The following is a 72,089-nucleotide window of genomic DNA, read 5'->3' as shown; positions in this document are numbered from 1 at the left end:
GGCCATGGATCTCTCTGAGCCCATTTCCTTCCCTGTATTACTGCCACAGTGAAAACCTACCTCCCAACATTGTTGGAGAACAAAATGAATCCACATCCAAAATACATCTGGTAAATTAAAAGTACTCAATAAATAAATGATTGCTCCTTTTCCTCTGTGTGTGTGTGGTTGTGGGGACTGAACCCAGGACCTTTGCCATGAGCTACATTCCTAGGCCTTTTAAATATATATATAAATATATATTTAATGTATGATATATTAACGATATATAATATTTGTATAATATAAATATATTATTCTAATATTTTCTCATTATATCATATTATTGTGTTACTATTATATCATTTATGCAATATATAATATAAATGTTATAATATATAATATGTAATGCTTATATAATATATTAATTATATAACAATATATAGATAGATATATTTGAGACAGGGTCTCACTAAGTTGCCCAGGCTAGGCTTAAACTTGCAATTCTTCTTCTCCAACCTCCTAGAGTGCTGGGATTACAGATGGTTGCCATCACACCCACCCCTGTTTTAATTTTTATTCTGTCACAAGGTTGTGCTAAGTCACTAAGTTGCCCAACCTGGCCTGGAACTTGTGATCCTCCTGCCTCAGCCTTCCAGACTGCTGGGATCTCAGGCCTGTGTTACCAGGCCTAGCTGAGATCATCACTATTGTGAAAATTTTTGGAAAACACAAGAACATATAATAAAAAATCCTAAAAATTTGCTATAATACCACTACTCAAGGAGTATTTCCTTCCAGATTTGTGTACATATACATATACATAATTAGCTATTATAAGTATGTATCTAGACATACACATAATAATTAGCTATTATAACTGTTGTTTTATACAAAAGCTTGATCTCTGAAGAAAATAAGCCAGCTGGATTTCCTTCTTCGCTGAGTGCTGAGTGTGGGAGTTCTGGAAACTCGGGTCTTGAAACCAGCCAAAACTAGACATTTCCCTGATTCCAAGACCAGCCTGTGTTACTCAAATCTCCAAATGATGCATGTTGTACAACCAACGCACTTTTGAAGACGATGGAGGGGAAGAAAAGGGATAATTCCTTTCCCCACCCACCACAAAGGGTCATGGCTGACACCCCTAAGACAAAGGGCAGGTTAACAAGGAAAGAGTGTAACACATTTATTTGAGTTTTGTGTGACGCGTGGAAGGCTTCAGATAGAAGACCCAAGAACTCAAGGTGAGCTGTCCACTTTTTATGCTTAGGTTGGATGCAGCATGGACAGCTGTGTTGCAATGTGATTGGACTGAGCAAAACATGTGATCCAAAGCGATGGACTGAGTGAGGGAGGCCAGCGAGGCCTGTCTGTTCAGATTCTTCCTGGCTTCTCCGAACAGCATTCCTTCCTTGCAGGTGTAAGGGGCAAGACGCCTTTGGGAATGGGGGGTGGGTGGATATCTTATTATCTACCGCCTGACAAAGCAGCTCAGAGAATTTCTTTATGACTAGCTTGAAGACAGAAAGGCAGGGAAAGGTTAGAGTAATATTTTTAGGTTTTATGGCTGGCTTTGGGGGAAGGGGTCTAGTTCCTCTCACTGCCTTGGAGAAGAGAAAGTCTAGTTCCCTTGGCTTGCCTTGGGCAGTGGAGAAAGGCCAGCAAGAACCAAAGGACATAGAGAAGATCAGAGAGCAACTGTGCTTCTGAGGCAGCTTAGGAGGTTTTTATTTGGGGGCACCATTTTCTCAGTGCCAGCAACTCTATGCAGAATAGGAGACAGTAAAATCAGAACACATTTGAATTGGCAACCAGTCAAGCACAATCTGTATTTTAAACCCATTGGTTATTTTTAAGGGAATAATGAGGAGTTGGAAAGGGGACGGGGGCAAGTGCCTTAACTCTGGCCTTGTGTGCCATACGTCCTCTAAGCCAGGTAGAATTTCCACTTTAATTGGGAGAGAGAGGAGGCACTTGAAATGGTGCTCAGGATGGGGCTGGGGATTTAGCTCAGTGGCAAAGCGCCTGCCTGGCAAGCGCAAGGTCATGAGTTCGGTTCCTGGTACCGGAGAAAAACCAAAAAAAAAAAAAAAAAAAAATGGTGCTCAGGACACATTCATTGGTCTAGGGGACAGGAAAACATGTTCAAGAGGCAAACAGAAATCCTCACAATCTGACATTCCCTGTGCTGGACATGTGTGCCACTGGTCTCTCTGGGCTTTCTCTGGTTGAGGTTTCATTATCTGTATAAATATAAATGCCACTTCTCTTTCTTCATCCAAATCTTGTTCTTCATTTGGAGGGTGCTATATTTACAGTAGGAAGGCTTGGTTTCAACCTTCAGTTATTTATAGTGTAGGAGAGGTGCAAAAAATATATGAGGCCTTGGCTGTGATGTTGAACCCCTGATCCTCAGTTTTTACACCTGTACAATGGAGATAAATTGGATGACTTCTCTCCTTGGGTTAGTGTGAGGATTCACTGAGATAGCCTCCAAAGAGTACTGAGGAACAAGGAAGGCATGTACATGTGAGAGGCAGACTAGCTTGGGATGTAGCTTAGTGCTAGAGTACATGCTTGGCATTAGGGCAATATCCAGGTTCAACCCTCAACACCACAAAACATGGGGGTTAAGAGGAGCTGGGGGTGTAACTCAGTGGTAGAGGGATTACCTAGCATGAGACCTGACTCAATTCCAGCACCAAATAGAAAGAGGGAGTAGGGGGAGGCAGAGTAGTGCATTCCTTCTCCCTGTGCCCAGAGATGTTGTCATTTTTTTAACAAACCCAAAATTTGCTTTTCTTTCATCTATTCACCAAATCCTTGTGTCTTTTTTTTTGTGGTACCAGGAATCAAACTCAGGACCTCGTGCTTGCCAGGCAGACACGGTGCTGCTGAGCTATATCCTCAGCCTAATCCTTGTGTCTTCTCACCAGTTCAGAATGAGGAGAGTCACTTGAGATTCAGGTACTCCAAAGAAGAAACGCAGAGCTGTGGACTGGGTTAGACATCTTTATTTTCTTTCTTTTTTTAAACTTTTTGGTACTGGGAATCGAACACAGGACCTTGCACTTGCCAAGCAGGCGCTTGTGCCACTATATCCCAGGCCTTACATCCTTATTTTCAAATGCTGCTCAACTGCACACATTCGTGCGGCAGTCCAACTGTATATAGGGGTCTACATAATAGTGGCTATGTGCCAGTAATGACCTTGGTTATATAAGTTATTCACACTGGCCAGCATTGACCTTGGTTGGATCAGTTATTTATAGTGTGGGAGAGGTGCGCCTCCTCTGGAGTTCTGCTAACTTGGACTTAGTGTCCACTGGAAAGCACCTCCCAGAGTCTATACCGTAGTGCAGCCATCTTGGAATTACTTTTCCCCACACCTTGACACTGTCTAGACCCCTGTCTCTTTTGCTTACAATTTGTCCAAAAATGCTCTCTAGATGTGTGTTTCTCACACCTACAGCTTGGACCTCATCAGCGGGCTGGGTTCCACCATTTGACTCCTCCTAGACCCATGTCCTACTCTGTTCTATCTGTGAAGGACTTACACTTACTTCTTGCATTTTGTCATTCCTCCTTCAATAGTATTACTGGGACAACTTCCCTGGTTTCTAAACTTCCTTTTTTTTTTTCAGCACTGGGGATTGAAAACAAGGCTTTGGCATAAAGCTACATTCCCATCCCTTTTTCATTTTTAATTTTTGAGACAGGGTCTTGCTAAGTTGCTGAGTTGTCTAGGCTAGGCCTGAACTTATGATCCTCCTGTCTCAGCTTCCCAGAGTGCTAGGTTGAGAGGTGTGCAGTATATCACCACACCTTACTAAACTTCCTTTCTTAGTTGTAATTCCACTCATTTGAACAGGCTTACTTAGAAAACAGGCCAAGCATGGTAGTGTACATCTGTAACCCCAGCACTCTGGAGGCTGAGACAGAAAGCTCTTGAGTTCAAGTCCAGCCTGGACGACATAATAAGACTCTATCTCAAACAAGCAAAAAAGTAACAATAACAAAGACAAACAGAATAAAACTATTAATCCTACAGTCAAACTCAAGGGGAAAAACTGCTCCTCTCACTGCAAATCAAAATACTTACCCTTTCCAGGCATGATGGTACATATCTGTGGTCTCATCTACTGGAAAGCTGAGACAGAAGGATCGCTTCAGTCCAGGAGTTGGAGAACAGCCTGGGCAACATAGTGAGATCTTATCTCTAAAACAGAACAAACAAACCAAAAAAATTGGACTGGAGTATAGGTCAGTGGTAGAATATATTACTTTAGCATGTGTGAGGCCCTGGGTTCCATCCCCAGTGGTGGGGAAAAAAATCTGTCTATCTATCTATCTATCTCTCCTGAAAAAAAAAGCCCTGAATATTTATAAAATGATGATAGCCTGTTCTGCAAAGGTGCAATTAAAGGATACTTTCAGTAGACTGCGGCTATAGAGTAGACTTAGCTTGAGGCCTTGGGTTGTTGTTCAGCACTGCAAAAACAATAACAAACAAAAAAAGGACACTTTGACCCACTGCAGTTAGAGGTTCAACCCTTTGCAAAACAGGCATGATTTACATTTTATGGTACCATAAACATACACAGTTAACCCCCTGATTTTAATTTCTGGGAGGCACCTTTAAGGAAATAGAAATTTAATATATATGATGTAGTTTTAGTTGTGACACAGAATCATTTGGACCAAAAAGAAAACTGTAAAATAAGTGATACTGAATTCACTAGGTGTAGTGTGAGTGTGCAGCTACTAAAATAATAGCTATGAAGTCTCTACATAGAAAAGTTCATAATAATTCTCAAAGCAAGGGACAGAAAGTGTGGGTGTATCTACCTATTGGGAAATGACTAAAAAATATAGCAATATTCTACCAATGTCTGTGTTTAGAAGGTGTAATTATGAATAGGGAGAGGATATCTTTTGCTCTACTTTTTCTCTACTTTTCAAAGTTTCTGCAATATTCCTGTAAAATATTCTGTAATATTGCAAAGTTTCTGTAATATTCTGGTATGTTCCTGTTGTAAACATGTATATTATATGCATTCCTTTTATAAACATACATTTGAAGTTTCCCTGGAATTAGGGAGTTCTGAGCAAGGAGGTCCTTTCCCAATGAAGGGCCATTAAGCAGCAGCAGAAGCAACAGCAGCACTACCCTATCTAGGATATGTTAGTTAAGCCACTGAAAAACCAACCCCCAAAGTGACCTCCTTTTTTTGCAGTGCTGGGGTTGGAACCCAGGGCCTGCACATGCTAGGCAAGTGCTCTACCTTTGAGCTGCAACCCCCAGCCTGGGACCCGAATTTTGAACCCACTCATCCCCAAGCCACAGATAGGAAGCTGGGCAGAGTCTGTGTGCCTCCTACTCTGGGCGCACTTGCTAAATCTTGAGCTCCCAACAAAACACCTGGAGTTATGGAAATGGAAGGAAAGAGGAGCTCAGCCACTGTGAGGGGGACAACAGGCAATTCCTTTCACTCTAAGCTTTGCTCCACGGCCACTTTGGGGCGGAGAAGTTCAAGCAAATTTAGGAAAGAAAAATCTGTGTGGATAAGCTACTTTAAGAGATGGCGAATGGGGCAAATACTTCCCACGGAGAAAGTTTGAGTGGCAAATTGGAAAACTGAAAGAGGCAATTCAGGTGTGTGTAGCTTCGCAGTGATTGGGAACTAGGGCTATCTCTAAACTGTGGACTGGATTTCGAAGACAAAGGAACAGGATTGGGACCCGGGTGTTTTAGGACTGGAAAAACTTTAAAAAGAGAAAGCTGGAAAGGAATTAAGGTTCCCCGGGGTTCCAACTAAGTGCGAGACACTTTTAAAACATTATCTCTTTTAATCCCCAGGGCAGCTCAGACAGGAAGGTATTAGGTATTGTCCTTATTTATGGGGAAGGAAACTGAGGCTCAGAGAATAACTGCCCCAGATTACACATTGGCCAGTGGCACAACCAGGAAGCAACCCTCCAGGAGGCAACCCTCCAGCTGCCCAATTCCAATGCCTGTCCCCTTTCCTCTGGGTCTGGGTCAATCCCTTTCTTTTGAATTGGAGGAAGCTGATAGCTCAGGAGAGGAAGTGATTACACCTTATTGTACAACTCATCCAAAAGACGGCAGGACTTGAAGCAAAGTCCTCTGATCCCCAGCCCAGGGCTTTTCCCACTACTGCACAGGGCCAAGCACCTACCTTCACCAACGGGCCTCTACCTAACCTGCCCCTTCTGTGAATTCTCCTTGCGGGGGCGGCTGGTAGTTTGTCAGGAAGCCCAGGTCCACCTCTCTCTGGGTTGCTTGCAATTTGGGACTTATTAACATCTGTATTATTTTTTATTGCGCGTGATTGTTCATTTCTCTATTTCCTCCCAGGCTGAGAGTATTTGTTGAAAAACATTATCTGTGAAATAAAGAACATGTAACTGAATACATAAAAGCTGTTTGCCCTGGGGCTTTATGTTTGAAACTGAAGTCCACACGACCATTGAGTGTATTATCTGGATGATATCTAATACCACCACTTTGGAGTGTGAGAATGAACTCTTTTCTTAAAAGAAAAAAAATCAGAAAAGAATATTGACCTTCCTAATGTTTCCCAGCACAAAGAAATCCATCTACTGTAGATTCCAAGACAGACCAGACCAATATGTTGACATGCTGGGCTCAGATTTCATTCCTGAAAATCTGGAACCTTATGCTGCATAAATAACATGATCTTTTCCTTCATTCGAATCAAGGAGAGAAACAATTGCTGGCAGATCACACTGTTTGCCCTCCCCCTAACTGTCCCCACAAGTCCTAGCTTGCTACCCGCAAGTCATGACTCGCATATTTTCATTTGAAGAGTTTTGAAATGTTCTGAAAATCATAGGGGGAAAGAGAACCAAATCCTCCTGAGAAATAGAGTAAGAGAAAAAAAATTAAAGTAAAAAAAAACATGAAGAGGAATGCCTTGCATACATAAGTTTATACTGAGATTGTTCATGGAACTTGATAGCAAATTTTCCAGTGGAACTGTCAGCTTCAGAGGAACTGTTAGATCTGTTCCCATTTTTCAGAATAAACTGTTGCACAGAGAAGGTATATGAATGAGGCCACAGAAGAAGCTAGCTAATTTGGACTCCTCTGGGCCAGTCAGAAAATCTAAATATCACATTTTCATCTTGCTAGAACAAATTTCTACCTGAATTTATATCATTTCCTTGTAAAAAGTGTTCGTAATACCAAAGTTATTCTTAGAAGTCATTATAATTTTAAACATGTATAGATGTCGTACAGTAGCTTTACATTCACTGCTATTTAAGCTAGTCAAACTCTCTGATGTTTTTCTTGAATATTCAAAGACCAGGAGAGTTGAGGGCAGTTACCATCCCTTATTCTTCTGTATATTTCCCATAGTGCTTAGCACTGTGTCTTGCACCTGGAGTCATCCATATATATGGATTAAATGAGTGGCAATTAGCCTCTTCACTAACTCCTAGCGTAGTACTTGGCAGTATTTTCTGAGAGACAGTGGAATGTACTGTAGAGACAGAACTGGCTTGGAGACTGAGTGACCTTGAATAAATGAGTCTAGTCAGTGAACTGAGAGAAACAGGGCCCCTGACATTCCAGTGGCTTTTGCCATCCAGACTTGCTCCCTGCAGCCCACCCTCCCCAGTGTGCCTTCCAGTGTGTTTGCATTGTCAGATTCAAGTCAGAACTTCCCAGGTTCTCCGTGATCCTCCCTGCCAACCCCATCGCCCAGGTGTCCCTGGGTCCTGGCTTCCCCTACGCTGTGCTGCAGCCACAGAAACCCCTTTTGGGTCTCTGTTTTCCCTCCCAAAGACCATGGAGCACCCTTGCACAGCATCCTTTCTCTTACTGGAACACCCTGCTCACACTCCTCGGCCAGTAAACATCTGCTCATCTTTTATTTAGTTCTTAGTCTCTTTCAAGAATCTCCTCTTATTTCTGCAGCTAGAATGCAGCAGTCCCTTTTCTTTGCTGCCACGACACCCTGTACATGGCTACGCATAACACTTACCACACTGGGTTGAAAGGTACTGCTCCAAGGGCTGGGAGTGTGGCTCAAGGGTACTGCACTTGCCTACCAGGCATGAAATCCTGGATTTGATCACCAGCAGCTCCCCCACCAAAGAAAAGCAGTAATCAGTGGCTTATGTGTCTCTGTCTTCTGCTAAAAGTGTGAGGTCCTTGAGTGCAAGAAATCTTGTTCATTCTTGAACCCATGGTGCCTGGCACTGGCGTTGGTAATAAGAGCCTGGCCCACTAAATGACATTTCCACTGCTCTGAGGAGGGTTTTATGGTGACTTTTTATAAGCTACATCTCTGGCCACTTATTTATTTATTTATTTATTGACGGGGTTTCACTTAGTCACTAAATTGCCCAGGCTGGACTCAAACTTGCAATCCTCTTGCCTTAGTCTCCTGGAGGGCTCCGATTACAGCCTGAGGAGTTTTAGTGGGTAAGACAACAGTAAGACCCCAGTTATGAATCTTTGGGTTGAGGAGTGGTAGGAAGGAAAGTCTAGGATACATGGAGGCACCCAATCTATCCTTTTTCTTTGCTAGAAGCATTAGGATAATAGTCAAACAAATGTTCCTATTGCTTGGGCTTCTCCAGGAGCCCCACCCCGCCACTCCTCTTTCACTCTGCCCCACAGCCCACGCCCTATCAAGAGAAAGAGTACCCAGCCTCAGGATGGTTCCCTGGCTTGCTGCCTAGGCATTTGGGCCTCAGTCAGACGGGCTTTACAAGGCAACAGCAGACTTTGCTCTTCAGAGGGCCCCAGAGTCATCTGGGGACAGCCATGGCTGCTTATCAGTGACCTCACAGCGTGCTTCAGGGTGCCCAAGCAGTGGGCAGCCACCATGGCATCCCAGTTTTGACTCACCAGGGGAAAATTCCTTTGTGTGTTCCTCACACACGTGCTGTCCTACTTTATAACTTCCAGAAACTGTCCTTGAAAAGGAAATTCTGGAATAAGGGAGCTGGAAAGGTTCCAAGCCAAGAACTTATCCAACTCACTTGGAGCACAGATGAAGACACAGGGCCGGAGCCTGAGAGGGATTGATCCCCAATTCACTGATTGATTGCACACCTGGAGATTGAAAACACCAGTACTGTACCACTGAGCTACATCCCCAGCCTTTTTTCTTTTTTGAGATAAGTTTTAAAATGCCCAAGCTACCCTCAAACTTGTGATCCCCTTGCCTCAGCCTCCTTAGTAGCTGGGATTACAGGCATGCACCATGGACCCTGGGGATCTCTGACTCTTGACTCCTAGTGTAGTGCTCCATCAGACATCCTTTATGCAGCCTCCCAAATCCAGTGCCCCAGACTCACTCCTTCCGCTGGTACTGCCACGCTTCCCCTGCTGAGGGACACAATGTAATTTGTTTTCTGCCAGATGTTCTCCCTGTTCTATTTGCTCAGGAAAGTAGTGCTTCATAGCTATCCCCAGCCTAGATCCTATAGGAAGCCCCAGCCAGGTATCAAAGCCACCACTGCCTCTCTCCCCACACCTGCCACCATTATGAAAGGTCCTGTGATCCACTCTGACCCCACTCCCTACTTTCTGGGCCTTCTGCAAATACTCAGCCAGTTGGAAACCTGAGCCCAGGTCTTTTCACACACAAGAAAGAAGGGCTCCCACACTGGGCCTGTCAGTGGGAAGGTCATGCTCCTCCAGGAGGACAGCGGCTCCATGGGTGTGTGTTGGGGTGTCGCTTGCCCACACCCTCCAGCCCTTTGGGGGACACATCGGCAGGAGCACACACGCATGACTCTCCTCTCTGTCTCCCTCCCCGCCCCTCCCCGTTTCTCTAAGAGAAACGTGGCCTCCATTCATTTGGAAGTCGGGGCCCTACTGCTACCTCCCAAATCCCCTAGTCCTATTTGCTCCCAGTAAATTTAAACAACTGCCTGAGTGGGTCTAAACTCCCCTTTGTGCTATAATTAGGCTGGAACAAGGCTCACCCCAGGATAGAAATACTGTACGGGGGCGGGTTATACACTGCTGCTGGTCCCCACAGTAGGGAAGTAGCGACCTTTTGAATAGGAGGATTAACACATTAGCACATAGATTCCTGCTTCCGGGGAGGCTTGAATTCTGGGATAAGCACTCAGCTTCGGTGCGAGGCAGGAGGAAGGGGCAGCCACGCACACTGAAGACTTTGTGTGTCCCTGGGTGCCTGGGGGTAAAAACACCGCAGCAATCAGGGAAGTGGGGCGGCCAAGACCCGCCCGGGGCTCAGTGTGCGCGTGGCAAGCGCCAGGACCCAGGGCGGAGAAGCACCTCCTGTGGTGTCCGTCTTCCTCCTTCTCAGGCCGTGCTGGGAGCTGGCGTGCAGTGGTGCAGCCCAGAGGCTGGGGTGCTGCAGGCAGAGCACCTGGAGAACCCATCGTGTGACCTTGGGCAGGCGCCTGAACGTCTCGGGCCTGTGTCTTCATCTGTGCAGTAAGGGACAGTGATGACTGTTTCGGGAGGTTGCGGGGAGGACTAAACAGGATAGCATGTAAAAGCACCTGGAAAGAACACGTTGCAGACCCTCAACAAATGGTGATGCCTCACCCCAAGATAGCATGAGATGTGCACCCATGTTATCGAGGATTTCAAAGTCCCCACTCAATGTCAGCTTTGCTTGTCCACTCGCCTGCTTGCTTTTCTTTTTTCTTTCTTTCATTTTCTCCCACCTCCTTTCTTTTGTGCTGTTAGAGGTGGAATTCAGGATCTCCTACATGCTGGGCAAGTAAGTGCCTTCCCACTAGAGCCATGGCCCCAGCCCCTGAATGTCACCTCTAACACCATTTCTAACTTGTCCATTGTTATATGAGGCAGAGTGGAAGTGGCTGTGGCCTCCCAGCTCTCATTCAAAGGGCTCAGCCCTGATACACGGTTACTCCAAGTTGGTGATCAGCCCAGCCCAGCTACGCTTACAGGAACTCATGTGGGGGAAGCCTTCGAGTCCTCAAGAGGCATAGAGGAGGTAGTGGTGGCAGCTCCAGCATTTTATCAATTCATGGAAGTGTGATGAAGCAGGCCCTGGGTAACAGGTTTATTTAAAAAACACAGAGCAAAACTGGAACATTACCAACTTTATGGTATTCTCTCCTCTTTCTCTCTTTCTATCTCTCTCTGTCTCTCCCTGTCTCTCTGAATCTGTCTCTGTCTGTCTGTCTATCCCTCTCTGTCTCTCTGTCTGTCTGTCTGTCTCTCTCTCTCTCTCTCTGGGGATTGAACTGAAGACTTTCATACTGAGCTACATCCCTAGTCCTTTTTTATTTGGAGACAGGGTCTAAAAGTCACTCAGTTATCCAGGCTGGGCTCAAACTTGTGATCCTCCTGCCTCAGTCCTGCCAAGTGCTGGGATTGAAGATCCATTCCAGGGTTAGAGTATTCCCTCCCTTAAAAGGGGGAGAAGAGGGGTAGGAAGGAGAGAAAAGAGAAAGAAAATAATTTAACATAAGCAACAACAACCAAACCTTAAAATACTTTGAGCCAGGCATGGCGACACACACCTGTAATCGCGTCACTTGGGAGGCTGAGGCCCCACCTGAACTGCACAGTGAAACTGTGTCTCAAAAAGACAAAAAAGAAAAAAAAAAACCTTTGAAATAAAAAAAAAAACTGACAATAACAAAATTTGTTTCAAATTGAACAAAAGCAACAGATTCAGGAAAATGTCTGGGTTGCTGAGTTCCTAAAATAATCACCTGTTCCTATAAAGCTGAGCTAAGATTTGTGGCTTGGAGATCAGGTCCTATGAAGGGACTGCAGTGAAGCCTCCCTTCCCCCATGCCAGACTTTGCTTTACATATAGCACTGGAGTGGTGGTGATGGTGGTGGTAGGGGGGCGTAGGCTCATTTTCACGGCTTTGCTTTCTCTGTTTAGCTCCGGACCAGCAGATGACGGGACAGCACAAGGCATTGCGTATCTGCAGGCCTCAGTTTCCTCCTCCATAAACAGAGTGAATAGCAAAATCTGCTCTGCCCGAATACCAGTGCAGCCATGGCATCTGAGATTTCTGAGGAAATCTGAACATCCGGTGAGCACATATGCTCCAGGAGTGCTCCTTTAAGTCCAAGTTCTTGAACTTTTGCTTTGCAAATTGTAAGTAGATTGCCCCTCCCTGACAATATAAAATATTACTTTTGAAAATAGGATTCAGAAGTCTTGAAGGCCTTCTCTGCAGTGAATGCACATTTGAAGGCCAAATACATTTACAGCTCAGATGGAACTCAGAACGGCTTTAAATCTGCCCCTTAAAACATCTCCATGCTGTGTCTATCAGGGCAGAATAGCTGAAATCCGCTTTGGGACTAGCAACTCTTTTGCGGGAATAATGATTTGTGGGGGAGGGTCAAAGGTCAAGAATGCTAATTTCATGTCTTTTATTCTTGGAGTACCTTTAGGGGACTGGCAAGCTAGTGAAAAATAGTTGGGAGTTTGTAAACGTCTTGTATTTCCTTGCCAAGTTTGCTTGGTGGCTGCTGGCCCTTGGGGCAGAGGAAAGGACTTGGTGCTGCAGTGAGTGACTAAACGCGTGCGATACTGGGCCAGCCTAGCACACGGGGAGCCTGAAAGCAGGAGAAAGGGCCAACACCTGGAGTGACCCCCCAGGGTCAAAGCAGGAGCATCTTGAGTCACTCCAGGAAGTGCTGGCCCTGGAGCCACGCCCAACCAGAAGCTCCCCTTGCTTTGATTTCTAGCAGAAGAAATCCCCATTATGCCAGCAGGGCCTGGCAGTGGCCCAAGAACAAATAGCTACCAAGGTTAGGGTGCCAGGGTCTCACAGTTAGTCATTTTGAATCATGGGCAGTTAGGACTTTGGATTTGTAAATCTGGTCAGAGAAGCAGGATGTGTGGTTAGGACCAAATCAGAAACTTAAACACTTTCCTGCATGGAGAACTCATTACCTTAGCAGGCAGCCTATTTAAATTTTAACAGCTCTAACTTCCTGATAGAGAGTTGAAATCTGCCTCCTTTTAACTTCTCCCCTTTATTCTCAGCTCTGCCTTTAGGAAGCACCTTGGATTAAATCTGGCCCCTCTTTCTCCGACAGGCTTCAGCAGCATTGTTCCTCAGACTCTCACATTTGGCTGTGGACTTGCTATGGTGATGTTTGGTTGTCTGAATGCCTTTCCGTCCTGATGAGTGTGTGTGTGTGTGTGTGTGTGTGTGTGTGTGTGTGTGTGTGTGTGATTCTGAGGATGGAACATAGGGCTGCTATACCATTGAATTATGTCCCCCACCACCACCTTTTTTGAGTCAGGCTCAGTAAATTGCCTCAAATTTGTCTTCCTCCTGCCTCAGCCTCCCAAATAGCTGGGATTATAGGTGCCTGCCACCACGCAGCTCTGTCTTGATGATACTTTGCAAGGAGGAATTTGATCCCAAGCAAAGATATGGCAGTAAGTGAGGCATTTGATTCAGTGCGCTGCTCTCCACCTCCTGCAGATAAAAAGGTCACCCGGACTTTCCCTATCACCCAGAATGCTATGCGTTGGTTAACATGGGAAATGAAACAGTAGCTCCAAGAACCAGTATCATATAGAACCCAAAGAGTTTGTGCCTTTGCTGTAGTGGTAGGAGCATCTAAAACATGTTTCCAGTATTAAAGACACCTCAAAAATTCAGACATTTCAAAAAATGACCCTATCCACCTCACCCCCCATGGTCTTTGGCTTCTATCACTTTTAATAGGAAGTTTGCTGTGAAAAAGTCAATTTTACAGAAGACAATCTGGGCACATGCCATAGAGGTGATTATATCCAGTTTACAGAAGAAGATGCTGAGCTACTCCCTGGGCCAGCACTGCTAACCCTGTCTACTCCTAGCCTGCATTTCCCTGCTGAACTGCCCTTGGCATGCCTGGACTCTAGCCTGCACCAGCCAGCCAGTCAGCCACAGTCATGTGAATGCCACTTAACACAGCTGAAGCTGGGGCTTCTAATGAGCCTGTTGACCAAGTCCCCAAGGTCAGACAGTCAGCAACTTCTATTGAGGCCTTAGCGTGTGCTGAATGATGTTCTAGTTGCTGTGAGAGGGAGAGGGGAACAAAAGGAATAAAAGGCAGAAGCTCTTGTCTCCAATGGGCTTACTGGCCTAATTAGCCATTTCCAAGCGACTCAAGAACACTTAAACAGCTCAGCACAAGTGGGTCTAATAGGGAGAGGAGTGAGCCCCGGGGAGATTCTAAGTTCCTTGAAGGGAGGGCCTGGCTTTGTGGCTCCCAAGGAAAGGTCTTTCCAAACCTCATTAACCTTTATTTGGAGCAATTACAAGGACCTCTGGGCTAGCCAGCCCCTTCTTTCTCTCCAGCCTTCCTTGCCCGAGACTTCATTGACTTCAGATAGGGATTTCCAAACCTTGGTGAGAGGGTTCGATAGGCCTTTGGTATAAGGTATACCCACTTGTGGATCAATGTTAGGTCAGGGGCAGGAAAATGAAGCCCCCACACCCCTTGTTGTCTTAAATTGTTTTTCAGTGCTTAGGATTGACCTCAGGGCCCTAGGCATGCTAGGCAAGGCTTTACCACCCCAGCCTTTTTCTTTCCTTTTTCCCTTTTATTTTTATTTTATTATTGATAGATTGATTGATTTTGCAGTGTTGGGGATTAAACCCAGGAGCCTCCTACATCCTAGGCAAGGGCTCTACCACTGAAGGTTTCCTCTTGAGTGTCTTCCCTATTACCTCCTCCTTTATTTTTTTTTTTTGTTTGTTTGTTTTGGTTTTGGTTTTTGGTTTTTCTCTGGTACTGGAACCGAACTCACGACGTTGCACTTGCCAGGTAGGCGTTTTTGCCGCTGAGCTAAATCCCCAGCCCCCCTCCTCCTTTATAATAATAATAGAAGAGAGGTGATTAGGGTGTGGAAAAGTGTCTGGAGAAGTGGATGTGGTCTGTTAATTATACAATCCCAGGACACATGCACAGAACAGTTCCCAAAACCCTGCAGATGGACTTCTGAGAATTTGAGCAGCTTTTAAATAGGATGGCCTGGACCCAATGTGAGCCTGAGGCGTGGGTGATACAAAAGGGATGGTTGCCACTGAGTTTTTGCCAGTGTTTGCTCTTCAATAGATGGGCCACCCTCACCCTGTAGGGTATACTTATTTTCCTGCTTTTTCTTGGCCCAAACTTGCTCTCAAGAGCCTATTTCTTTCCCTATCCTTAATGAAACTTGGTTACCATTTATACTTTTCTTCTCCAATTATTTCTTAGGACAGAAAGAATCTAGAAAACATTTCCAGAAGGAGACTCTAAGGCCCAAAATCCAGTAACAGAAGTAATAATAATAGCAGCTGCTAATTAGTGACTACCTCCTCTGTACCTAGCACTTTACCTATAGTAAATCTCAGTTAATACCTATAGTAAATCTCATTTAATACAAGTTTATATAAATATTCCGATAGAAAAGATTTTGTTTAAATGAAATAAAAAATTAAGATTTTTCTTTTTTTATTTGTTCAGAAACATTAATCTACAAAAATAAGAAGTCATGCTTCACTTGAGTTAGCAGTGATGAAAACTTACCCAGAGTGTTAGGTCCTATTGGGAGTTCTTAGGGCAAGGGATATAGCTCAGTGGCACAGCGCCTGCCTGTCAAGCACAAGGTCCTGAGTTTGATTCCTGGTACCAACAAAATTTTAAAAGGAAAAGAAAACCATTTGGAGTTTTTCTGCACATTGGTGAAAATAAATCTGAAGAGGGCCCATGTTATCCAGTATCTCCTTCTGAAAGTGGCTTGCCAATTAAATGTTACCACATTCTGGGTTTTGTACCTCTCCCTCTAGAGTTACATTCTAACACAGAATTGAACAAAACAAGCAAAAAGCAGGGCCAACTTTATTTGAGAAAGTAAAAGTGAAGAGTGGCAGAGAAACTGGCTCTGCAGAGTGAGCTTGGACCAAGTAAAAGGAGAAAAAGCAATAGAAGGGTACCCTGGAGTAAGGAGGGCAGGCTACTGTGAAGAAAGTTACAATACCAAGCTCTTCTTGGCATCTGTGTCCTTTTATGCTGTCCAAATCTCGAGGAAACCTGTGAGAACATCTACATATGGGCTCTGAGACAAGGTACTGGGATCCCATGCCTCAGGCTGATGTCAGGTCTAGGCCATTCTATTGGAAACCTGCTCAGGTTCTTGCAAGAAGTTCATGTGCAGGACTTTGGGAACTTTTTTGTGCATGTGTTTTGGGATCTTTGTAATTAACAGGTCATCTCTACTTCCCTGGGCAGCTCTGCCACCTCCTCATCTCCTGTGTCACCCAGACAAGACCCACCAAAGGCATAAGAAGTTCCCAGTGTACAAGTCGGATCCTGCCACAAGACTTGCCATCACAGTGGCATCTCCCAATAGCAAAATGGTGGTAGCGTCTAAGCTGTGGAACATTTTTTTTTTTTTTTTGGTTTTTCTCTGGTACCAGGAACCGAACTCACAACCTTGCGCTTGCCAGGCAGGTGCTTTGCCGCTGAGCTAAATCCCCAGCCCCGCATTTAAAGCTAAATTTAAATCCAGCATGGTGGCACATCCTACAGTTTCAGCACTCTAAGGGGCTGAGGCAGGAAGATTGAAAGTTCGAGCCCAGCCTGGGCAATTTAGCAAGACCCTGTCTGACAAAAAAAAAGAGTGCGGTATAGCTCAATGTGAAAGGCCCGAGTTCAATTCTTAGAACAAAAAAAAAAAGTTTAGATCAACAGAAATTGAGACAGACCCTTCACGTTTTTTATAATGTTTTGTTTTTCAGTCTATGTAATACATTGAGGTAAATAGATGAAGGGAACTAATGTGGTACCTTGAATTTCCATAACCACCCTTTGAGAAAGGCACTATTTTTATTCTCATTTTACAGCCAAGAAAACAGAAGTCTACAAAGATTAAGTAACTTTTCCAAGGTCACATATGTACACAGTTGCAAAGCAAGGATTCAAATTCAAGTTTGTCCTGTTCTAAATCTAGGGTTCTGTGCACTGCGTCACTTAGCAATGAGTGAGTCAGCTCCGATACAGAGACTGCGAGGGCAAGCCTCAGTCTTCTGTCCATCCCTGGCCAAAGACTGAGCTGTTCCTCATCTTCCTATGGGCCAGAGAAAGAGTCCAGGGTTGCCAGTCCCGGGCCTCAGCACACTAAAAGGGTGAGAGGCCGTCCTGGCTCAGGTCAGCGCTGATCATGCAGCCCTGTCCTAGGGAAGTGGTCCAGGCTGGCTTCAGACTCAGTCCCTGTGCCACCTGCAGCCTTGACCTCCAGGCCCCAGTGGGAACCAAGAACCCACTCCTGCTGGTGGGAACTTCCCTACTTGGTATTTTAGGTGTGGTGACATGCCAGGAAACTGCAGATGTTGCTGCCCATGGAGGGGGCCGACCTGGCCAGCCCCAAGTGAAGTAAGAAAGCAGTGGGAGACAGAGGATGTCCAGAGAACATAATATTTTTTAATCTATATGGCAAGAACCTGTCTTAAAAACACAAAAATGTACAATATATTTGAAACTTATTTCATAAAAGCTTTCCCACAATGGCTAAATATAGAAGGACTCATTTTTTTAACGATTCATTTTTACATCTTCAATTTTTTTTGTCTGTGCTGGGATGGAATGCAGGCCCTTGTGCATGCCAGGCACGTGCTGTACCCCATGGCTACACCCCTGACCTTTTCACATCCCTGGGCTGGTCTGGGGTTGCCAGACCACCTGTTTAATTTTCCCAGACTTGTCTCTCTCAAACATGTGCAAACAGGAAGAGGACTCAGAAGACAGTGCAAGGTGAAACCAGAGTTTACTGACAGAAGAAAGTAGCAGATGAAACAGATACAAAGCCACCCCCAGGAGTGGGGGCTCCAGAGCTGGGTAAGGGCTACGTATGGGCAGTGGCGTCCTGTATTTATGGGTTTGAGGTGGTGGTCCCTCCATCTGGTGACTGCCCCACCTGATTGATTGGTTTGTTGTTAGGGGTTTGGGTCTGAAGGGCCATAGAGGAACTTGAGTACACACTGCAGCAATTACGGTGGACAATGTTGCAAAAGCAAGACCATGGCCTGCTTGTTATTTACAATCTTGGAACACTTAGTAGGGTATTTTTCTCCTAAATTTTATAGGGCCTATGTCCCTTTTCTGACCCTACCTAGGAGGTCCCATCTATCCCTACAGTTTCATTTATTTTTTTTTATTTTTAAAATTTTTTTTCCTGTTTATTCTTTTTTTTTTTAATTTTAAAAATAAAAGGAGGAAAACATTAATAGACAGACAACCTTTTACAAAATAGCAAAAGAACAGTACAGACATCATTTATTTTTTAGTAACAAAATCCTTCAAAAGTAAAACTCTGTCTCAAAACAAAACACAAAAAGAATATAGGTTAGGTGTGGTGGCAAATGCCTGTGATCCTAGCCCTCTGGGAGGCTGAGGCAGGAGAACTGAAAATTCTAGCCCAGCCTGGGCAACTTCGCAAGACCCTGTCTCAAAATTTAAAAGAGAAGAAAAGAAAAGAAAAAAGCTTGGGGTAGTAGCTCAGTGCAATGGCCTTAAGTTCAAGCACCAGTACCACAAAATAAATAAGTAAATGAATAACAAATTTAACATAAGAAACATGAAAATACCAAAACACATGATTTTTAATGTTACTGCCCTAATACAACTGATTTCCATTCTTCGTATTTCCTTTCATTGCTGTCCGTTTATGTCTCACCTCCTTTGTGAAGTCATTTACTTCTTTACTGACATTTATATTTCTTCATCCCACTAGATGTCTTCTGTGAATCCCACCACCTTTCAGTTTGTTTGCATGACTGTCTTCTTAGATCAAACCTCCTTCAGGGTGGGAGGCCATGTGTCTTCTCCTGGCATCACCTATAGCTAGCTCAAGACCTGATCCTTGCATAAGTGTTCAATAAGGTTTCTCAAGTGAATTCACATATGTATTGCATAGGCACAATCATGATAAACATATAACTTGCTTCCATTATTAAGCACCAGGATACACACATTTCTGTATTCCATTACTTACTTTTCACATAATATATTTCAATAGTTTCTGAATGTTCCATTCCATCAGTGCAAAGTCATTTGCTTGATCATTTTCCTCTTATTGGGATTGGTTGTTTTTAGCCTCACACTAATCAGAATAATACTGACTAGATATATTCTTTTTTTGTTGTTGCTGTTCTTTTGTTTTTTGAGACAGGGTTTTGCTATGTAGTCTAGGCTGGCCTTGAACTCACTATGTAGCCCAAACTGGCCTTGAACTCACAGTGATCCTCCTGCCTCAGCTTCCTGAGTTTTGAGATTACAGGCGTGTACCACTATGTCTGGCTTCTGAATTGAATTTATTCTTAAACATGGCTTCTTATTAGTTTTACTAATGGGTGAAATTTTCAATAGTGATATGAATGTTTTCAGTTCTTTATATATTTTGCTTATCAAGAAGGCTAAACCAGCCAGGAGTAGGGGCATATGGCTGTATTCCTACCACTCTGGGAGCCTGAGGCAAAAGATCACAAATTCCAGCCCAGCTAGGGCAACTCAGTATGATACTATCTCAATAAAAAAACGTCTGGGAATGTGGCTCAGTGAGAAGGCCTTGGGTTCAGTCTTACACATGCAAAAATTTAAACCAATTTACATGAACATTTTATAGATGAAGTGTTTTAACCGAAATGCTGTCAACATTGTCATTTAAAGTCATTTTTGTAATGGTTGCTTGTATGACTCAGTAGTTTCAGTGGCAGAGAGCCTGCCTAACGTGCAAAGCTTTGGGTTTGATCCATATCAAAAAATTCGTGTATTATTTTTCAAATGTTATCTCAAAACTTATTTCTTCCACTCAAATTCAATGAAATCTTAGGCACATATTTAATTTGGGATTTATATGTTCTTTGCACTTTATTTACTTTTTACTTTGAGAAAGGCTCTTGTTAAGTAGTTCAAACTGGCCTTGAACTCACTCTATAGCCCAGGCTGGCTTGGAATTTGTAATTTTCCTGCTTCAGCCTCCCAAGTGTTGAGAATACAGGCATGCTCCAACACTCTTAGTTTAACTCATGCTTTAAAACCTAGATATATATAGAGGTATATGGATGTCTAGGGGTGCATGTATTCTGTATAGACAAGAGTAAGAATGAAATATAATATTTAGTAAAAAGGGGTCCTAAAGAGAGAAGTAGACATCCTAGCACAGGCCAGACCTCATGAAGCAAGCCTTCCCTGAGGTGCCAGTTATGGACCTATTCTGGATCACCTCGAAGACTCCTCCTTCTGCCATACTGGGTAAGGCCTGCACAGTTTTACTGCGAAGAAAGGGAGAGTCCAGCCACGTCTTCTACAAAAGGAATCTGCTGTGGCATTGCTGGTATTGTGTGAACGCTGGCTTTTCAGTCCATTCTTTTGATACTTTCTTTAAGTCCTTTAAGCCACTTCCAATATTTCATATCTAGATAGTTGACTAAATAAATCCTTTCTGCCTACTGATTTTATATTTGGATGCTATTGCTGCTGTTCTTCATCCCTTCCCAAATGTGAAAGTTTCCCCTTGATATTACTTCCTTTCTATCCAAAGCATTTCTATTTATTATAGAGCAGGGCTACTGAGAATGAGATCTCTTGGTTTCTTTTATTGGAAAATGGTGTGTGTGTGTGTGTGTGTGTGTGTGTGTGTTTGTGTGATACTGGAGATTGAATACACTCAGCTACAATACCAGCTTTTGTGAAAAACATTTTGAGACAGGGTCTTGGTAAGTTCTAAGTTGCCCAGGCTGGATTCAAATTTGTGATCCTCCTGCCTCAGTCCCACAGGGTGCTAACATTACAGATGTTCAGTGCCATGCACAAATGTCTATTGTAGAACACTTCATCAATGGCCTTAGACCAAGCCAGTTTGCTCTCTTCATTGCTTGTACTTCTTAAAGTAACTAGATGTGCTGGAAATGCAGTGACCTGGGGTAGGGAGGCGCTTCCCCAGACAGGCCAGGCCTCATTCCAGCCCTCTTTAGGAACAGGATGGCCTTCAACACTTTAGCTCAGTGCATCGTAAGATGCCAGGGTATAAAACACAGAGTGGGAGCTGGGAGCGTAGCTCAGTGGCAGGGCACTTTCCTAGCATGTGTGAGATCCTGGATTCCACCCCCAGTGCACACACACACACACACACACACACACACACACACACACACGATTAAAGCCCCAGAGTGGGCTGTCTTCCAGTGTCCCTTAGTTAAAGTGCAATTGGAGCAGAAGCCCTGAGTTTCCATCCACCCAGGCAGCTTTCCTGAGCCTTGGAGGACCAGCTCGCAAGGAATCCTAGGTTGCTTTTGTCCCTTGCTCTCTATCTGTCAGTAGTTCTTATGTTTTATTTTTTATTAGTAGATGTTTGTAGTATATAGTGATTATATTCATTGTGGCGAGTAGGTACATGTATATATCTTAGTTCTTGTTATTTCTGTTCCTTTTACTTCTCTCCCCCTCACTCCATCTCATTTACCTTCCTGTTTACCAAAGATCTAGCTCTTTATTTCCTACTGTCTATTTTTAATTTTTCTTTTTAAATTATTTAAGGATTTCTCATATAAGAGAAGTTATACAATATTTAAGCTTATATGTCTGATTTATTTCACTTAGCATTATGGTTTTAGAGTACATACATTTTGCTACAAATGACTCAAAATGTTCTTATTTATGACTGTTTATTGCTTCACTGTATATGTGTACCACATTTTGTTTGTTTGTTTGTTTCTTTCTTTCTTTCAGCAGAGTCTGGCCAGCTTGTTGAGGCTGGCCTTGAACTTGTGGAGATCCTCCTGCCTCATCCTCCTTTGTGCTGGGATTACAGGCATGTGCTACCATGCCCAGCCACCATATTTTCTTTATCCATTCTTCTATTGATGGATATGTAGTGTGATTCCAAAATTAGCTATTATGGGTTGTGCTACTATAAACATGGGTATGCATGTATCACTGTAGTATGATATCTTTAATGCTTTTGTGAAGACAGTTTGAAGGAAAATAGCTGGGTGGGATGGAATTCCTAGTTTTAGTTACTTGCGGAATCTCCATACTTATTTCCATAGTGATCATACTATGATTTACATACCAACAATGTAGAAGGGTTCCTTTCCCCCCACAGCCTTGCCAGTATTTGTTATTGGTTGACTTTGTGATGTTAGACATTCTTTCTTGAGTAAGATACAACCTTAGTAATTCTTTAATATGCATGTCTACAATTGCCAGAGATTTTGAACATTTTTTCATGTATGCATTGACCACTTGTACATCTGAGAAATATCTGTCCATTACAGTTGCTCATGTTTTGATTGGATTTCTTACTTTGGGAGGTATATTTTTTCTGAGTTCTTCATATATTCTAGATATTAGTCCAAAGAGGAGTAGCTGGCAAAAAGTTTTTCTTGTTTTGTAAGTTGTCTCTTTACTCTTTTGGTTGTTTCTTTTGCTGTGCAGAAGATTTTAATTTGATACAGCCCCATTTGTTAAATCTTGATGTTATTTATTATGCAAGTGGGGTTCTGTTTAGAAAGTCCTTAACTTATCTGTGTCTTCCAGGTTTTTACCTATTGTATCTTCAGGCAGATTAAGTGTTTCTGTTTTGATATCTAGGTCTTTGATCCACGTTGACTTTATTTTGGCCCATACTGATAGATATGGCTCTAGTTTCAACCTTCTGCGGGTATAAAACCAGTTATCCCAGCACCATTTGTTAAAGAGGCTATCTTTCCTCCAACATATGCTTTTGGCTCCTTTGTTAAAGATCAGATGATTTAATGTGCCTGAGTTTTTTCTTCACCTTCCATTCTATACCATTGATCCACATCTCTGTTTTTGTGTCAGTGGCATGCTGTTCTTTTTTGTTTGTTTGTATCACTTTTTTAAAAATCACTGTACCTTTGTAACATAGATTGAAATCTGTGATCGTGATGCCTTTTGCTTTGTTTTTGCTGCCCAGGATTGCTTTTGAAATTCTGACTCTCTTCTGCTCCCATATAAATTTTAAGAAGTTTTTTTCTAGATCTGTAAGGAACGCTGTTGATATTCTGATTGAGATTGTATTGAATTTATATATCAGTTTTAGTAGTATGGCCATTTCGTCAATACTGGTTCTGCATATCCAGGAATAGGGAATATTTTTCCATTTTCTGATGTCCTCTTTATCTCCTTTTTCAGTATTCTGTCGTTTTTGCTATAGAGGTTTTTCACTTACCTGGTTAGGGTAATTCCTAAGTATTTAATTTTCTTGATGTGATTTCTAATGACAATGTTTTCCTAATTTCTTTCCTGGTGTGTTCATTATTGCTGTACAGGAACACAATTGATTTTTATGTTTTGATTGTGTATACTGCTAAATTATTGAATTTATTAGTTCTAGGACTCTTTTGTTGGAATTTTGTGTCTTCATATAAAGAATCATGTCATCTGCAAATAATGACAATTTGACTTCTCCCTTCTCCCTTTCCTATACCCATCCTTTTCATTTTGTTTTCTTGCCTGATTGCTCTGGCTAATGTTTTGATTACTATATTGAACAGGAGTAGTAATAGTGGGCATCCTTGTCATGTTCCTGATTTAAGAGTGAAAGGTTTCAGTCTTTCCTAATTTAATGTGATATTGGCTGTGCTTGTCATAAATATCTCTTATCAGATTGAAATAAGAGCCTTCTATACCTATTTTCTTCAAGTTTGTTATCATGAGTGGCTGTTAGCTTTTGTCAAAGGCATTTTGTGCATCTGTTGAGTCAGATCTGTAATTTTTGTCCTTGCTTTTGTTTATGTGATGTGTTACATTTATTGATTTATATATGCAGAATCATCCTTGTATCCTTGGTATGAAACTTAATTGATCACAATATATGATCTTTTTGATGATTTGTTGCATTACTTGTCAGTATCTTTTTGAGGATTTTTGTGTCTATGTTAATTAAAGCAATTGACCTGTAGCTTTCTTGTTTAGTTGGGTTCTCATCTGCTTTTGGAATCAAGGTAATGATACCTTCCAAGAATGAGTTTGGAAGTACTCTTTCCTTTTCAATTTCACTAATGAGTCTGAGGAGTATTGGCATTAGATCTTTCCTGAAGTTCTTGCAGAATTCATCAGGAAACTCATCAGGTTCTGGACTTTTCTTAGTAAGTACATTTTTCATTACTACCTCAATTCCAATGCCTGTTATCAAACTCTCTAATGTTTTTATATCTTCTTGGTTCAGTTTTGGGAATTAATTTGTGTCTAGGAATCAGTCCATTTCGTCTGGATTCTCTCATTTGTTTAATACAAGTTTTTATTATATGTACTAATGATTTTCTAGATTTTGGTAGTATTTGTTGTGATTTCACCTTTTTCATTCCTAATTGTATTGATGTGGGTCTCTTCTTCTTTTGATAAGATTGCCTAAGGGTTTGTCTATTTTGTTCATTCTTTCAAAGAGCCAGCTCTTTTCTTTTTTTTTTTTTTTTTGGTGGGGGTTACTGGGAATCAAACTCAGGACCTTGCGCTTGCCAGGTGGGCACTTGTGACACTGAGCTATATTGCCAGCTCAAAGATTCAGCTCTTTGATGAATTAATTCTTCAAGTTTTTTGTTTCAATGTAATTAATGTTCACTGTAATCTTTATGACTTCCTTGCTTGTACTAGGATTAGATTCAGACTCTTCTGGTCTTTCTAAGAACTTGAGCTAAATCATTAGGTTATTTATATGAGCTTTCTCTGTTTTGGAAATGTGGACACTCACAGCAATAAACTTTCCTTTTAGGGCTGTTTTAGTTGTGTCGTATAAGTTCTGGTATGTTTTACTGACATTATTGTTTAATTCTACAAATTGTTAAATATCTTCCTTGATTTCTTCTGTGACCCATCAAATATATGGGAGTGTGTTATTTAATGTCCAAGTTTCTGCAAAATTTCTGTGGCTTCTTTTGATTTCCAATTTTTCTAATTTCAGTGTACTATATTCTGACAGTATACATGAGATAATTTTGATTTTTCTGTATTTATTTAGGCAACTTATATGGGCTATTATGTGGTCTACTTTGAAGAACGTTCTGTGTGCTTCTGAGAAGTATGTATATTCTGTTGTGGTAGAGCAGAACACTTTGCAGGTATGTATTAAATCCAGTTGTACAATGGTATGTTCAGCTCTGACATTTCTTCTAATTTTTTCTGTGTAGTTGATATGTCTATTTGTAAAAGTGGGATATTATGATTCCCCACTATGATTGTGTTGCTGTTCATTAAATTTTTTATGTCCAGTCATGTTTATTTTACAAAGTTGTGCACTGGTATTTGGTGCATGTGTATTTATAATTGTTTTCTCCCCCTGTTGAATTGTTCTCTTAACTAATATGCAGTGACCTTCTTAACATTTTCTGAGCAATTTCAGCTTGAGGTACATTTTATCTGAGAATAAAATTGCTACCCATACTTGTGTTCAGGTTCACATTGTATAGAATATTGTTTTCTATTCTTTAATTCTTAGTCAGTGAATTTCTTTTAGGTTTAAATGTGTCTGTTGCATGCAGCAAAGCATTACATTTTATTTTTTGATCCAGTCTGCAATGATGTCTTTTAATTAGTGAGATGGGGCCATTTACATTCAGAGTTATTACTGAATGGTACAGTAAGTCCCTGACTTATGAACAAGTTCTGTTCCGGGTGAATTGTTCATAAGTCAGATTCGTCCATAAGCCAATATAATGAGTCTTACACAGTACCCCTGTTAAACTTTGCCACTTGAATATTTGTAAGTCAAGGACTTACTGTATAGACTTATTCTTGTCATTGCATTATTTCTGTTATTGATTTCTTCACTTTTATCTTTTGTTTAGCTGCTCACCCTGCTCGTTGTATTCATTCCCTCAGACTTTTGGTATTTTTGGCCTCATTATCTCTTGCTAGGATACCCTTGGGAGTTTCTTGGAGTGCTGGTTTTGTGATTTTGAATTTCTTAAGGTGTTATTTGTCATGAAATGTTCTGATTTGTCCATCATTTTTAAAGGGTAGTTTTTTTAAAAAAGGTTTTTTGTGCTAATGACCAATCCTAGGACCTAACGCTTGCTACCACTGAGCTAAATCCCCAGTCCCTGAAAGATAATTTTGCAGGATATATTAGTTCGGGTTGAAAATTGTTTGTTGTTGTTGTTGTTTTTCAGGGCTTGAAACAGTTACTTCAAGCTCTCCTGACCTTTGAAGTTTGTGCTGAGAAATCTGCTGTAATCCTAATTTTCTGTGACAGTTTTTAAGATTCTGTCTTTCTGTTGAACTTCTGGGATTTTAATTATGATATGTTGTGGGGAATTTTTCTTTACTTGTAATGATTTCAGGTTCCATATGCGTCACTTACCTGTATGTTGAGTTGTTTCTCCGTACTTGGAAAATTTTCTACTATGATTTATGTAAACAGATTCTTTATTACATGTGTGCTGTCCTTTGATTTTTCTCTAACTCCAATTTGTCTTAGGTTAGTCTTCTTTGTGTCATATTGTACCTGTTGGATCCGTTCTCCTTGCCCTTTTCTTTTTTAAGGTATCTCTGAATATATGATATTTTGCATCATTTTTGTCTTCTAGATCTGATATGTTCGCCACACAGTGGTTGCTTCTGTTGCTCAAGTATTCAATAAAATTCTTTATCTGCAGGATTTATGTTTGGCATTATTTTCATGGACTCTGCTTTTTTGGTAAATTTTTAATCCATGTTTTGAATGGTTTTGGTTAGTTTTTGTTTTTTATCTGTCTTTTTTAAATATATCAGTTTTTCTTATTAATTCTGCTATGTATTTCTTTATATCATCTTGAGTTTGCCAAGTTTCTTTGCTTCCTCTTTGGTCATTTAATACAGGTTAGTCATTTGGTGCTTTGTTTCCTATCCATCCATGCTCCTTTGATCTGCTTTGGGGGAATTGGGAGTTTTTGGAGGTATTTCATTGTTTGTTTTTTTTTCCGTGTTTCTATTTTTATTGTGCGGAGGGTTAAAGCCAAATAGTGAAGACAGTTTATTATTAATATGAAGATCTGTTTAATTAGGTTCTGTTTTCCAGTGATGCAATCTTGGCTTTGTTTCTCAAGAGATATTGTCTACCACTTCAACTTATTCAATCATCGTGTTGTGCAAAAAGAATCTCTAATGGTTATAACAGCATCAACAAATTCCACCATACATCAATCATGAATGTTAAAAATTGTTTTTTATAATTTTATTCTTTTATCAGTGCCCCTTACAGACTGTATTACACTGCTATTTGTGGTTAGTCTAAGATAGAGTGGTAAGAGAAATATCAATATGTAAAAATATAGACAGGAGGTTGGAGCCTGTTAGAAATATTTTTATAACTGTAGTAAAGGGCTAGTGTTGAGGGAGTTTGAGACAATATTTTTGGATGTGGGAGGAGGGATAGAAGTATAGTTAGACACTGAGGGAGATTTTCAGATAGTCAGAACCTGGGAATACATTTGTACTTAATTTTATTTGGATCCTCTAAGCACAATTTTGTTAAGGGTTATCCCAAAATGCCTTTAAACAGTAGTATTTAAATTAAAGCACTGGTTAATTCTTATTCTTTTTTGCACATAAATAAGTACCTATTCTATATATGTTCTATGAAAGGTCAAGAGGAGGAGACAGTTAACAAAGAGGCAAGAAAATGAGCAAGAGAGATGGAAAAAACAGGGAGCAGAAAAATAACTAAATAACTAACTAAATAAATAAACGAGAAGACCAAAAATAGAGCCAGATAAGGGGAAAACCTTTTTTTAAAAAACCCAGTACTAATAAAGAAGAAAGAACTAGAAGGAAAAAAATAGAATACCCAGAATAAATGGTCAAGCAAGGAAACAAACAAACCTTCACAGAGTTGCTATAGCATTAACCCAGAGTGTCCACAAAGCTTCCCTTACATGGACTGAGTCTGACTGTGAGCCACCAAGCAGTTTCCCCACTCTGAACCACAGAGCTGCTTGCCTGGAAGTACTGAGGGCTGCCAATCTCTCCAGACCTGCCTCTTGTCTGCAAGCTGTGCTTCAGGCATGGCCAACTGCAGGCCTCTATCACCATCCCAAGATCCAGTTGCCTCAGTTGATTTCGGAAGAAGCAAATGTGGTATAGTTTGTCCAACAACCGATTCTCCATTAATTTCTGCCAGGGACCTCCCACTCACACTGCCTTAACTGCCAGGCAAATCCCACAGTCATCTGTGTGTCTACTTTCCATAGGCTTTCCTTGCCCAGTATATCACCAGAAAGCCTCTGACTCAAATGCCACTCTCCATCCCTCTGCCTACAGTCTCTGTCTGTCTCGAGAGCTCTGCTGTCCAACCTGACTGCTGAACTTGGTGCAGCCTCTAGGCTTGGCCCAGGGCTCCTTTATCAGTGGGGGATGGTGGGTGGCGTGTGGCACCTCACACCCTGTCCTGTCTTTCCGGTGTTTGGGGAAACAATAGGAGAGTGCCTGCTCAGGTCTGGCTCAACTGAATCACGCTTCTTGCCTCCATGTCTCTAGACATGTAGTCTGTAGCTCTCCCTCAGGGAGACCTGCTCTGCCCACAGTTCATGGTGTTCAACCTCTCTGCTTAGAGTGGCTCTCTGCAAGCCTTTTGCCCAGTGCAGCACCAGACACTCCTTGACCCAGGCACTGGTCGTCATCCTTCCTCTCACAGACCTCCCCCACTTACTGTCCCAGAAGCTCCACTTTCTGGTATGTGTACTTTTCATAGTCCTGGGTCTTCCTGCCCTCTGCAGTCCTCTGCAAGGGCTAGGGGCTCTCCTGTGGGAGCCTGCTGGTAAGCATGGGGAGCACACTGAATGTCCCATAAACACAGCACTCCTGTTGCATGTGGGAGGGAGAAATGGGAAACTAATTTATTTTCTGTGCCCCGCAAGCCTTCTTTTTTCCCATAGTCCTGCTGCTCACAGGCACTGCTTGTTTCTGGAGCACTCTTGTTTTCAAAACTCAACACGTTCCATTATTTTCTCCTAAACCATTTTCCAGCTCCTGGTTTTTCTAAAGCCCTGGGTTGCATGTATCTCACTCATCGTGATCATCTTCCTAGTGAGGGGGCTGGACAGATTAGGAGTCTATTCCATCATCCAGGCGCAGGGGCGTTGGGCCTGGAGTTGGGGGTGAGGTGCTGTGATCTAGGAGTAATCTGGTTTGCTCTCACAAACCCGCGGACACTGGATTGTGGTCCAGCAAGTTTCTGTTTTCCTTGACCCTCCCATATTAGAATTTATCTTTTGTTTTCCCCTCAGGGTACTTGATTTTCTCTGGCGCCCAGTTGGGACACTATCACCCTTGCTCTTATCCCTTAAGCGCCCATGATCTCTCCAATCTCTCAGTAACAATTCAGTTTTGTGTAACTGGTTGCATATGTAGGTGAACAGTGAACCTGTTTCCCGTCCTTGCTTCACCTTCACTCTTGAAATAATTTTACTGGTTATAGAATGCTGGGATAACAAATTTTGTTTCAGTACTTTAAAGGTGTTATTCTACTGCTTTTGGCTTTTATAGTTTCTGATAGGAAGACAATCATCATTTCGATTGTTATTCTCCTGTATGTAATATTTTGTTTCTCTGGCCACTTGCAAAATTTACTTATTTTAATATTGCAAATCATTTCTGGAGCCTTATGCATGCTCAACCTAAGATTTACTTTTCATTTTTGGTTTTTATCCACTTCATTATCATGTATGAGGCATGGTATTTTCATATTTATCTTGTTAGGGGTTCACCAAATTTTGGAAGTTTTTTGGATGTTACTTAAAATATTTTTTATTTATTCTTTTAGCTTGCTCTACCACAATTATCTGCATGTTGGATCTTTTAATATTGTCCCACAGAAACTTGAGGCTCTGCTCATTTTATTTTCCAACATTTACTGTCTTTCTTCAGATTGGAGAATTTCTATTGATTTATTTTCATATTCACTGACTTTTATCTTTTTTACTCTGATAAGTCTATTGAGTGGCTTGTTTTATTTTGCTTTGTTTTTGATGCAGACACTATATTTTTCAGTTTTAGACTTTGGTTAATTTTCTTATTAGTACATGTTCACAGCACATACTGATCACCTTAATCATAGACAGTTGGTACATGTACATTGTACATCTTTTCTTTTTTCATCCCCCACCCCTCCCCTTCCTCCCTGCTCCCTCCAACTCATAGTCCCCTTCCCCTTTGTAAAAGCTGTTTTCATTATCTTTTTTTCCCTTTGGTTTCTCTTTTTTTTACATCCCCTTTCCCTCTCCTCCCTCCACCTCTTATTCCCTCATCCGTTTGTAAAGAGATCTCCTTACTTTTTATTAATCACCTATTTTTCTCTCTCTTCTTTCTCTGCCATTCTCTCTTCTACCTGACTTATTTCACTTAACATTAGGTTCTCAAGTTGCATCCATTTGCTTACAAAGGACTCAAGTTTATCCTTCATTATGCCAGGGTAGTACTGCATTGTGTATAAATACCACATTTTCTTTATCCATTCATCTCTTGATGGGCATATATACTATTTTCAAGATCTAGCTATTATAAATTGTGCAGTGGTTAATTTTGTATAGTTCTGATTGGGTCCCTTGAGATTCCTCATTTTTTTCACTCATCACAAGCACTTTTTTCTTTCTCTCATTGATCACAGTTTTAAGGATGCATTTAAATATCTTATCTGATAATTCTAATATCTGGTTCTGATAATTCTGGTTCTAATATCTGGTCTGATAATTCTAATATCTAGAATTAGATAATTCTAATTCTAATATCATCTCAGATTTGAACTTGATTGCAGTCTTCTCTCTTGAGAATGGTAAGTCACACTTTCCTGGGTTTTTATTTGTATATTTTGTTTTGTTTTTTATGTATATCAAGTAATTTGGTGTTGTACATTGGACACAGTAATGACTGGCTTGTGGAGACACTAGATTCTGGTATATGCTTCCAAAAAGTGTTGATTTTTTGTTGTTGTTTTCTCAAGCCATTAACTTGTTTCATCTTATACTACAAACTTTGTCTCATTCATGGTGGACATAAGCTCAATTATCAGTTCAAACCTTTTAGTTATAGCTCTAAGGTAACTGGAACCTATTACTGCTGTCCCAGATCCAAGGTGTCAGAGACTTTGGGAGAACTTACCCATGGGATATGGGGCTCTCTTGATCTGCCTTGCCCTCTTCTAAGATTTGTTAGCATAACTCAAATGGCTATTGCTAACCTGGGTTCTGATATCTGATTTTGAGACCAGAAAGCTGGTAGGTTTTATATCAGAATTTTAGCTGTTTTATGCCATGCTGCGACAGTAGCCTTCACTTAAACTAGACCTATAAAATGGAAGGTATTCCAATGTTGGTCCTTTCCAGTTTCAGCTCCTCCCCATTCACTTGTTTCCTTCCTCTCATTCTCCAGAATCTCCAGGTGTATTTCTTCCTAAAATATTTACATTTCCCTGAGTTTGTAGTTGGTATCTGTAGGGAGGGTGCATTTTTCTACATTAAAAATGGAAACTTTTTTTTCAATTTTTGAATGAAGAAGACCTTGAGGGATTTACCCCTTTTCTCTCTCTCTCTCTCTCTCTTTCTCTCTCTTTCTCTCTCTCTCTCTCACACACACACACACACACGTGTATGTTATATGTGTGTGTGTGTGTGTGTGTGTGTGTGTGTGTGTGCACATGTGCATGTCTTAGTTACTTTCTCATTGTGGAGACAAAACGCTTGATACCCAGGAATTAAAGGAGGAAAAATTTATTTTGGTTCACAGTCTATAGAGGTTTCATTTCATAGTCAGCTGGCTCCAAGGCAGGGTGGCATGGCAGAGGGCATGGCAGAGGAGGAACAGTCCAGTGCAGGGTAGGCAGAAGGTAATAAAGCAGTAGCAGCAAGCCTCCCTTTCTCTTTTATCCCATCCAGGCTACAAGCTTATTGGATGGTACCAGCTATACCCAGAGTGGGCCTTGCCATTATCCATACCCAAACATACCCAAAACTATGTTAAACTAATGACTATTTCAGTTATTACATACTCTTAATCCATATTCACATACCCTAGATCCAGCCACCTCCAAAAAGCCCCACCTATGGACTACATGAGGCTTTGGGAGAACATTTAGATACAAGTCATAAATATATCCTCTTTAAAAGTTGCACAACAAGGAACAGAACACTACCCATCATTTCATTTCTAAAAAATACTTTCTTTTAATATTTTGGTATAGTATTTCCTTCTCGTTTTTGTATATATAGTCCAAATGTGTACATATAATTATTGAAAGAAATATTTCTTATACTAAAACAGGAGCACATTGTAGATAATATGTTGTAACCAGCTTCACCCCCAGCCCCATAATTTAGCAACATATAATAAACACTGAAAAAGAGCTATTTGGGGTTTAAGAATAAAGTGGTAGAGAGCTTACCGAAGATAGACTGAAAAATGAAGTCTTTGATCTAAAAGGAGATGGGGCTGAGATATACTTTAGGGTGAGGTCCACAGAAGGGCCTCAGGCCCCTACCCTCCCTGCATAATAGAGCATAGGGAACAGTATCTTTTTTCAGCCCTAACTACCTGGGGAGGAGCTGAGGGTTTGGGATTGGGCTGTGGTTTCTTCTGCTGACTCCTGGCTTTTAGAAACTCTAATGAGAAGAAGTCCCAGCCCTGGTGTCTGTGGTAACTAGGCAGGCCACACAGACCGTTCTTGTGGACACTGGGAGTAACTGTGGTTCCTGAGCAGCTCCTCTGCCTGTAGGTCTTGATCAGGCTGATTGAACATGGAAGAGGTGAAGGATGGAGCACTGAGTTAGTGAAGTACAGTTAATACTTACTGAGTTAAGCTCACTTTTCAGGTGCTGTCTGTCATAGCTACAGAAAACTGCCTTCAGAGTCCAATTACCTGATGAGAACTCACCTCTTGCTGTTTTGATCCATCTCCCCTTGGATGGGTTTGGCCTGAGATATTCACTACTTTTCCCTACCTACATATTTGCTCCAAATGTTGAATCTTTGATTAGAAGTTTAGACCTGGATCCTGCATCCAATATTACCAGTCACCAACCTCGCACTCAGTACATTTGAGATCTTTCTCCCCAGATCTTACTCAACTTTTTATTTTACATATTTTTTTTTCAGGACATCACTATCTCCCTCAGTTATACAGATGCAGGGTCCTCACTGACTGGTCCTTCTCTCAGACTTCTATCTTCCTATCACCTCTGCCTTTTGTTCTCTGAAAAGGAATTCATAAAGGATTTGTAGTACAGGAGTAAGATGGGATCAGATGTGGACTTTCATATGGACAATGAACCCAGTATGGAGTGAAAGAGACGGATGAGAGGTAGAGAGACCAGTTTGGAGACTGACAAAAGACCATGCAAGAGATGAAAGCAATAATTGAAATGGAGGAGAGAATCTCAAGAGACAACTCATAAATAGAATACTTAGAAATTTTCAAAAATAGAGGGAGTATTAAAAGTTGGAAGGATAGTGTTTAAGGTAAACTTTTTGTTTGTTTATTTATTTGCTGTTAAGATAGGGACTTGCTATGTGGTCCAGGCTGGGCTCAAACTTTTGATCCTCTTGCCTCAGTCTGCAGTGTGCTGAGATTAAAGGCTCATTTCTCCATACCCAGCTACAGTGTACTTCTTTAAAATAAACTTCCAGGCTGGGGATGCAGCTCAGTGATAGAGCACTTGTCTAGCACATGTGAAGACCTATGTTGGACTTCCAATACTGCAAAAACAAATAAACATTTCAGTGAGGTAAAACATGCACAAAGAGTTCACTAATCACATCAGTTTCATGAAATTTCACATCTGCACACACCTATGCAGCTATGATCTAGATCCAGAAACAAAATTTTTTTTTGTCTTTTTGAGACAGGGTCTCCCTATGCAGCTCAGGCTGGCCTTGAGCTCATTTTGTAGCCCAAGCTGGTCTCAAACTCGCAATAGTCCCCCTGCCTCAGCCTCTCGAGTGCTGGGATTACAGGTGTGTGCCACCATACCCAGCCACAAACAGAATATTACCAGCATCCCAGAAGCTCCTTTAACTCCTTCTCCTACTCACTTACTCCCCTCCAAGGGTGGCCACTTACCTGACATTTAACACCATAGGTTAATTTTGCAGGTCTCTTAGCTATGTGAATGGAATTCTTCAGCATATATTTTTTGCATCTGGCTTCTTTCACTTAACATTATTTTTGTGGAATGTATCTACTTTTTAAAAATAGAACTATTTCTTTCCTTCTCAGTGCTGTGTATAGTAGTCATTCTGTAGTTAATGAACATTTGAATCTTTTCCACACAGAAACTATTGTGAATAATGCTGTCTGAACATTCCTGTACCTGTAGGAATGTTCTTGTATGTGTTTTTGGTATATATGTGCATGTGTTTATGTTGGGAACATTAGGTGACTGTTGCTCATTCACAAGCTGAGCTTCCTGAGTCTTGTTGTTGTGTAGAAGGGGTGACAGGGAAAGCATCTTTAAGTGGGAACAAAGTGCATCCTGGGAATTCTCAGTGTATTACAGAACTGTATGACAGGAAGAAGAAATGAGGCAGTGTAAGGTATGATGTCTTCCAGCTAAAGTTTTTCACTTGTCTTTTTCCTTGAGTCACATTTTCCATCTTATAGTTGTGGCTGACTTCTCTTACTTTTAGTTCTTTGGATCTAGCTCCCTCCTGTTCTGCCTAGGCTGGTGGCAGCAGTGGTATAGTAGAACCATCTATTGTCCTGGATTTTTAATAACTGGGGAATTTGTATCAATCAAGTCAGAATGAATTCAGTTAGCCTTTGTCTCCACCTTCTATCTGCTTTTTGTACTGCCTGGGATACTCACCAGTCATCAGCTCAGCATGCTGTCCTTACATTTTAAACCAGCCAGTGGAAAAGTAAAGCACCTTATAGATCACAGATTACACTTGAGGAACACAGGCCTAGAAGCATCGTCTTTCCAATTACATGGGAAAACAAGTGACATTGTGATCCAATGAGACCTCTAATGAAGATCTCATTACAGTTTTAGCAAAATGTTGGATGTTAACCAAAAACTGTCCACCAGCTTGAAACTACAGCAATTACATCTGCCTGGGACTGTAACTCAGTGTAGGACCACATTTCAGCCAGGGAGAACTATCTGGTGGCTTATATTCAGGATGCAGGTGTGTTGGGAGATGTTAAGTAGTCAACTTTTTTCTTTTTAAGTAGTTTACTTTTATAAAACATGCTGAGCCCTTTCACTGAAGGCTATTTTGAGAAGAGCCTATTGTTTTTAGCATCATGATCTTTTTGAGACAGACCAGGAGCCAAAGTGTTTTCATACTAGTTTCAGGAAAGAGGGGTGTGGGACTTACCATGTTAATGTTAATCCAGCCCTGCAAAATGCCTAAGGATCCAGTGTGAACTGTGAAAGTGACTTAGAAAAAGACCCTCCAAAGAGTCAAAGACCACCCACAGCCAATTATACCAAGAAATGCTAAGCAAATTAGCACGCTGGCTAATTAAAACATAAAGGTGAGAAGGAGTCAGTGACAATGGTCCATCGTCTTGACAAATAGTCCATCTATTTGAGCAGCATTTCCAGTTAATTGACATCTGAGTGACTCAGTGTCCTGGTGACTCAGTGTCCTGGTGGCCAAAAATCAGTCCTGAGAAAAACGAAGGAGAAGGTAGTCAGAGGCCAGGCCACAGAGCCCACAGCATCCCACATCTGCACACAGCCCCCAGGCCAGCCCTTAGAACACCAGATGTTTGCACCCCACTTCCTGACCTCCCTTCCAAATGGCAGTTCTTAGAGTCCCACTGAAGGACTTTGCAGGCTGTTTGTTATTTGTGTGGAGTGCTGTGGATTTGACTTTCGCCTGAAATGACTTCCTGACAGAACTGGTTCCCAACATGACAATATTTCACTAGGAAACGGTTTGAAAACAAGGACCAAAATGTGAACATGGACTTTAGTGTTCTCCACAGGCCTGAGGCCCCAGCATTGCCCTGGATCATGGCTAACGGTAAGAGGTCAGGGTAGAGATCAGAGAAGACCTTAATTTTAATTCGAGGTATATTTTAGAGCCCTTAGGGAGAAGCAAGCCTGGGAGAGTTCTTCCTCCTCCAGTATGGAAACCATGCCAAGGGGAGTAAGAGAAGCAAATGAAAATGTTGAGCCTGGCAGCATGAAAGACTGAGTAAACCCATAATTCGGTCATTTGCAAAGTGGCTGGAGAAATCTCCTTCTTGCTGGCAGAGCAGCCCCATGTAGGTGATGACACGTCAGTAATAAAGTGCCTGTCACTCCCACTTGCTCGGGCTTTGGTTCTGGATGCCACAAGGAAGAAGAGACTGCTGACTTAAGGGGAGAAACAGACCAAATTACTTAAACTTGATCCAGTGCTTTCAACTCTCTGAAAGCCAGCTCTGACTATTGTTGACGTGCCAGCATTGCTGTGAACAAAGGGCTTGCCCTTGTACTGCTTGCTTCCCTTCCTGTAAGCCTCGTCTTTGGGGAAGCCCTGTTAGCACGGAATGGCACTTTATAGGATCAGCGCAAATCAGCCTAGAAACTACTGGGCCCATTCTTGCTTGCTGTGTTGCCTGACACTGGAGAAGCCTATCAGTCTGTTGGGGAAAGACGAGAAAGACACAAAACAGCCAGAAAATGGAAGATGTTAACACAGCAGAGACTCAAGTGGGGGGACTGAGTGGCCAAAAAGGGCTTATGTCTTTGCACTGCTGTGGCTTTGGTGGTGCTGGGGATGGAACCTAAGGCCTTCTGCATGCCAGGTGACGCTTTACCACGGGGCCACATCTCAGCCCACATGTCTTATAGGAGCCATCAGTGAAGGTGCGGGGAGAAGAAGAGGGTAAAAGGCATTCCAGGAAGAAGATTAGAGCACAAGTAAGGGTGCTGGGGAGGGAATGAGTTTGACAAATGCAGGCTGGGTCAGTGAGGATGGAGTGAGGGGGGCAGTTATTAGAGAAAACGGACAGAAAGGTGACCTCAGGGAAGGTGCTGGACGCCAGCTCTGGAAAGGGACGCCTCCCAGGCAATACAGAGGACCCAGCAAGGACAGCGATGTAAGGAAGCAAGGGTCGTGACATATCCTGTGGCTGTGTGTGCAGGAGGAAGGGAAGGAAGAGGGTGAGCATGTTACAGGGGTGCCCAGACAGAGTGGCTAGTGCTCTGGTTGGGTTGAGGCTGGGCCGGGAAGTGGAGAAACAGCACAGCACAGCCTATGGACAGCACAGGCCAGGGCTTTAGTGCCAGACGCACCTAGTCCACAGCTTCTTGTCACCTTTCGCTTTTGAGCTGTTTCCCCCTGAGCAAGAAGCCTCTTGGGGCCTCAGCTTCCTTCTCTGTGAAACGGGGCCAATCCTCTTGCTTGCCGCATGACGAAAGGAACCATCTGGGAAGCCCAGGGGAGGCCCACTGCGCAGCGGCTTCTCATGTTGGTGCCCACTGAGAGAGACTTCTGGAAAAAGAACCCACCGAATTGAGTAGGATGAGAATGGCGGGTGACGGAGTCACTGATGATTTCCATGGCTCCAGCTAGGGAGAACAGCAGCCCATCTGCTCCAGGCCTGGGCCAGGCTGGTGACAAGCCAAACTCTATTTTTGATGGAGTTTTTGAGAGCAAGAGGAACTGCTGGCTTCCAGTCATTTGTTTTATATGTACAGTATATTCATCTTCACAGGGCTCAGGCTCCAAGAGGGCCTTGTTTAGAGAAACCCTGCAGGCAAGCAGGAGAAGGTATATTTTAAAGTGACAGCTCTAAAAATACTGCTCTCTCCTTGCCCTTTCACAGCTGCAGATTCCCAATCCTGATCCTCACTGGGAGAAATAATAAAATGCATATGTTTATAATAAAAATCATATTTCCCTCTTCCTGTGATGTCTCCCAGTTGTAGGTTCCCATCCGTTTGCTGTTTTACCTATCATTTAACAAATGTATTTTAGGAAAAGTAATCTTTTCCACTGACATGTCCTATAAACGTCACATCCTCAGCTTTGGTTCTCATTGAGCAACAGAGATGCATGCTTTGAATATTTCTGAAAATGCTTTTCACTCCATTCCCAGGCAAGGATTCTTCAGTGCTTGGTTTGAGACAAAATACACAGACTGTTCAGGATACAGTGATGTGGGTCCCATGGGCTGGATTGTCAGAGGGTAAGATGCGAGTTTGGGGTCTGGGAAAATTAACTGTAATTGGTGGCTGAATCCCAGGCCCCCTGTTCTTCCATGGGTCACCCCTCAGGTGTGCTTAGTTCCAACATTCTTGCAAGTCAGAAATTGGACCCTCCGCTGAGTGGATTTCAGTTGGACTTTAGGGGGTTTCTCATAAAGGGCATGAGAGTTAAAGTCAAGGCAAGACGACTGGCTGGCTCAACTCTCAGTGTGCAAAGGGCGGAGAAAGCACCACTCGGTGGGGCTAAGGGGAGGGGCAGGCACAGACCTGTTGGCATTTGGAGGGTACCTGGCTTTGTTTGGAGACATTGATCTATGTGTTTTTCTATGGGTTAAATAAAACATGCGCAATACACTTAGTATGACGCCTGAGACGTAGTAGGCCCTTGAGTTAGCAAGGTGTGTCTAGTCGATGGAAAGACCAAGGAAATAGATTTCCAGGCTCTTGCCACCTCCACTGTAAGCCTAACAGGGCTTGGGCAGGAAAATAGGGATAGCAAAGAGACACAGAAGTGGCACAGTATGAGGCAGAACAGAGATGAGAATTCAGGGAGCTGAGGCAGGGAGAACCAACAACATGGGCAGAAAGGAGTAGCAAGGGCTTTTTTAGGGTGTAGGCAGGTGGTCAGTTCACCTCAGTATATTTGCTCATTTCGCTGGTTCATTCTTTCATGCATGCATTCATTCATTCACCCAGCAAATATTTATTGAGCACCTACTATGTTCTAAGCGTGAATCTAGGTGCTAAGGATACAGTGGTGAAACAGAGAGGGATCTCTCTCTAATGGAATCTACAGACTTATGGTAATAGGCAACAAAAATGATCCTGGCATGGGTCAATAGTGTTAAGGGCCAGAGCTGGCATGTCTAAACCCTAGAACTCACTAAACGGGGGCCCAGACTGTCCATCTCGGTTCTTACCAGGTACAACTTTTCCTGAACAATGGTGCCAGCCCCCACTCTACCCCAACTTCTCCACAGGTCAGCTTTTGCAGGGAGGCACAATATACTCCTGGCACAGAAATATTTCTGGGGGAAAATGGGTGCTCTCACCCCTATTTCCATTCCTATGACCAGAAATTCCTTTTGCAGAGAAGGAAGCCTTACAGTTCCCATCTCAAGGCCCAAGCAGACTAGAGGAATAAAAGGCTTGCCTAAGAGTATCTGGACGGGGTTTCCCAATCCTGATCCTCACTGAGTATCTGGAAGCGGGAAGGGAAGCAGAGGGAGAGGAAGGCCAGGTTCTAACATTCTTTCTACTAATACCCAGTTCCTACTCTGTACCAAGCGTTATCACAGTAAATGGACAACGGTCTCCACCCTCAGGGAGCTTCCATTCTGCCAGATGAGAAGTGAAGTGATCATCATGGTGGAGAAAAATAAAGCACAGTGAAGGAAAGAGTCTTGGGCAGAGGGTTTCAAATTTAAGTGCAAGAGTCAAGGAATCATTTAAACAAGGTACCATTTGAGTGGAGCCCTGAAGCAGGAGACAGCACAAGCAAAGCAACTCTGGGAAAATGAAAGGACCTAAAGGAAGCCTTTGCATGGCATTTTCAAGGATAATATGGAAATTGTTGTAGTGGGGGTGGAATGGGTGCGGGGAAGCAGTATAAGAGGGCACATGAAGCTGGTCATGCTTGCTATACTAGCACTCTGGGAGGCTGAAGCAGGAGGATCACAAGCTTAAGGCTAGTTTGGGCAATTTAGCTGCGTATCGAGAGCCTGTCTCTTAAACAATAAGCAAATGCTAGGGATGCTGCTAAGTGTGAAGGCTCTGGGTTCAGCCTCCATTACTGGATGAAAATAGGGCAGAGTAGGAGGCCAGATAGGTGGGGCCTGTGGCAATGGTGAGGACTTTAGCTTTGTCCTAAATGAGGAGCCAGGAAAGCATGCTGAGCAGGGCAGTGACAATTTCAGTGGCTCAGTCTGGCTGCTGTGCTGAGAGTCGCGTGTAGGAGAATAAAGGAGGCTGGGGCACAGTGTGTGCACAGAAGGAGATGATGACTCAGGTGGGGCAGAGGGGGAAGATGTGAAGTGCTCAGTCTAGATACGGTTTGAAGCGCTCAGTCTAGATAGGGTTGAATCCATCAGCATTTGCTAATGGATTGGATGTCGGGTTTGAGAGAACATGAGGTGTCCAGTCCGAATGCTGCCCTCATCTTTGATGATGTTGGTCCGAGCAACTGGGACAGAATTGCTTTAAGCAAGATTGAGAAGGCTGTGGGTGATTTTGGGAAGGAAGTAGACAAAGATCAAGAGGTTTTTACAGTTGCACAAGAAATAATACCAAGAATCAATAACTGATCACATCAAATTATAAAGCTTCTGCACCACAAAGGAAACCACCAATTGAGCGAAGAGACAACCTACAGAATGGGAAATATTTTTTACCAGCTACTCTTTAGACAGAAGACTAATATCAAGAATATATAAAGAATTGAAAGAAAAAGACTGACCAAATTTAAAGACTCAATAAAAAAGGGCATTTGATATATATAAACTCTACTCAGATGAAGAAATACAAAAAGTGAGTGAATATATGAAATAATGTTTAGCATCACTGGCCATTTGAAAATACAAAGCAAAACAACACTGAGATTCATCACACCCCAGAAAGAATGGCTATCATTAAGGAATCAACCAATAACAAACGCTGGAGAGGTTACGGGGAGTGGTGGGGGAGTGACAACACCTCACTGTTGCTGGGAAAGTAAGATTTTATAACCACTATGGAAATCAGTATGGAGATTCCTCAAAAGAACTAAAAATAACAATTCCATTTGAAGCAGCTATTCCCCTTTTAGGTATCTTCCCCAAAGAATTAATGACATTCTACCACAGGGATGTATGCATATCCATGTTTATACCAGCACAATTCATAATATCTGAATCTTAGAAGCAGCCTATATGCCCATCAACAGATGAATGGGTAAAGAAAATGCAGTATTTACACAAAATGGAATACTACTCTGCCATAAAGAAGGATAAACTGTAGTCATTTTTAGGAAAATGGGTGAACTTTGAAATCATAATATTAAGTGAAGTAAATCAGACACAAAAGCTTAAATAGCACATAGTTTCTCTTATATGAGAAATACTATATATGAATAAAGTACAAAATAAAAGACAGGTGATAGAAAAAAGAAAAAAATTATTGTTGCCTAGCATGGACAATTTACCTAAAGATGTACCTTGATTTAGTGTGTTTTATATTTTATGCTTTATATTTTTTGTCTGTTAGTCTGGCTGTTAATCTGCATGTATGATAATTAACTTGATAAGGACTTATAATGTAAATAAATAAATCTTTTTAAAAAACAGTTAGATTTTTGCAGGATGATAACAAGTTTGAGCCCAATCCAGGCAATTTGGAGATAATGTCTCAAAATGAAATATAAAAAATGTAGCTCAGAGCTCCCTGAATTCAATCTCCAGTACAAAAAATAATGTTCAATTTCTTGCTTATTTATTTACTTATTGCTCTATTTCCAGGCCTTTTATTATTTTTCACTTTGAGACACGGTCTCCCTAAGTAGCTGAATTGCCCAGCCTGGGCTCAAACTTGTCATCCTCCCGCCTTGGCTTTCTAGCATGCTGGGATTGCAGGTGTAAGGTTGAGATTTTTATCTGCCACCTCAGTGGAAATGTTGAGCAGATAGTGGACACTGAACTTGAACTTGGTAGGAGAGGCCCAAGTGGACCTTTCGTTGACCAAGAACACCTGTGTGAAAGCTGCTTCCCTTGTGTGGGCCTCCCTTCTTTCACTTCTGCTCTCAGGGGCGAAGCTGGATGTGGATGAGGAGTCTGTTCTTAGCGCATGAAGCTGGGTACCCTCCGCTCTTTGCTGTCCTCTTGGTTTATCTTCTCCAACTCCCAGTCTCCCTGTGCTATTACGGTTGCTCAGAGCTCTCCAACTCTAGGCCCTTCTCACATACTTTTTCTTCCAAAGCCCCAGGAGAGTAGCAGCAGAGACAGGGAGCAGGCTCAACGCCTAGGTTGGGTGGAGCGTGGTTGCGGTCAACCCAGGCTCTCAGGGTCACTGTCTATTGGCATCATCTTCAGAAGCAACTCGTTGGAATAAAGCGCTAGGGTATGGCAATTAGTGACTTCTTTGAACCAATCCATACAATTAACTTTTTCTTTGGTGGTCACATTTCTCATGTTTGCAGAAAGGATTTTTTCCTGTGATGCTGTAGCAACATGTAAGTCAAGTCAATTAGTGTGTAAATACTGGAGAGTTTCTTGGACCTTTGCCTGAGTCTTCCTTTCTGATTCCCTGTTTTGTATCACGTTGCCCTGAGGTCCCATCTGGCACTATCTGTTCTTAGCTGCACCAAAATGCAGAAGGTCCCTGAGCTTTTCCACTCTTGGAAATTTACAGATGGCTTACCTCCATAACTTCAGAGCAGCCGGACCTGGTGCCAGCGGGTTGAAGAATGAGCTGCTGTTTCTTAGTTGTGTGGCAATAGCACAAATGCTTTTGCCATGTGACCAGAAGCCAATCAGAGACAATGTCAAATTTGGGTGTCCCAGTGCACATGGAAATGCTCTAGTTATTAACCAGAATGAACTCTTCTTTCCTTGCCAACCCACACTATTCCTGAATCGTGCTCTTATGGAGTGCACATTGATGTACATGGATATACTTGTAGGAAGCATGGAATTATTTATTTTCTCATCAAGTTATTCTGACTTAATTGCATAGAAACCTTATGGGGCTTTGGAAATCTTCTGTTTATGAGTCACAGAAATTAACTTTCTCTTCATAAGAGCTCTTTATAAAGAGAAAAAAGTAGAGCCAAATGCTTGTGCTTTGAACTTGAGTTGCCTTTCTGTGACTCGCTGAAACCTGAACTTGGGTGCCTATTAGTTGTAGCCTTACCTTAGTTTTGAATTTAAATTATTCAGCTTCTGCCCACAAGAGAAGGTCTGAGTGAATGTTTCAACGTGGATTTCACCCATTTCTGAGCTCAGTCTTTTTCCTCTCTTGTCCCCATTGTCTAGGTGGCCTCCAAAGGGACTATAAGGAGCCAGTAGAACTCTGCAAAAAAGTGGCCATGCAGGGTTTTAGAAAACCTGTAGAGAATGTAGGTGCACAGGAGATTGTATTAAACTGACACCTACTAAAACATTTAACTGAAGATAAGTGTAAGGAATCCCAACAAAGTTCTGGTTTTTCCATAATGACTGCTTCAATTGTATTTTGGTTTTTTTGCTTTTGCAGTAGGGATGGAAACCAGGGCCTCCTGCATGCTAGGGCAATCTTGCACTCTCACCACTGAGCTATACCTACAGCCTCAGTTTGTTTGTTTCTTTGTTTTGACACCAAATCCAGGAACACTTTGCTACTAAACTACATCCCCAGCCCTTTTAAAAAATTTTGAGACAGTGTCTAACTAGGTCACTATGTTGCCAAGATTGGGTTTGAACTTGTGATCCTCCTGCCTCAGTGTCCCAAGTAGGTGGGATCACAGGCACATGAGCACCTCCATGACCAGCTTCTGACCCTGCCTTATATCTGGGAGTCCAACAACCCATAAGCATCTCCCATTCCCATAGGATTTGAGTGGCTCGGATTCCTCTTTGGTGGCCTTGGCATTGGCAATGTGCTCAGCAGTTGTGCTGTCTCACTATATTTTCTGAGATCAGGGAAGAGAAGGACCCCTCACTGATCACTGAGAGCTCTCAGCCACCTAGCCTTGTCTCATAAGTCTTTTCTCAGATGAAAAGTAGCTTGACTTTTTAAACTTTGCAGTGCCCCTCTTTCACAAGAACATAAGGCAAGGGCTCCAGAGACTAGACTGAGAACATGTGAGGGACCCCATCCTGGGTGGTTGTACTTGATGTACTATCTCCAGACTGATCAGCAGGGGTCCCAGACAAGCCAGTGTGTCTCTACCCCTCTCCCTCTGAGAATAGAGACCTTATTTTCCTGAGGTATCTGCACAATTGGCATCCCCTTCCTCTTTTCTTTGTTCCGAAATTCCTAATCCATTAGACTCAGGGATTTGCTACATAAAGCCCCTCAATCCTCTTCACTATTACATTCATTCTGTGTAGGTTGAAGAAGAGTCTTGTCTTCTTCCTCCTTTTTCTCCAGCTTCTCATACTTCTTTGTGACAAAAATAAACAACATAACCTGGTGTGGTGGTATATGCCTGTAATGCCAACACTCTGGGAGGCTGAGGCAAGTTTGAGTCTAGCCTGGGTAATTTAGCAAGACCCTGTCTCTAAGAAACGAGAAAGGGATGTAGTTTAGTGCAAAAGCCCTAGGGTCAATCCTCAGTTAAAGAAAAGAAAAGAAAAGAAAAGAGCTCTCTCCCTCTCTCTAAAACTAAGTTTTGCATTTTTATCTGTACAATTTGGTAGCATAATTATATTTGCTGTGCTTGATAATAATCAATTATTTGCAAACTATCTCACCATCTCATACAGAAACTCTGTACCCACTAAACAATAACTCTAGTCCCCACTCTTTTTAGTTTCTGGTAGCTTCAACTCTACTTTCTGACTGTATGAATTTGCCTATTCTAGACATGTCATATAAATGGAATCATGACCTATGTGACTTTTGGCATGGACTGACTTCGTTTAGGATAATGTTTTCAAAGCTCACAAATGTTGTAACACATGGTAGAACTTCATTCCTTTTTAAAGGCTAAGTAGTGTTCCATTATGTGGATATACCACATTTTGTTTATTCACTCATCTGTTCATAGGCATGTGGGTTGGTCCTGCTTTGGGGCTACTGTAAATAATGCTACTATTAGCATTATTATATTATATTATACAAATATATGTTTATGCCTGTTTTCAGTTCTGGGGGCATATATTTGGCAGTGGAATTGTATATGGTAATTCTGTTTAATATTTGAGGGACCACTAAACTTTTCTTCATAGCAGCTGAATTATTTTACTTTCTGGTCAGCAATGAATGAGTTACTATAGCTCCATATCCTCTCTAATAGTTATTATTTTTGCTTTTTAATTATACCATTCTAGTGGGTGTAGTGTCGTTTAGATCTGATGACTCATGATGTTGAACATTTTTTATGTCCTTATGAGCCATTTGTATATCTTCTTCATTCTTTTCTTCCTTTTCTTTCTTTTTTTTTTTTTTTATTGGTACTGGGGATCAAATTCAGGACCTTGCACTTGCCAGGCAGGCACTTGTGCCACTGAGCTATATCCCTGGCCCTTGCATATCTTTTTAAAAGAAATATCTATTCAAATCCTTCATCCATTTTAATTGAGCTGTTTGTCTTTTTGTCGTTGAGTTTCAGTTCATTTGTGTATACTAGATATTGTTACAATTTTAGTATATATGCTGCCAAAGCAAGCACTATATACTGGATATTATACCCTTCTCAGATATATGATTGAGAAACATTTTCTCCCACTTGTGGATTTTTTTCACCCTTTTGACAGTATTCTTTCATGTGTAAAAGTTTTAAATTCTGATAACCTTCAATTTATTTATTTTTTTCTTTTTTTCTGTGTGCTTTTGGTGTCATATTCAAGAAACCACTGCTAAATCTAAAGTTATATAGATTTCCCCTTTGTTTTCATTATAAAGATGTTGTATTGACATGATTATTTAATTCAGAAACTAATTTCTTTTTCCTTTTGTTTTTTGTTATTTTGTTTTTCTTCTGGTACCAGGAATCGAACTTATGACCTTGCACTTGCCAAGCAGGTGCTGTGCTTCTGAGCTAAATCCCCAGCCCCCTAATTTCTTTTTAAAATTTCATCTGTGGCCTATTGGTTGCTCAGGAGGGTGTTAATAAATTTTTATGTGTTTATGTAGTTCTTGTGGTTTCTTTTCTCAATGATTTTTAATTTCACTGTACTATGATCTGATAATATGCATGGAATAATTTTAATTCCTTTGCATTTACTTAAGCATGTTCTATGAGATACTATGTGGTCTAGTTTGGAGAAAGTCCCATGTGCTGCTAAAAAGAAGGTGTATTCTGCTCTTGTGGGGTGGAACACTCTATTGATATCTACTGAATCCTTTTGTTCAATGAGTTGGTTCAGCTCTGATATTTCTCTGTTAATATTTTATCTACTTGATCTATCTGTGACAGTGGGGTATTGAGTTCTCCCATTACAGTTGTATAGGTGCTTATCTGATTTTTCGTATCCATTGGTGATTGTTTCATATAATTGAGTGCATTATTATTTGGTGCATACTTATTTATGATTATGATCTCTTTCTCTGGTATTTTTCTCTGAACAAGTATGTGGTGATCTTTTTTGTCTCTTTTGATCAGTCTTGTCTTGATATTCACTTTTTCTGCAAATAGAATAGCTACCCTTGCTTTTTTTTCTGGGTTCCTGTCATGACGTATTGTTTTCTCATTCTTTAGCTTTTAGTTTATGAATTTCCTTTTGAGTTAAATGTGTTTCTCTTATGTACCATGTTGTTGGGTCTTGTTTCTTGATCCATTCTACCAATCTGTTTCTTTTGATTGGTGAATTGAGACCATTTACACTAATGGTTATAACTGATATGTGTCGACTTATCCTCATCATATTATTTTCATCTTGTTGGTTCTGTTCTTTGCCTTCTATTTAATTACCTCCTTTATCTGGTGGATTCATTCTACTGGGACTCATGGAAGTGTTGTATTCTGGAATATTCTTCAGAACTTTTGGAGTGTTGATTTGGTGGTCATAAATCCTTCAGGAGTTATTTATCTTGGCAGTATCTTATTTCTCCACTAACTTTGAAAGATAATTTTGCAGGGTACATCAATCTGGGCTGGAGGCTGTTTTCTTTTGGGGCTTGAAATGCTTTACTTCAAACTCTCCTTGATTTAAGGGCTTGTTCTGTGAAATCTGCTGTGATTCTGATGGGTTTTCCTTTATAGGTGATTTGTTTCTTTTCTCTGACAGCTTCTAATATTTTGTTCTTGTGTTGAGTTTCTGGAATTTTGATTAGTATATGCTTTGGTGTAGTTTTTTTTCTGATCACTCCTAATTGGAGTTTGGTAAGCTGCACTTAACTGTATGTCAACTTCTTTTTACATGCTTGGGAAGTTTTCTGTTATTACTTTTGTGAATAGGATTTTTAGGTCCTTTGTGGTATCTTCTGATTTTTCAGTGACTCCTATTAATCTTCATTACAAGCATTGTTAATTTCCTACCACTTTGTTTGTAACTCTGTATTGTCTGTACACTTCTTTTGCTGTTTTGTAAAAGGTTGTCTGTGTGTTAATGTTTTCCTACTTTTATTTTTAAAATAAAATAATAAAAAATATCTTCATTGCTGTTAAGTTGATTTTTTTATGGTCCCTTGCTATTTTTAAGTAGCCTTTTATTTGATGATAACTAACCACAGACTTGGCTTCTAGATCTGATATTCTGTCTTCACATTGGTGGATTCTACTGTGTATACCTTCAATAGAATTTTTAATTTCTTTGATATCTTTTTAAATCTGTTTTATGGCCTCTAGTTCTTTCCTATGTTGGGCATTCATGGTTTGCATCATTTTCTTATCATTTTCTTTTTTTTATCTATATTTACTCTAGATTCACTAACTATGCCCTTCATTATAGTCATTATCTGTTTAGTTAACTGTGCAATTATTTCTGATTTTTTTTCTAAAGTCTCATTCATTTGCTTTGCTACTTCTGCTGCTACCATTTCAGAAAGTCCTAGGTGGATGGCTTTTGATTTTTTCCATCTCAATGTCCCCTGGATTTGCCTTGGGTGAGCCAAAGTTCTGGGGTTTTATCTTGATTCCATATTTTCTCTTTTTTAAAACATTGTTTACTGCATTGATGCTTGTAAATTGCTTAAGGTAGGTAGCTTTGATACTAGTATGAAAACATCTTTAGAAAATGATTACTTTTCAGAGATATCTTCTGCACATATCTGGCCTTTGGCTTGTGAGTCTGTCTCCAAGGTCTTGCCTCTTTGATTTGTTAGAGATTAAGGTTTGGTGTCTATTTCACCTAGCACCCAGTTCTCTGGTAGTGAACTATGGTATTGTTTATGACACTCAGCCAATCTCGGTACTGACCTAATGGAAGAATAACTGATCATAACAACTATGTCTCCTTGGCTAAAGTAGTACAGTCAATAATAACAATAGTATCAAACACAGTCCAGAAAATAACAAACTATGATAACTATTAATTTACCACCTTTAACCATAGGTACAAGCTTTAGAGTTACATAACAAACTCTAAAATCAATCACAAAATTATATATGGTAAATATCCACTTAGTGATTTTATTTTCAGGGGGAAAATTTAAAAGGGTTAAGAGGAAAGAAATAGAGAAATAAAAAACGGAAATAGATTAGAAGAAAGGCTGAAGGGCAAAAGAAGATTATTCAAGCTTTGGAAAACTGGTGAAGACAGGAGAGAAAGAAAAAAAGAAAAAACAAAAACAAGAGCAAAAGAAACAAAAATATTAAAACAATGTTCACTCTCAAAAAAACAAAAACAATTGAGAAAAATCAAGCAAAAAAAATTGAAAATTTTAAAAAATCAAAGAAAAGCCATGATAAAAAATAAATTTCTCTGTGACTTTAAGCCTGTGGTTATCTTCTGGTGTTTGCAGTTCTGTGGTAGTGTCCAAATCAGAGCCCAGATCCATGCTGGGTAATCTCAGTAAATCTGCATTAGGATTAGGAATGGGTACTGGATAATCCCAGAAGGTGTGCAGCAAGTTTAGGGTGAGGTGCTGATTCTGGTGCTTTCAACCCCTCAGAAGTTCAGGCTGATCCTGGCTTCTGGCTATTGGGCTGAGGCCTGAGTCATTCAGCCAGCAACTCTCTGGGTGGCCGTCACCAGTCCAACTATGGCTCCTTGACCCTGGATGTCTCCTACAGCTGTCCCTTACCCAGTTACTGTGGGATTTCAAAACTGGGAGCCCTGAGATCTCTCCAGAGAATTCAAGCAGTCACCTGGACTGAAGTCATTCACTGGCAGTTGCAGTACACAGTGTCCATTGCTTCACTTCACTGGTGCATTTTTTCCTGGAGGCCTCTGGACTCACCCACCCACACTGTGTGTCTGTAGATTTGATACCTCTCTCTCATACCACAAGCTTGGAGCACAGGGTGTGGGGAATGCAGTTTTCCTCCTGTTTATGCGCTGCACTCTGTCTCCTTACTTTCTCTGCTGCTTCCAGTTTCCCCTTCAGCTCCTTCCTGGGCCTGAGGATCCACCTCCCGCCTTTCACTCTCTTCCAAGTTGTTATTTTCCAGTGTCTGTGTTCTGAATCTTGGAGAGGTTCATTTTTTGCTGCTTACCTCTCCTCCATCCTCCCAGAAGTTCTGTTATTTCTACCCAAGGACGATATATCTATGAAACAACTTGTAAAGAGATAATGAAGCTTGGTAGTTTTTCCCATTTATGAGTACTTACTTGCTTAGATTGCTTATCCTTGCCTTTATCCTTTTCTAAAGAGAAACCCTTAGTTCATGGTATTACCTACTTTTGGATTAAAATCTGACTTGTTCATAGTTTCCTCCTTCAACACCCTCATTTTGTTTGCCAGTCCACTGAACCCTGCTGTTCTCTTTCTATACTGCTGATTTCATCCTCTGTTACTATATCCATTAGTACAACTGCTCCTTACCAATCAGAAGACTTATTTTACTCTCCAATGTTTCATCTCTCACATATTTCTTAGACAGATCAAATCTTAGTGTACCAGAGTTTGAAAGTACCTTGGGGCACCATATCTAAAGGTTTTCAAACTGTGCCTCGATCACAAAAAGAAGTTTCAAGGACCACAATGGTAAAGGAATTGCAGGCAGATAATGAGACTGCCACTCTTATTTATGGAAAGCTATAAAATTTCATCTGTTTTATACATTGGGGCTCAGTGGATAGTCTTGCTTGGAGAAGGGGTTGGTTGCTAATTTTTAAGTGCTATTAATAGAGATCAACTTTGGATGAGGAGAAAAAGGAACTGTCTCAACCTTTGAACAAATGGACTTAATAAATATATACAGTGTTCTACCCAACAACAGAATACACATTCTTTTCACCAGCACATGGGCCTTTCTCTAAAATAGACTGCATACTAGCGAATAAAACATACTTAAGTAAATTCAAAAGAATAAAAATTTTACCATGTATACTCTCAAATCACAGTGCAATGAACCTATAAATCAATGGTACAGAAAACCATGAAAATTATGGAAACACATGGAAATTAAATAATACACAATTGAGTAATCAATGGGTCAAAGAAGAATTTAAGGAAGTAATAAGACAGTTCCTAAGATTAAATGATAATGCCAGTTCAATATACTAGAATTTGTGGGATACAATAAAAGCAGCCCTAAGACAGAAGTTTATAGCTATGATTGCTCACATAAGAAAAACAGAGTGAGCACAAATAAATAAGTTAATGATGCATCTCGAGGTCTTAGAAAAATCCAGAATCTAGAGCTGGTACAAGTAAATACATTATAAAGATCACAGCAGAAATCAATGAAATGTACACTAAAAAACAGTACAAAAATCAATAAACTGAAGATCTGGTTCTTTGAAAGAATAAACAATATAGACAAACCCTCAGCCAATCCTACCAAAAAGGAAAGAAAATACCAAATCAATGCAGTTTGAAAAGAAGAGGCAAAATCATAGTGGACACCACCAAAGTCTAATAGATTACTAAAAACTACTCTACAAACCTGAATGCCAATAAACTGGAGGACTCAGAAGACATGAATAGATTCCGACACACATATGAATTACCAAACTGAACCAAGTAGACTTAAGACCCCTGAGTAATCCAATAGTAGGGAATGAAACTGAAGCAGTAATTAAAAAAAAAACCTACCAACCAAAAAATCCCACAACCTAATGGATTCACTGATGAATTCTACAAGAACTTGAGGCAAGATCTAATGCCAGTACTCCTTAAATACCAATTAAATTGAAAGGAAATTATTCCCAAGTCCTTCCTGTAAGCTAGCATTAGCCTGATTCCAAAACCAGGCAAAGATTCAACCAAAAAAGAGCTACAGGCCATTTTCTCTAACATAAAAATCCTCAACAATACACCGGCAAACAGAATATAACAAACCATCAAAAAGTTCATATACCATGACTAAGTGGGCTTTATCCAGTGGATGCAAGGATGGTTCAACATATGCAAGTCAATAAATGTAACTCATTACATAAAGAGAAGCAAGTACAAAAATCATGTGCTCATCTCAATAGACACAGAAAAAGCCTTTGCCAAAATCCAACATCTATTCCTGAAGAAAATAGCTATGGAAAGACCTTATCTCAATCTGATAAAAGCCATTTCTAACCAACTTACTGCCAACATCATACTAAAAGGGGGCAAAACTGAAAGATTTCCTTCTCCTCTGAAATCAGGAACAAGACAAGTATGTCCACTATCACCACTCCTATTCAACACAGTACTCTACACAGTAGCCAGAACAATCATCATAGAGAAAGAAATAAAAGAGTTATGTATAGGAAAGGAAGAATGCAGAACATTATTGGCAGATGCCATGGTCCTCTACTTCCAAGACTCAAAAAATTCCACCAAAAGATTCCTAGAATTAATAACCAAATTCAGCAATGTACCAGGACACAAAATTGACACAAAACAGCATCCCTGTACATTAATAATGTACTTATTGAGAAAAAAATAGGGAAACAATACCATTCACAATAGCATCAAGAAAAATTAAATTCTTAGGAATTAACCTAACCAAGAAAACAAAAGACCTCTACAATAAAAATTGCATTACTCTGAAAAAGAAGATTAAAGAGAACATCAGAAAATGGAAAGTGATCTCATATTCCTGAATAGGCAGAACCATTATAGTCAAAATAGCTATATTTCCAAAACTGATATATAGATTTAATGCAATCCCAACTAAAATACCAACAGCAATTCCTCACAGATCTTAAGAAAACTTTCCTAGGGCCAGGGATATAGCTCAGCAGCATAAGCACCTGTCTGTCAAGCACAAGGTCCTGAGTTCGATTCCAGGTCAAAAAAAAAAAAAAAGAAAACTTTCCTAAAACCGATGTGGAATCAGAATAGACCCAGAATAGTAAAAGCAATCCTATGGCAAAACCAAAGCAGTAGGCATCACTATCCCAGATTTGAAGGTATACAGTGATAAAAACAGTATGATATTGGCACAAAAAACAGAGATATGGATTGATGGAATAGAACAGAGGATGCAGAAACATTTCCAGGTAAGTGAGTTATTTGATCATTGACCAATGAGACCAGAAACATACACTGTGGGAAAGATAATCTTTTTAATGAATGGTGATGGGAAAAATTGGACATCCACATGCAGAAGATTGAATATGCACCCATATATCACACCATGTACTAAACTAAAATAAAAACAGATCAAATATCCAAATGTTAAAACAAAAACACTTAGTCTGCCAGAAGATAAAATAAGATAAAACTCTTGAAGACAGAGGCATAGGCAAGGACTTTCTGAACAGAACCCCAATGGCACATGAAGTAGTACTAAGGATCAACAAATGAGATTATATCAAATTAAAAACGTTCTGCACAGCAAAGGAAACAACTAACAGAGTGAAGAGACAGCCTACAGAATGGGAGAAAATTTTTTCCAGCTATTCCTCAGACAAAGGGCTAAGATCTAGAATAGATAAAGAACTCAAAATTGTTTCTCTTACATGAAAAACCATATATATATATATATATATATATATATATATATATATATATATAAAACAGACTAAGAGAGATAAACAAGAAGTAGGGAGAAGTCCAAATACTTCTGCCAATTATATATTCCATTGCTTCAAAAATATTTTAATATATATGCTTATTTGTTTCATTTATACTACTAGCTTATCTTAGTTCATTGAAAAGAAAGTTTTGTGTTATTACCTGTTTGTTTCTTTCTTATAAGAATCTTTGTGGTTAATGTCTTGCACTCTTAGAAACTACTTTGAAGATAATGATATACAATATTTTAACTATTATTATCCTCTTGTTGTTTGATTATGAAATTTCATCTTTGAGAAAATAAAGAGGTAGAAAAACTAGACCCAATAAAAAGATGAGCAAATGAAATTTATAGACATTTCTCTGAAGAAGTACAAACGGCTAATAAATCTATCAAAAAATGTTCAACATTTCTGGCCATCAAAGACACGTACATTAAAACAATATTTAGATTCTATCTCATTCTATAAAGAGTGACAGTCATCAAGAAGTCAAACAATGACAAATGCTGGTGAGGCTGCAGGGAAAAAGGAACCTTTCTACATTGTTAGTGGGAATGTAACCACTATGGAAATCAGCATGGAGGTTCCTCAAAAGCCTACAACTACAAATTCCATTTGACCCAGCTACATCATATTAAAATAATACATGCATACTCATGTGTATAGCAGCACAATTCATAACAGCTAAATCTTGAAAGCAGCCTATATGTCCATCGACTGATGAATGAGGAAAATGTATTTATGCACAACAGAGTACTACTCTGCCATAAAGATAAATTTGAGTCCTTGCAAGAAAATGGATGCACCCTGAGACCACAACGTTAAACGAAATAAATAAGAGACTCAAACTTAAATACCCCACGATTTCTCTCATATGAGAAACCCAAAATATAAATAAGGATCAAAATAAAACACAGATATTAGCAAGTAGGGGGAGACAGATTTTGTTTAAATGGACAGGGGATCAAAAGATGGAGAAGGGGAAGGGATGCATGGCAAAGGGGATGAAAAAAAGAATGAAGATGCGTTATGTACATATACCAACTCCCCACAAGGAATGTAGCCATTATGCAATGCATGTAGTAATAAAAAACCAAAAGTAGAATAAAACCCCACAGGGGATATTACTTCATACCCAGTGTGGGTGCCCATAATAAAATGATAGATAAGAACAAGTGCTAGTGAGAAGGTGGAGAAATTGAAACCCTCATACATTGCTGGTGGAACAGGAAAACGGTGCAGTCACTTTGGAAAGCAGTTTGACAGTCCCTGAAATGATTAAACATAGAGCTACTGTATGACTCAAAAACTCCACTGATAGATATATCCCCAAGAGAAGTGAATGCATAGTTCCACGCAAAAATTTGCATATGAATGTTCATAGCAACATTTTTCATAATACCTTAAATATCCATCAACTGATAAATTAATAATACACATAATTTAAAAGATAAATTCATACAATGGAGTAGTCATAACAAAGAATGGAGTACTGATGCATGCTACCACATATATGGACCTTGAAAATATTATGCCAAGTGAGAAAAACCGGACACACAATGTTACTTATTTTATGATTTTTTTTATACAAAATGAGCAGAATAGGCAAATTTATAGACAAGAAGTCAATTAGTGCTCGCCTAGAGCTGGGGGTGATGCGAGAAAAACAGGAGTGAAGACAGTGAGTACAGGTTTGCTTTGTGTGTGTGCGGCGATGAAAACGTAAACTTGATTGTGGGGATGGTTGTACAACATAGCAAGTATAGGAAAAACCAACGAATTCTACCCTTTCAATGGGTGAATTGCGTATGCAAATTATATCTCAATAACACCATAAGAAATGAGACAAAGGAAATTATGGTGGGATCCATCAGTGGTCTACATTGCTTACATCGTTTACTATCTGGCCCTTCACAGGAAAGGTTGGCTGAACCCTGCTCTAGCCCAGTTCTCCCTATTTCCATAACAGGACCGTGATCAGAGGAGGACAGAGTGTGGTACCTGTATGCTCACTGGGCTTCCTGAGCTGTTTTCAGCTGTATTAGCACACACTGGAACCCCGAAGTGAAGCACTTTTCACTAAAGGGTTTGGAGATGAAACCCTGAGGCCCTGTTACTAAAGGTTTCCCAATCTCAAACATCAAACTCTAGGTGAAAGTAGAGAAGTTGAGCAACTTTTCCTTCCTTCAGATGTTTCCAGTGATACCTGCTAGCTCTGTGCTACTTGGGATTTGAAAACACAATTTATTTCCTTCACTAAAGCCTAGTCTTCTAACACCCTGCAACATTCACAAATTGCTTCAGTAGAAAAAAATCCTTAGAAACTGCACTAAGTAAGAGTCTGTATCCCTTATCATAAAACATTTAAAGTAAATTTTAAGCACGGATTTAGAACAGAAATTGAAGGGTGACTCATCTTGCTCCTTTAGGATCAAAGGTGTGGCATACCCTCTTGCCATACAAATGGGCCTGCTTGGCTCTAGGGAAGGTACTGAGCAGACCGTTGTGCCTGCCCCTCCATTCGTAGCCAGGTGTCTGAGTTACTGTTTCTCATTGCTAAGACAAAATATCTGACACCCAAAGTTAAAGGAGAAAAGGCTTATTTAACTCACAGTTTGTAGAGGTTTCAGTTCATAGTTGGCTGGCTCCAAGGCGGGGTGGCATGGCAGAGGGGCATTGCAGCGGAGAAACAGTTCATGATTGGCAGAAGGCAGCAAAGTAGGAAGCATCAAGTGACAAGTGAGGACAGCAGCCATCTTTCTGTCCCTTGTGTTCTATCCAGGCTTCACACCCTTAGGGCGGTTAGCACTCACACACAGGGTGGGCCTTCCCATTGTCCACACCCAGAATTATGCCACACCAATCAGTGGACTAATTTAGTAATCACACACACATTTAATCCCAGTATCATGTGCTGTAGATCCAGCCACCTCTGGAAAGCCCCACTTAGTACAACACGAGGCTTTGGAGGGCCATCTAGACATAAGCCATAACACCTGGCTTTAGATGTCTGCGAGGCTGTGTGTTTCTCCAAATCCAACTAAACTGTGTTCTCTTTCCAGCGGGTAGCAGTGTACACAGTATATGATGATGATGTCATCACCCTTTCCAGAGTGCATCTTGTGAGGCCCTCTTTGTCCATGGCCATAGGGAAGGTTCCTGGCAGCAGAGCCTTGCTTGGAGGCAGCAGTCTCCTGGAGTCTCTTCAGCTTTTCTCCCTACAAACCTTTTGGCCTCTATTCTGACTTGCAGGGAGGGTCTAGAACTGTTCTCATTCCTGGCCTACTTCTCTGTGCCATCCCACCCCCCTCTTTACAGCACTAGAGTCCTCTACCACTTAGCTACAACCCTGGCCTTTTTTGATTTTTATTTTGAGATAGATTCTAACTAATATGTCCAGGCCAGGCCTGAATTTGCAATCCTCCTGCCTCTTCCTCCTGAGTCACTGTTATAGCTTGGGTCTAGATTTCCCTCCAGAGCCTCATGCAGTCATGGTGGGGGGGTTTTTTTTAGAAATGCCTAGATCTAGAGTGAGTGGTGCTGGGATCAAGGATTTGTGATTACTATATCAGTCCACTGATTGGCTTGGCAAACTTATAACTGGGATTACGAATGTGAGTGCTATACCTGCCTTAGGGTAGGTAGCCTGTATAAAATATAAAGGACAGAAAGAGGGCTAATACATTCTCACCAGACTGCTTACCATCAACTATTTCTCTTCTGTGATGCCTCTCTGCCATACCACACTGCCTTGGAGCCAGCCAACTATGGACTGAAACCTCTACAAACGGTGAACCAAACAAACCTTTCCTTCTTTAACTTTGGGTGTCGAGTATTTTGTCTCAGCAATGAGAAAAGTAACTAAGGCAACCGGCCAACTTGTTTCCCTTTTTGTACTAGCCCCAACCCTCTCCATGTGTTCAACTTAGTTTTGGCTGTCTGGACTGGCACACAGGCCACTGGCTGCTGGAGAATTCTTGCAGCTTTCCTTACCTCTTTTTTGCATCTGGGGCTCCAGGTAAGCACTGGCTTTCTTATCATAAAATGAAAGACTGGCCCACAGTCTTGGCATTTCTTTTTTTGTAGCTTTGTAGTCAATTCAGTCAAATGGGATGTTGAATGCATTTGTCCATTTTCTTCTTTCTCCTATTTTCCTTGTGAAGGTCCAGAAAAATCAATCAACCCCTTGAGTATTTTTAATAGTTTTTACAAAAATTTCTGAGGCAAAGATGTTAATGGACAGAAATCTATTCCTACACAGATCTATTCCTATGTATGAGGTATGATTGGAGACTATGGTGAGTGTTTAAAGTTTTAAAAATGAATTAAAATAAAAGGCATGTTGCCGTTAATCACTCCCAAAATACTCCCTCTCACTTTGAATACATTTTCCTCATCATTCTCGCCATTTTCTGAAACAGTTCTGGAAATTCCTCTTTCATAAGTATCTTGAGTTGTGTTGCTGTGGCTGCTTCAGTGTCCTGAGTTGATTTAAAATGTTTACCTATCATTATCATTTTGACTTCAGGAAAGGGCCAGAAGTTGCATTGTACCAGGTCTGGTGGGTAAGGTGGATGAACACTCACTGTAACGACTTTGTTTACAAACTTGCCCTTCTGCTGGATGGCTCTTGGCAGCATCATTCACTATATTTTTCATCACATCTTGCAAAGACACTCATGAAAGAGGACTTCCAGAACTGCTTCAGAAAGTGACAAGACTTTTGGGATAAGTACGTTTGAAATGAGGGAAAGTATTTTGAAAGGAATTAATGGCAAGATGTCTTTTTCTGCAATAAAATTTTTAAAATGTAAACTGTCACCATATTTTTGGATCCTCTCTTTTATAGGCTGTGGAAGAAGGGAAATCCAGCTAAGGCTGAGAACAACAGTGCTCCTCGGATAATGCCTGGCACTTATGTAACCTTGAAGATGCGGGCAACCTGCACTGGAAATGCCCTAAACCATGATAGGAAGCCTCAGACATCAGACTTGAAATATTTATTTTCTGCTTTTCAGTCACATTTTCCAGCCCAGTTCTGAGGCTAGGAAACACAGAGACAGTTGAGCTATTTGTTTGGAGATTCTTCAGTGAAGTTGATGAGCTTCTCTCTTTCCAGGAGTGGTTGGGAATGCCAAGAAACTTCATGGATCATTTTGCTGCTCTTGATTCTCTCTCGGGTCATTGCTGGCCTTCATCCCAGGCCTCCTCTGGTAGCCAACTCCCTCATTCCAGCAATCATTTCTTTGCAGGAGTTTGCTTCTAACCTTTCAGCGTGTGTCCCAAATATTTAGTGATGGACTCAATCCAGTAGAATGATTTTTTTTTCTTTAACTCATTTAAATCACTTAGGAAAAATGAAAGCTGTAAGCTGAATAAACATTGCAGTTGCCTCAGCGCAGTCACTCCTGGCTGGAGCCTCCCCAGTGTAGCCATTCCTGGGGCCCTTTCCATTCTGCCGCTCACCTTCCTGGCCCATCCAAGGACACTGGGGCTTTAAGGAGCCTGTTACCATGTGCAGGGCTTCTTTGTACCCTGTCAGCCCACGGTGCTCCTTGAGCAATCATACCTTGACTTTTCTCTATACTCTCCTTTGTTTCCTTCAAGGCTTATTATAGGGTGTGACACCTGCATTGATTCTGTGATCCTGTAGCCTGATTCAGCTGCTCGGGCACAGAAAGAATCAGCCTCCCTCAGAGGGGGGCAGTACAGAGGGTAGGCACAGACAGGGCAGAGCTGCCGCAGGCTCGCTGGCTCTGTTTATCACTTGCTATTTTGAGACTTTCTTCCCATGGAAATGCCGCACGGCTCCAGTGCTAGAAAGAAGCATGAGATGAGTTCCATGTGAGGAAACATTTCGAGTGTGTTGCCACATCATGTTTATCTTCCAAGACTTGTTTAGGTGGTGGGTGCCCATGCAAAGTGAGGAAGAGATGTCTGTGGGCATTAGATTACCTGACTCCTGCAAGGCCCAAAAGGAGGGACAGGAAGAAAGGAAGGAATGAAGGGAGAGAGGGAGGAAGGGAATCGCTTGGTCCCACTTTTCTCTATAGTCCAAGGGAACATGTGTATTTGGCCTCAATTAGGGGTCTAACTGCTTTCACTTTCCTCAGAACTTGATGGGCTTGTGGAAGCAGCCCCAGTGAAGCCCTGTTTACTTAGTGGTCATTACGGCTGAAGCACTGGGAAAGCTATGACGAGTTTTCTGATCTAAGGTCACATATGGTTTTCAAGACATAGACTTTTTATTCACATAGCCCTTCTGCTTGTAAGAGGGGAAGCTCGCATCTACGATTCGCAGACAAAAGGAACACTCCAGCATTGAAGGAAGGACAGGGAGTCATGCGCAATAAGCAAAGTATTCAGGGAGTCCCCCGCCTGCCCCTAGGAAAAATAGAAAGCTTATTAAGGACAGGAAGAAGGCATTTAGCCTCACTTTCCCATCTTTGAGGGGGGGTTTACTTTAATCACATCTTTCAGTTCTTTTGCCATCCCCAGCACTTCCTGACTTCTCCTTGAATAGATCTAGGTGTCTCTCTGGAGCCTGCACGGTTCTCCTGCAGCTGGCTCTGTCGCCCTGCCTCTGATAAGCTGTTCCATATGGTTGGGCTCTTTGTTCCCACAGTGCTAGGTTTTATAGCTTCCCATTGACTTGGAATTTCTTACGTTTTTTTCAACGGGCTCTTCAGGGATTTGCACCTCCTGCTAATACACAAATTATTTTCTCAGTTGCGTCATGTCCACACCTAATTTTAGCAGCATTTTATAAGGAACTCTTCCATTTAAGGACCAGCCAGAGAAGAACATGGAGGAGGCTCTGCGGAATCTCACTTCTCCAGGCAAACATCTCAGATACCATCTTGTGCAGCCTGCTCAGAAGGAACACACCCCAAGACTTTTGTGATAATAAGTCAGAAGAGCACAGGTAAGAATGTTTGAGGCCCACCTGTAGCTATCTGTTCACCCAGTAGACAGGCCAGGCCTGTTTTTTGGAGATGAAGATAATCAGGAGGAAAACATGATTCAGGGAAATGAAATGAAGCCTCAAGGGGTAGAAGTTAGAATGGAATTGAGTTGGTTGCCCTCATCTCCCACAACAGATCAGCGAGCAGCAGGTTGGGGTCCCTCCATCACCATCTTTCTGATGCTAGTGCCTTAAATAACTTCAGTCTTGCTCTTTGCAACTGGTTTGCAACCTGCGCCAAAAATATAGGCAGCCTAATAGTCGCATTCATATCCATGCCAGGCTAACGTACCCAGGAAATAGTATGGTATAAAGCAGTGGTTTTACTGCTGTATATTAGAATCACCTGGGGAGCTTTGAAAACCTGCTCATACCCAGACCTCATCTCCAGGGACTGTGCTCTAAATGGCCTGGGATGGTGCCTGGGTGTTGGGATGCGTTACAGCTCCCCAAGTGATTCTAATGTGCAGCCAACATTAAGAACCACTAGTGTGGAGGAAAGAACTTGGCCATTAGAGCTAGTCAGAACTAGGTTCAAATCCTGGCTCTGCCCCGTAATAACAGTGGCCTCTCTTGAGCCTCCATTTCCTTGTCCATACACAAAGGATAATAATATTACCTCCAAGTCTCTAGTCAGACACACAGCTGTACTCTCAGCTACTCAGGAAGCTGAAGCAGGAGGATTGAAAGTTTGAATCTGGCTTAGTAACATAACAGAACTGTCTTAGTCCCTTTCTGTCCCTGGGACACAATACCAGACCCCCACAATTTAAAGGAAGAGAGGTTTATTTTCGCTCATGTTTTCAGTCAATAATCTGTTGGCTCCAAGGCAGGAGAACATGTCAGAGGGGCATTGTGGAGGAGAAGCTGCTCATGTCCTGACAGAGAGACAGAGATGGAAAAGGAAGGTGCCAGGGAGGGAGATTCACCCTACCAGGTCATGCCTTTAGTGGCCCACATGTTCCAGCCAAGCCGCACATCCTATATCACATTTAGCTATGTGACCCCCATGCTTCAATAATCTTCCAAAAGCCCTGCCTATGAGCACAGGAGGCGTTGGGGGAACACCTAGATATAAACCATAACAAAGAACCTGTCCCAAAATAAAATGAAAAGGGCTGGGAATATAGTTCAGTGCTCCCTGGGTTCAATCCCCAGTACAGCACAAAGACAAATAATAAGAATAAGCAGGGGCTGGGGATTTAGCTCAGCGGCACAGCACCAGCCTGGCAAGCGCAAGGTCGTGAGTTCGATTCCCAGTAGTGGAAAAAAAAAACCAAAAAAAAACAAAAAACAAACAAAAAAAAAAGAATAAGAATAACACCAATAAAACAATACTATTTCCATTGGAGGGAATGAGCTAATGTATATAAAACACTTCCTGCCTAGAACATAAGTCTCCACAACATGCAATACTACTTTTTAAAGTATGACATTCCAGAAGTTTATAGAAATTATCCCTCTTTAAATTTTGTCTAGGTTGAAATATATGAGGTAGAAAAAAGGCTAATGAGCTCGATTCAACAATGAGAACTAGGCTTTCTAGCCTAGAATGTAGTAACATTTTACTTCAATGAGGAGAGTTTAATGAGATATACAAAAAGTGGTCTGCATAATTTACAAATGTTTAGTTGTACAAAGACCAGATGAGGGAGACAGGATTTGACAATTTCTACGAAAATGACCTTGAGATTCTGAGCTGACCACAAATTAAATAAGTATGGGCAGTGCTGGGCAACTGCTAAGTCAACACATTCTATATTCCCAGGAAAAAGCAAAGGTGCCCAGAGTTGGCACCCACGCATGGGGACTCTGTTAGATTCATCATTATTATTATTATAGTTTTTTCCCTCCGGTACCGGGAACCGAACGCACGACCTTGCGCATGCCAGGCAGGCGCTTTTGCCGCTGAGCTAAATCCCCAGCCCCGGACTCTGTTAGATTCAGAGGAGGGCAATGCAAAGGTGAGTGGAACGTGTGTCACGTGGGGAACTGTTGAAGAAACCAGGGTTTGGGATGGGCTACTTTCACTGTCATCAAATCCTTTTGAAGGAGAAGGAATTGGCTGCTTCTGTGTTATACCAGAAAGCAGGACTAAAACCAGGGAGTACCAATTATAAGCAGGTATGTCTCAGCTTATCATTGGGTGCCAGCTCCAAGGAGATAATTAACTTTAATTTTAATTTTAATTAATTTTAATTTTCAAGATGGGATCTGGCTATGATGCTCAGGCTGGCCTGACACCTTGGTTCAGGCGATCCTCCTGCCACAGTCTCCCAAGTAGCTGGGGCTACATTTGTCCACCACCACTCTGGGCAAAGAGATCACTTTAGCAATTCTAAGAGACTATGGCTCTGGAAGAATCTGGTTCTTTTCAGCTCCTTGTTTGTATGGACAACCCAAGATCTAGTGGCAGCTCTGTCACTGTCAAGTTGTATGCTCATAGACAAGTCATTTCCTTTGGGCTTCAGCAAAATGTAAGCTAATTCATATCAAAGAAGCATGAAACATCGCTCAGCAAATATTTATTGAACATTTATTATGAGCTAGTCACTATACAAGACTTGTACTCAGATATTTCGGCCAATGAGGGCCATTTCAGTACTTATTCGCAGCATTTCTCTTTGTGACCTTTTAACACACATTCACCACAAGGTCCCCCATCCCCCCACTGGAGGTCTAGGTGTTGGGAATGAACTAACTGAAGACTCAAAGGGTTCTTAGACCAGAACAATAGAAGACAGAGGAAATGTGTAGTTTGAGGAGGCTGAGTGGGAATCAAATCCAGATTTCTCCATGAAGAAGATAAATGATCCTCAGAACAGGGTTTTTAAAGAAATTTCACTATAATCAGCTTTTTTTTATATCAGATCTGTGCATCAAAAGCATATTCTGCACATGGGTATATAGGGAGGCACATGGCAGGCTTTGGGAACCTCTGGTTCAGTGCCTAATTATATCCAATCTTGGCAAAATTCAATCTGAAATTTTTCAGTCTGCAGGAGAGGGACAGGTTAGATGGCCTTTTTAGTGAATTGCCAAGTACTGTGGGGCAAGAGCAAAGTACTTTCTGGAGCCATCAGGCTTGGAGGAACCTGACAAGAATGCAAACCTGAAGTTGGCCTGAATCGCTGTCTTAGTCTGGGGCTGGCACAGAGGGCACTCAGTCCAGAGTGGGCCAGGGGTCAGCTAGGGTATGGGAGACTTCTGCCCACCTTGCCTCTGGTTCTCCGAGAGCCTCTGGCATGTTCTGATTCCACCTCTGTGCTTACTGGAAGTGACCTACAGACGTGCTCTCAGGAGGAGCAGCTGTGCAGTCCGTGGTTTGGCTTCCTCGATGTAGCTAAGGGCATCACGGGCAACTCCAGGAGCCCTGTCCATCTGCTTTGGTGAACCTGGTGACTCCAGCAAGCCCTTTCTAGGCACCCACCAGAGGTTTCTGGTTTTGATTATGCTCTGTGTCTCAATTGCCTGGACTTGGCCTGGTGGATTCTGGAGCTTTCTTCTTTCCTCCCTAAATTCAGGTTCATTCTGTTACTTTGGGCCTGAATAAATGATATCTGCACTTGCCCAAAAAGTCTGGAATGTAGGCTGCCTATCCTATGATGGGCATATTCCTAGCCTGGGAATCTGGAGACCTGGGTTTTAGCCTCAGTTTAAGTACCAACCATGGCAAAACTTTCAAATCACTTTGCCTCTCTGAGCCTCAGTTTCCCTGTCAACGAAATTAGGGTATTGATCTGGCTGATACTCAGATTTTCTGTTTCTTTCTCTCTCTTTCTCTTTATATCTTTCCATCTACAATTTCCCTTCTATACTCATTACTTTTCTATCTGCCATCTTGTTTTCTTGCTTTCTCTTAATCCTCTTTTGCTACCTACCCATTATCTTTCTTTTCCCTCCACCTTTTCCAATCGTCTTTTCTCTTACTTTCCTTCCCAGCTGTTTTCCTTTCTGTGCCCCTATTCCCACTCTCTTACAGGCCCTCGTTCTCTCTTAAACATACACTAGAAGGAATGAAGCATTTTTATTTTTTATTTTTTTTTTATTTTAGAAATAAAAGGAGGAAAATACTAACAGATCGACAACGTTTTACAAAATAGCAAAGGATCAGTACAGACATTACAGAGTTACAAACAGAGTGGTAGGGAATTAACAATGCTTATTGTATTACATATTGATATCTTCAATGTAGTTTCTCATGAAAACACATATAGACATACAAAGCTAATCAACCAATGCCTCACTGACAGTTTCTTTCAGCAAGGAAATACAGGACAGTAGAACACCTGTGTTAACTATCCTGCATATACGTATATACAAACTTTCTCCTTCTTTCCCTTCTCTTTTCCAATATTCCAGTTATCCTTTACCTATGAGTGCTTTCCTATCAATTCCCAATGTCTATCATATCTCCTAGTTTAAATTAACTCTTTCAGGCTTTACACTAGAGAAACAATGCGGTGCTTGCACATGTATGTTTGATTTATTTCGCTTATGAGTATGGTCTCTAGTTGTGACCATTTGCCTATAAAAGCCTCGAGTGTATCTTTCTTTACAGCTGAGTAATATTCCATTATATAAAAGTACCACAATTTTCTTATCCAATCCTCAGTGGATGGACATTTGGGTTGCTTCCACATTTTAGCAATTACAAATTGTGCTGCTATGAACATAGGTGCACATACATCACTGTGATATGATGTTTTTAGATCTTCTGGGAAAATACCCAGAAGGGGGATAGCTGGGTTGAATGGGACCTCTAGGCCTAGTTTTTGGAGGAATCTCCAAACTGATTTCCACAGTGGTTTCACCAGTCTGCATTCCCACCAGCAGTGGAGAAGGGTTCCTATTTCTCCACAGCCTCGCCAGGGGAGATACCATGATCACGAATGAAGCATTTTTAAAAAATTTTAGTAGTCTTTTCTTTGTTACTGGGAATCGAATTCAGGACCTTGAGCTTGCCAGGCAGGCGATTGTGCTGCTAAGCTATATCCCTGCCCCCCCTTTTTTTAAAGAGAAAAGAAAACAGTAACAAATTAACAATAAGAAAGACAACAAAACCACACAAAACAACAAAAAGCTGCAGAATTTCAAAACAAGATGATAGGAAATTAACAATGGTTGTTATATGACACAGTGTTATCTTCAACGAAGTTGCTCAGATTACCAGATGTAAGAATGCAAGATTGATCAAACCATTAACGAGAATAAAAAATTTAAAAAGACATTAGAAATGATACAGAGCTTCACTAAACAAGATGGTAAGAATTCAACAGTGGTTGTTATATTGCATAGTGTTGTCTTCAGATCAGTTGTTCAGATTGCCAGATATAAACGTGTAAAATTGCTCAAAACATGTAAGCATTAACTTGAAGCATGTTTTTGAAGTATATTTGTTGACCCAAATACCATGGTCCACTTTTAAAGGCTCTAATGTGGGTTGCCTGTAGGTAAAAGCAGCTTTAGCACCTTCCCCTTCAAAAAGCAGTCACTGCCAACAGAAGTGGCTTTTGATAACCAAGTATGTCCTACACTTGACATTTGGTTTGCGGGTCAGTGGCCACCCCAGAGGAGAGGTTCCCTGCCCGTGGCTGTGGCATCTGACCCATTCAGTGAGCTTAGGCTGTGAGTAGGCCATTGCTAAAAATAGTTGGCCAGGGTGGGGTCATCTTCTGTGTAGCTTGAAACGTGATGAATCTGAAGAGAGAAGGGAGTGTGGTGCTTGCTATATAAAACCTTCAACACATGGCAGCCTGCAGTTTTTTTTTTCATGATAGAGCCCTTGTGTGACACTCCAGGCATCAGGTCTCCCTGAATCCCTGAGACTGTGTGCTTGAGTTCTTCTTCTTTTTTTTTTTTTTTTCCGGTACCGGGAATCGAACTCACAACCTCGCACTTGCCAGGCAGGCGCTGTGCTGTTGAGCTAAATCTCCAGCCCCTTGATTTCAACCTGATTACATCCAGGCCCCTTTCTGTCCTGTCTCTAACCTCTGACATTTGCCACACTTCCTGAGGATTTGGGCAGCTGAGCTTTCTTTCCTTCTACCCCAAAAGAAGTTGTGTACTATGTAGCATTTCAAATGTTCTTCTGCTCAGCTATGCTCATTAGCTTTTTTTCCACTCTACATTTACAAATGTTGCCTTAGCAACCACTGAAAATGTATTAGCTCCTCAATCAGGTGATCTAAGAATACAGTCAGCAGGTGAGTCTGCCAAGCAGAGCAGAAGGAACTTAAGTTCCCCACCATGACAAGTTGATGGTACACAGGTGTGTATGCTCATCAAATGTTAAACTCATCAAATGTACATTTCAGATTTGCTCATTTCCAGGATGTAAACTTTACCTTAAAGAAAGAACAATAAGCAACGACTGTACTTTGGTTAATGATACAGTGTTAAGATGCATAAGAGTAAAGTGTACTCATGTCTGTAACTTGCTTTGAAATTAATCAAACAATAAGGTGAAATGAAATTAATCAAAACAATGAGATGCATTTATTTGCCATTTGTATTACTTTGTTCTGCATCATTTCCAATTTTTTTTTATTACTTGTTATTGTGTTTGATTGTTAAAACAATCTTGCATTCTTACATCTGGTGGGCTGAGCAACATCGTTGAAGAAACCAGTATGCAGTGTGGCAACCATTGTTAATTCCTGTCATTTTGTTTTGAGGTCATGTATCGGTTTTGTTGTTTCTGTTTTTGCCTTCATTGTTGTTGTTTTGTTAGTTTTTCTCTCTTTAAAATTAAAAAAACAATGAGATGGATTGATAGCTGGGCTAAGAATGGGTAAATGGATAAAATGTGATTCTAAGCAAATATAACACAGTACTAACTGAAAGAAAAAGCTATCCCTGGGGACATCCGTGCCAAGTGAGAAGACATTTGGTCTTCAGCAGACCTTCCCTGACTAAAGCAGCACCCATTTGCTTCCCAGAGTCTCCATTTGTGAATGCCCAGGGTCCAGCGGGTTGTGCACAAGACTCTTAAACAAGATCTGACTCATCTCCTGACCCAGGCACCAAATGACAGCTGCAGAAGCACTGGCAGCCTGGCTTCTCCGGGTCTCACTCCCCACCTTCTACTCGCCTGACTTCAGCACACTAATGGCTAGGAGTGAAATACACACAGTGTGTTCCAAGCCCATTTGGTCACACTTTTCCAGAAACATGTTCTAGTCTGTCCCTGATTTGGTTGCCACAGGACCTGATTCTAATATGAGCTTGGTGGCAAAGCAATTGTGCTGACCTTAGTGGTTTGCAAACTTTTTTTTTTTTTTTTTTGGCTGTGCTGGGGATGGAATTCAGGGCCTTGTACATGCTAAGCAAGTACTCTAACACTGAGCTACCCCTGCCCTGTTTACAAAACTGTTATCTTTTAAAGTTGTTTTTGTAGTTAATTTAACTATTTTTAAATTTTTTGGTGCTGAGGACTGGAGCCCAGGGCCTCACATTTGTTAGATAAGGGCTCTACCACTAAGCTAAATCTACAAATCTACAAAAACTTTTAGAGAAAAGCCTCTTTCTTTCTTTCTTTTTGCAGTGTTGGGAATTGAACCTCAGGCCATTACACTGAGTGTGTTACATCCCCAGTCTTTTAAAAATATTTTTATTTTGAGAAACGGTCTCACTAAATTGCTGTGTTGCCCAGATTGAGCTTGAACTTGGGATCCTCCTGCCTCTGCTGGAATACAGGTGTGTACCATCATGCCCAGCTCCACTTCTGTTTTATGATGCTTCTTCTCTGAATCCTTTCCCCCAAACCTATTCTATGTCCTATCCCACAGGCACAGGGACACTTCATAGCATCATCCCAAACAACTACTAATGTCATCATGGCATTAGCTTCCAGCCCTTCTGTCACACCAACTGCATCCTCAACGTCTTCTCCTGGACCTCCAACAGGTTCCCCAAACTGAGTGTGCTGCAATCTGAACTGAGGACTTTCCTTCTGCAGCCCTCTCCTTGTGCATCTTCTATCTCATATTGAAATTTCTTTTCAGAGAGATCACATTTCATCTCCTCATTGTACTTTTTTCTGACCCCTCCAGCAAATTTATTGGTCTCCTGCTAGGTGTTTCCATTACCCTTCCTGCAAGCCCCTATCACAGCGCTCACTACACCTATTGTCATTTCTTCTTAACTTGGCCTCCCCAGTCTGCTCCAAGCTCCTTCAGGGGAGGATCTGTGTGTTTGATCACTACGGTGCTTGAGCCTAACATTGCATGCCATTTAACAGGAACTGAGTACATGCTAGCTGCACTAAATGGAATTCAGTGATGACCTCTGTCTAGAAAACTCAAACATTCACAGAGAGATTATGTTTTATATGGGATCTTGGAAAAAAAAGTTGGTCAGTTTTTTGTAGTGGGACAGGAAGAAAATAAGGGAGGGCTGGTCCATTCTAGACAGATAGAACACAAACATGAGCAAAGAGTTGGAGGGTTAAAAACTCTAGCATGTTCTCAGCCTGGCAGGTAGTTTAGAGTGGCTGGAGGGATAAGAATTGTGTCTAGAAGAGTAGATGTGAGCTGACCATGAGGTGTCTCCAATACTCACCTAGGAATTTATGTTTTAGTCTGTAGGTATAATTAAAGGAGAATCACTGAAGTTTTAAAGATGAGTATGATATAATGAGCTGTTTTTGCAAGTTTCTTTTGATAGTTAACCATTGTGTCAACTTGAGTAAAAATACCCAGCTTAGCATAATTCTGAGTGTGACTGAATGATGAACTTATGGAAGAGGGAAGACCCATTCTGGGTATGAGTGACCCCAACAAATATGCATATAGTCTGAATGGAATAAAAAGGGAAAGAAGAAGGAAGTCTTGCTTTTGCTACTTTGGAGGAGCTCCAGTCTTCACTGTCACCTTTGGATATCCATCTCTTGGCTTCCAGCGCAAACTCTTCATCCTTCTAGTATAGACTCTTCAGCCTACCACCATAGACCCTTTAGCTTCCTAGCTTTCTGACACAGATTCCAACAGAACTCTGCAATGAGCTCCAGGCCTTCCACCCTTGACTGCATCATTCAGCTCTCCAGTGTACAGCGGGGCCTTTGGCATTCCACTATAAACCTACTTTGTTATTCCAGCGAACTCTAACTGACACAATTAACCTGTCATCAATGTAGAGAATAAATTTCAGGACTAGGGTGACAGGAGGCAGGAAGGTCAACTAGGAGACACTTCTCATAGTCTAGATGAGCGATAATGAGGGCATGGACCAAGGAAGGGACAGTAAGCAGGAAGAGAAGTGAAACTGAACTCAGAAATAAGTTCCTTACCTTCCACACCTGATCTTGGAGGTAGAGTTCATGCAGGTGAATTACTTACATGAATTGAAAACAGTTTGAGTATTCTCTGCTTGCATATTTTATTACTTAAAGTAATAAACTTCCATCAAATCTTTGTTGGGATTATTTTCTATTTGTAGATGTCCAAAGCAGAATCTACAGGCTGATGTGACTGCTTAGAGATATAGAATGAGGAGTTAAGTGTGGTGGTTCACATTGCCACTCCAGATGCTGAGGCAGGAGGACCATGGATTGGAGGCCAGGCTCAACTATGTAGCAAGACACTGTCTCAAAAAGCAAACAAAAGCAAAGAAATATGGCACAAGGACCCAAAGAAGATGCTGGGGGTTGGGGATTTTGTGACTGAGTAGGTAGGTCTGGACTTGTGGGATTAGGGTAAGCACTGTCTGGGCATGTTGAGTATGTGGTGCGCTGTGAGACGCCCAAGTAGAGCCATCTGGGAGGCAACTGGATGTATGGGCCTGGAGCCCAGGAGAGAGTTCTGGGCTGAAGATGATGATTGGGTGTTGCCAGCTTGGAGACAGAAGTGAAGCCATGGGGCAGATGACATCACCCAAAGATAGTGTGTTTAGTGGAAACAAAACAATACAGAGGACACAACCATAAGGAAGATCAAATTGGAGCAATGGGAAGAGCAGAAAGAGCCCATGAATGAGACTAAGAAGTAGAAGAAAACACAAAAGAATGGTAGGGAAAAAAAAATCCAAAAACAAGGAAGTTGTTTCATCAAGAATTATTGTTCTCCAAAGAAGATATACAAATGGCCAGCAAGCACATGAAAAGATGTTCAACACCATTAGTCATTAGGGAAATGCAAATCAAAACCACAATGAGGTACTTCTTCACACCCACTAGGATGGATGTAATTTTTTAAAATGGAAAATAACAAGTGTTGGCTGAGATACAGAGAAATTGAAGTTCTCATACACTGCTGGCAGGAATGTAAAATCTTGTAGCCACCTTAGAAAACAGTTTGGTGGTTCTTCAGTAAGTTTAACAGAATTACCAAATGACCTTCAATTCCTCCCCTAGGCATATACCCAAGATACTTTAAGCATGTTTAAACAAAAACATGTACACAAATGTTCATATCAGCAGTATTCACAATAGCCAAAAGGTGGAAACCATCCAAATGCCCATTAACTGATGAAGAAGTAAACAAAATTTATACTCATACAATGGAATATTAGTCAGCCATAAAAACAAGGAATGAATTACTGTTGCATGTCATAACATGGATGAACTTTTAAAACATTACACCTAAATTGCAGATGCCAGACACGAAAGGCCACATGTTGTATAACTCCATTTATGTGCAGTATTCAGAATAGTCAATTCCATAGAGGCAGAAAGCAGATTAATGATTGTCAAATGATGTGGGCAGAGGCCAATGCAGAATAACTATTAAGGGGTGTTGAGTTTCCTTTGGGGTCTATGCAGATATTTTGGACTTAGATCATGGTGTAGGTTACACAACTTGGTCAATGTACTAAAGACTACTAAATTGTATAATTAAAGGAGTTTAATTGTATGACATATGAATTGTGCCTCAATAAAGCTGTTATCAAACCAAAGAAGGAGGCCTTGACTGGATTGCATTAGTGGATGCTGGTGCCATTTGCTGGAGAAGAACATGTGGTGGGGAAGATGCAAATAAATAGATCCATTTAATAGGACAGATTTGAACTTCTGAGCTCGAAATGAACAGAATAAGGGAAAAAAGAAAGAAGGACTTGTGGATTCTGCTTTTCTGAGGTGCTAGGAAAAAGAGCCGGGGACCCTGGCTGGTTAGCATAGAATGGGAGAAGGACTGAGGAGGCTGGTGTCTTTTTGGAGTGGCTGGTATTAAAATGTGGCCAGGTGGGGCATGAGGATCTGAAGCAGATTCTGTCCAGCTGTGAAGTACAGGGCTTTGGGAGGAGTCCTATAGTAAGTCTCTTGGGCCAGCGTCTGTTTTCACACAGGTCCACATAGAGATTTTGCACTCTGTCATTCCACAAGCATTCAGAAGCAATTGCTGACTCTTTGTAGAGCTCAGGATAGGTCATGTAGGGAGGGCTGGGACTCAGACTTGGTTTTCTCCTGACTCAGCACTGGTAAACAATGGCATTGTTCAGTGATGGATACAGTCTTCCTTCATGCAAAGACGTCTTCCTGAATGTCTGACTTTCACCTGACATCTGTGGAGAGATGTCCACCCCACAGCAGCTATCTCTCTTCCTTCTATATAACTTGTTTATGATCCTGCCAGGTGCATGCTCTAAGAGGTAGTCAAGGCCTTGGCAAATGTCCACCATTACCTTTAATGGGACAACAATAGTAGTGGCCCATGTGGCCTCAGAGAGAATCCCTCCCTATGGGGTAGATGTCTAGTTCCTCAAAACAAGACTGGGGCAAGTGAAAAAACAGCATCAAGCATAACCATTAGTGTTCTAATCTGGACTGAATAGGACCAATGAGGTTCATGGTATAACAGGAGAAGGTTTCATTCTAGGGTTCCCAGGGGTGTATGCCAGAAGAGCAACACCTGCCCTAAATTCTACAGAGGAAAGTAGGTAGGAATTAGCATGAGAGGCTGGAGTCTGTGTGGGTAGCGACAGTTTGGGAAATGCAGTGGTGACAGGACAAGGTGGTAGAGCTCCAGGTCTGGGCTGAGTGCATCAGCAGAGGGCCCAGGGCTGTCTCACATTGGGTCTTGGTGATGTGGAGCAAGAGCTGGTGGCCTACTTGAAGGTTCCCCCCTTGGTGCAGCCGGGAGAACCTTGGGTTAGTACGGAGGTCCTAGGAGGATTTCATGAAATGCAGACTACAAAGCAAGTGGACTTCTTAAGGTTGTGGACTTCAGGATACCCAAGTGGATCTGACCCAAATAAATGGTTAGAAGGAGGGAAAGCATGAGGCCTAAGGTGGAGACCAGGAGTGGGGGTAGAGTTGGCTGGCGTGGCACAGACAC

Source organism: Chinchilla lanigera, unplaced genomic scaffold (assembly GCF_000276665.1).
Source record: "Chinchilla lanigera isolate Chin_1 unplaced genomic scaffold, ChiLan1.0 scaffold00072, whole genome shotgun sequence".
NCBI classification, from domain to species: Eukaryota; Metazoa; Chordata; class Mammalia; order Rodentia; family Chinchillidae; genus Chinchilla; species Chinchilla lanigera.
Note: the sequence above shows the minus strand (reverse complement) of the source record.